The sequence below is a fragment of the Furipterus horrens genome, unplaced genomic scaffold (assembly GCF_987537825.1).
Source record: "Furipterus horrens unplaced genomic scaffold, mFurHor1.1.pri manual_scaffold_1, whole genome shotgun sequence".
Lineage (NCBI taxonomy): Eukaryota > Metazoa > Chordata > Mammalia > Chiroptera > Furipteridae > Furipterus > Furipterus horrens.
Window position 1 is genome coordinate 124,065,472 of NW_028327171.1, and position 60,948 is coordinate 124,126,419.

The 60,948-nt window shown below is 38.6% G+C and overlaps 1 protein-coding gene across 3 annotated transcripts; it reads right to left on the bottom strand.

Moving 5' to 3' along the window:
• Window positions 1-40,734: 40,734 nt before the first annotated feature.
• On the bottom strand, window positions 40,735-60,636 carry INSIG2 (insulin induced gene 2). 3 transcript variants are annotated; one of them, XM_090266751.1, is made up of 6 exons: window positions 60,601-60,636; window positions 52,035-52,411; window positions 45,138-45,262; window positions 42,050-42,189; window positions 41,784-41,883; window positions 40,735-40,843 (listed from the first exon to the last, which is right to left on the bottom strand). In XM_090266751.1, the coding sequence occupies exons 2-6, from the start codon at window positions 52,276-52,278 to the stop codon at window positions 40,802-40,804; spliced, it is 651 nt and encodes a 216-aa protein (XP_090122877.1). In that variant the 5' UTR covers window positions 52,279-52,411; window positions 60,601-60,636; the 3' UTR covers window positions 40,735-40,801. The 3 variants fall into 3 exon arrangements, with proteins under 3 accessions (XP_090122877.1, XP_090122869.1, XP_090122887.1); XM_090266743.1 differs by having other exon boundaries at window positions 42,050-42,216; XM_090266761.1 differs by lacking the exons at window positions 52,035-52,411; window positions 60,601-60,636 and adding an exon at window positions 60,509-60,591 and having other exon boundaries at window positions 42,050-42,216.
• Window positions 60,637-60,948: the final 312 nt, after the last annotated feature.

A 60,948-nucleotide genomic window follows, 5' to 3' on the forward strand; every position in this document is an offset into this window, starting at 1 on the left:
AAGACAGGACCCAAGGCTGGGCGGGGACTAGGGACATGTGCAATGGCTTGCCAGCAGAACAACATTGCTAGAGAAGCCTGAGGATTGTGGGAGGGTGCCGCAGGACAAGTGGGGAGAGACCTAACTCAGTGTGGCTCACAGCAGAAAGCTGCAGCAGGCCCACGAGTGAGAGAAAAGCAGCCACAGAAACCAGCCAGATATACTCACAGCCAGCTAGCCAGAAAAGATTTGAAACCTATGGAATTTTGACCAGGTGTGGATCCAGAAAAAGAAGACTGCACACAAAGGCTGAACTGAGTAGAAACTCTTCCTTTTTTTTTTTCTTTCTTTTTCTTCCTTTCCTTCCCCTTTTGTTTTCTTCTTCCCTTTTTTCTCTTCCCTTTTTTTCTCTTCCTTGTTTTCTTTTCTCCATTTTAAAAAAAAATCTTTAATCTGTTTCCTACCTTCTCTCTCTCCTTTCCTTCTCCTTTAAATTTTGTTTGTTTGTTTTTCTGTTATGTTTAGCCTCCTTTTCACACTAAACATATAGCATATACTGCTATATAAACCTAATACTATACACTTCCACTTTCTCATTTTATTCTGCATTCCTCCCTTTCTTTTAAAAAATACAATGCAAATATTACTTACTGTCTCTCATAGCCTTGACACTACTTGCTACTATTATTATTCTATCATCTTCCCTCTTAAAAATCATCTTTCTTTCATTTAAAACAACTTTTTTCTGTTTCCTATAATATAATAGTCTTAACCTCTCTACATTTATATTAATACTGGATCATTTGCTGCCAATATTGGGATTGTGGGTTGAAGATATTTTTGAGGGTGTGGGTTTCTTGCCTGGGTTGTGTGTTTATGTTTTAAAGCATGTCCACAAAAGAACTAAAGACAACGTGGGCAGAGGGACTCTCAGTACACTAGCCAGATGAAAGGATCCACCAAAGAGTAACTAAAATATAACCAGACAGCATAAAAAAAGATATACAGAGCATCCCAAGAGTATCAGGCTCAGGAGATCAAAGAGACTGCAAAACTGAATCCCCCAGGTCTCCTCTAAAGATTCTCATACCACAGAGGAAGGAAATCAAAGCAGACAAGTCTAATAAACAAAAACAGACAAGAAGAATCCAAAATGGGAAGACACAGAAACAACCTCCCAATGAAAGGAAAAGAGGAATTCACCAGAAAGACAGATACATAGAATAGACATAAGCCAACTATCAAACATGGAATTCAAAATAATGGTGATAAAGAAGCTCAATATACTTGATAATCTCAAGAATACTATAACAAACTCCAGGGAAATGACAAGGAACCCAAGAAAACTACGAAGAATTGCAGGGAAGCTACAAGGAACTTATAGAGAACTACACCAGCATAAAAAAGGACATAGAGACTATTAATAAGAACCAAAAATAAATAAAGAATACAATTTCAAACTGAGAACACAGTAGAATCAATCAAAAGCAGGCTAAATGAAGCAGAGAATCGGATCAGTGAGTTTTAGGACAATATAGAAAAAAATTCCCAGACAATACAACAAAATGAAAAAGTGTTTGAAAAGAATAAAGAGGGTTTAAGAGAACTGCAGGAAAACATGAGACTAAACAACATTAGAACCATAGAGATACAAGAAGGAGAAGAGGAGGAGCAAGGGATAGAAAACCTCTTTGAAAAAGTAATGACAGAAAATTTCCTAACCTGATGAGAAAAAAAGTCATACAAATCCAGGAAGCACAGAGGGTCCCAATAAAGATGAACCCAAAAGGCCTACTCCAAGGCACATCATAATTAAAATGGCAATATTCAAAGACAAAACAAAAATTCTAAAAGCAGCAAGAGAAAAACAGCAAATAACATCCAAGGGAGCTAACATAAGTCTATCAACTGATTTCTCAACAGAAACACCCCAAGCCAGAAGGGAATGGCAAAGAACAGTTCAAGCAATGAAAAACAAAGGCCTACAAACAAGACTACTCTACCCAGCAAGGCTCTCCTTCGAAATGAAAGGTGAAATAAGAAGTTTCTCAGACAAAGGAAGACTAAAAGAATACATCTCCACCAAACCAGCATTGCAAGAGATGCTAAAGGGAATGCTTTAAGAAAAAGAAGAAGAAAAAAGAGGGAGAGGAACACAGGTACAAAGGGAAATGGATAAATACCTGTCATTAATAACCTTAAATGTAAATGGATTAAATGCTCCAATTAAAATACATAGGGTAGTGGAATGGATATGAAAACATGACCCACATATATGCTATCTACAAGAAACACACCTCAAAACAAAAGATTTACAGACTGAAAGTGAAGAGATGGAAAAAAGTATTCCAAGCAAATAGACATGAAAAAAATTTGGGCTAACAATATTTATATCAGACAAAACGGATTTCACAACAAGGGCCATAAAAAGAGACAAAGAAGGACATTTCATAATACTTAAGGGAACAATCCATCAAGAAGATGTAACCCTGGTAAATATTTATGCACCCAACATAGGAGCACCCAAATATATAAGGAAAATACTAGAAGACTAAATAAGAATATCAACAGCAACACACTCATAGTAGGGAAATTTAACACTCCATTACTAACAATAGACAAGATCTTAAAGGCAAGAAACACCAAGGATATTGAGGCTTTGAACAACACACTAAACCAAATGGACTTAACTGATATATATAGAACTTTTCACCCCAAAGAAGCAAAATATACATTCTTTTCAAATGCACATGGGACATTTTCAAAGATAGACCACATGATAGGACACAAAACAAGCCTCAGCAAATTCAAGAAAATTGAAATTATATCAAGCACCTTTTCAGACCACAATGCCTTGAAACTAGAAATCAACATCAAGGGAAAAAAATCAAAGACATCCAAACTAATGGAGAATGAATAACATGATATTAAATAAAGAATGGGTTAACAATGACAAGGAAGAAATCAAGATGTTTATGGAAACTAATGCTAATGAACACGAACAGCCCAAAACTTATGGGACATAGCAAAAGCAGTCCTAAGAGAAAAGTTCATAGCAATACAGGCCTATCTGAAAAGGATAGAAGAATCTCAAATAAAAATCTAACCCTACAGCTACAAGAACTAGAACAACAAGAACAAACAAAGCCAATGGCGAGGAAAAGGAAGGAAATAATCATGATCAGAGCAGAATTAAATGACATAGAGACTAAACAAACAATTCAAAAGATCAATGAAACTAGGAGCTGGTTCTTTGAAAAAAATAAACAAAATTGACAAGCCTTAAGCCAGGCTCATCAAGAAAAAAAAGGGAGAGGACCCAAATAAACAAAATCAGAAATGAAAGAGGAGAAATCATGACTGATATTACAGTAATACAAAGGACTATAAGAAATTACTACAAACAACTGCATGGCAAGAAATTTGACAACCTAGAAGAAATGGACAAATTTCTAGAAATATAACCTTCCAAAACTGAATCAAGAAGAAGTAGAAAGTCTCAACAGACCAATAACAAAGAAGGACATTGAAACAGTAATCAAAAATCTCCCTGCACACAAAAGCCCTGGACCGGATGGCTTCACAGGCAAATTTTACAAAACATTTAGAGAAAAACTAACTCCTACGCTCCTCAAACTATTCCAAAAAATCCAAGAAGAAGGAAGACTCCCAAACTATTTCTATGAGGCCAGTATTACCCTAATTCCAAAATCAGGTCAAGACACAACAAAGAAAGAAAACTGCAGGTTAATATCACTGATGAACATAGATGCTAAAATCCTCAACAAAATATTGGCAAACAAGATCCAGCAACACATTATAAAGATCATACACCAGGACTTCCAGCCAAGATGGAGGTGTAGACAGACACGCTGCGTCCCTCTCCACAATTAAGAAGGAATACAACTACCTCAAAACTAGAAACAACCAGAAGTTCCAGAAAATCAAAGTGCATGGAAATCCAGCAAAGAAGGATATAATAAATACTCAACCAGACAGGTAGAAGAGGCAGAACCCGGGTAGAGAGGACAAGGGGTGGTGGTGGCAGCATCAACAACAGCAGCAGGCCAGAGGAAAGGGCAGTTACACATTTTAAAAAGTCAGGAGGGACACCTGGGGAGCATTCCAAGCTCCTCGCCAAAGCAGCTCACTGTCCCAGTACCAGGGAAAATCAAGCCTCATTGCTTTTGACTGTGAAAACCAGTAGGGGTTGAGATGGAGGCAGAAATTGCCAGTCTCTCAGCAGAATCCACTTGTTTAAAGGGCCCCCATAGTCCTAGAATGTCCGCAGACCCACCCACTCTGGGGACAGCCAGGGCAGCAGCTAGAGGGAAGCCAGTCTGGTGCAGAAGTGGGAGAGGTACCTGGAAAAGGGGCAAGTGCTGGGAAGCCGGCATTGTTCCCTCTCAGACCCCTCCCCCTCATATAGTGCCACAACGTGGTGAAACAGGTCGCCCTGTACTGACAGATCCCTAAGGCTCCGTCCCTTACAACATAGTAGGAATGACAGCTCTGCCTGGGACACGGAAGAAAACAAATACAGAAGACTTCTGGCCAAGATGGAGGCCTAGACTGACATGCTCCATCTCCCTCCACAACTAAGAAGGAATACAACTACCGCAAAACCAGCAATAACCAGAAGTTCCAGAAAATCAGTGGAAGTCCAACGTATGAAGTTATAAAGAAGTGGTGCTCATCTGGACAGGTAGGAGGAGCAAAGCTGGGGAGGAGAGGTCAAGCTGTGCTCTCCACAGCAGAGCAGTGACAGCGGCAGGACAGCGGTAAGCACAGGACCCATATATAAAGGGAGGCAAGAAACGCCTGGGGAGCACCCTGGCTGCAGACCAGACCCTTCAGCTTGCGATTCTGAAGCTGGGGAAGGCAGACCCCCATTGCCTTGGATTGTGAGGCCCAGTGGGGGTGGGGACAGAGGATGAGGCTCCCAGTCTCTCAGTGGGGATTGAATGGCAGAAACCCATCTTGGACCCCCACCCCCACAGAAAATGCCACAGCGTGGTGAGAAGGGTCGCAAGGTTCTGAGGAGTGCACAGGGCTCTGCCCCCTATAGTGTAGGAGGTGTGACAGCCCTGCTCAGGAAGCAAAGGTAAACACAAAACTGTTCAGGATGGCACAGATCACAATACAGATCCCAGTGATACCGCTGACCAGACAGCAAATTTCTAATCTAATGGCTCAGCAGATAGGAAATATTGCTGAGGCTCAGTTCAGAGCTTTGCTTATAAAAGTGCTGACAGACCTAACAGCAGATCTTAAACAAGACAGGGAAGAAATGAAGGCTAGTCCTGCCGAAATGAATGAAAACACATACAAAACTAGTGGTGAAGGTGAGAAAATCAGGGATCAAATCAACAAATCAGAACATAGGAAAGGAACAAACAGTCAAACAGTGAAGAAAAAGGAAACAAGAAGTGAGGAAAATGAGGAGAGGCTCAGAAACCTATGGGACAGCTATACGCGGGCTGATATCCAAATCACAGCGCTGCCAGAAAGTGAAGAAGAAGAACTAGAAATGGAAAAATCATGTGAAAAAATTATGAAGCAGAACTTCCCTAATGTGGGGAAGGAAACAGACTTACGGGTCCAGGAAGCACAGAGAGTTCCAAAAAACATTGGACCCAGGGAGAACCACACCAAGACACACTATAATCAAAATGTCAAAAATTAAGGATAAAGAGAGACTCTTAAAAGCAGCAGAAGAGAAGAAGAGAATTACATATAAAGGGGTCCAAATAAGACTGTCAGCTGATTTCTCAAAAGATACTCTGCAGACAAGAAGGGACTGGCAAGACATATTCAAAGTAATGAAAAGCAAAAACCTACAGACACGAATATTCTATCCAGCAAAGCTGTCATTCAGAATAGAAGGGCAGAGAAAGTGCTTCCAGGACAAAGTAAAACTGAAGGAGTTCATCAGATCCAAAACACTGTTATATGAAATGTTAAAGGGACTTGTTTAGGAGAAAGAGGATCAAAAGTATGAACATTAAAATGAAAACTGTATCACAACAACCAACAACAGAAGCTAGGGAATCAAAACAAAGGCAAACTAAGTAGGCAATAAGAGTGGGAAAAAAATTATAGGTATGAGGAACATTTTGGGGGGAGGTCAGTGGGAAGGAGGAAGGGGGAAAGGGGAAAGGGAGAGAGATGGTACAGGAATTAAGAAGCATAGTAGGAGGGAGTGGAGTAGATAGGAAGATGTTGAGAAGAACTATATGCACAACCAAGGGGCATGGACTAAGGGGGGGGACAACTGGAAGGAGGGATGTCACTGGGTGGAAGGGAGCAGAGGGAAGGAAATTGGGACAACTGTAACAGCATAATCAATAAAGCATATTTAAAACAACAACAACAAAAAGATCATACACCACTATTAAATGGGATTCATCCCAGGGATGCAGCAATGGTTTAATATTCGCAAAACAATAAATATAATACACCACCTAAACAAAATGAATGACAAAAATCACATGATTATATCAATAGATGCTTAAAAAGCATTTGATAAAATACAACACCCATTTATAATGAAAACATTCAGCAAAATGAGAATAGAGGGAGCATACCTCAACATAATTAAGGCAGTATACAAGAAAACTGAAGACAACATTATACTCAATGAACAAAAACTGAAAGCATTCCCCCTGAAGTCAGGAAGAAGACAAGGATGTCCACTATCTCCACTCCTATTCAACATACTGTTGGAATTTCTAGCCACAGCAATCAGACAAGAAAAAGAAAAAGGCATCCAAATTGTAAAAGAGGAAGTAAAACTGTCATTATTTGCAGATGACATGATAGTGTACATAGGAAAACTTATAGACTCCACTAAAAAACTACTCGACATAATAAGTGAATTTAGCAAAATAGCAGGGTGCAAAGCAAATATACAGAAATCTAAGGCATTTTTGTATACCACCAATAAAATATCAGAGATAGAAACTTTTAAAAAATCCCATTTACTATAGCAACAAGAAAAATAAAGTACTTACAAATAAACTTAACCAAAGAGACAAAAGACCTGTACTCAGAAAACTACATAACATTGAAGAAAGAAATTAAGAAAGATGCAAATATCATGTTCATTGATGGGAATAATCACCATCATTAAAATCTCCATACTACCCAAAGCAATTTTTAGATTTAATGCAATCCCGATTAAAATACCAATGACATATTTCACAGACCTAGAATAAATACTTCAAAAATTTATATGGAACCAAAAAGACACTGAAAAGCTAAAACAATCTTGAGACAGAAGAACACAGCAAGAGGAATCACATTACCAGACATCAAACTATACAACAAAGCCACTGTGATCAAAACAGTCTGGTACTGGCATAAGAACAGACATATAGATCAATGGAACAGAGTAGAGAGCCCAGGAGTAAACACAGGACTATATGGTCAACTAATATTTGATAAAGGATTAAGTAACATAAAATGAAGTGAGAAAAGCCTCTTCAACAAATGGTGCTGGGAGAACTGGACAGGGACATGCAAAAAAGTGAAACTAGACCACCAACTTACACCACACACCGGAATAAACTCAAGATGGATCAAAGACTAAATGTAAGCCGTGACACCATAAAAGTCCTAGAGGAAAACACAGACAAGAAAATTTCAGATATCCCACGTAGCAATATTTTCACCAATACATCTCCTAAGGCAAGAGAAATAAAGAAAAAAATAAACCAATGGGACTACATCAAACTAAAGAGTTTCTGCTCAGCAAAATAAAGCATTAGCAAGATGAAAAGGAAACCAATCATATGGGAAAACATATTTGCCAATGATACCTCAGACAAGGGATTGATTTCCAAAATAGATAAAGAACTTACATATCTCAACACCAAGAAGACAGACAGTCCAATTAAAAAATGGGCAAAAGTCCTGAACAAACAGTTCTCCAAGGGTGATACAGAGATGGTCCATAGACACATGAAAGAATGCTCAACATCACTAACCATCAGAGAGATGGAAATAAATACCACAATAAAATATCACTTTACACATGTCGAATGGCCATCGTCAAGAAATCAACGAACAACAAGTGCTGGCGACGATGCGGAGAAATGGGAACCCTACTGCACTGTTGGTGGGAATGCAGACTGGTGTAGCCACTATGGAAAACAGTATGGAATTACCTCAAAAAAGTAGAAATGGAACCGCCTTTTGAACCAGCAATTCCACTGCTAGGATTATACCCGAAGAATCCTAAAACCGCAATTCAAAAGAACTTATGCACCCCTATGTTCATAGCAGCGTTGTTTACATTAGCCAAGTCCTGGGAACAGCCTAAGTGCCCGTCTGTAGATGAGTGGATCAAAAAACTGGTACATTCACACAATGGAGTACTATGCAGCAGAAAGAAAGAAGGAACTTCTGCCATTTGTGACAACATGGATGGAACTAGAGAGAATTATGCTTAGTGAAGTAAGCCAAGCAATGAAAGAAAAATACCATATGATATGACCTAATACAGGAGACTAAGGAACAACTCAAACAAGTGAACTAAATTGAACAAGGAACAGAATAACAGTTATCAGGGGGAAGGAGGGGGGAGAAGGGGAATAAGTAAGTGAAGGGTTTAGTCAAAGAACATGTATAAATGACTCATGGACAACAAAGTGGGATATGACTGTGGTAGAACGGGTGGGCTGGGTGAGGGGAGCAATGTGGGGGGAATGGGGCCACCGTAATTGAAAAACAATAATAAAAAATAATAATAAAAATTATTTTAAAAGAGAAAAAAAGAATTAGTCAACAGAGGTTCAGAGACCTTAACTTGAATAAGGTCACTCAGCAACAGGCTAGAGCTAGGCTAATATCTAAGTTGATTAATGGCCAAATTCATGTTATTAAGCATCTAGAATTGAAATCAGTGGTAAAATAGGATGATAACATCAATGTGAATGTGGTTTATAAATTTTTAGGTTCTATAAAGAGCATTTAAGTGGCAGGTGTGAACATAGGGAAAATTATGTAAAAATATTAGTATATGGCACAATTTGACTCATAACAATATGTTCATGAAACTTCAAAGAGAGTCAGTAATTATTAATTAAATCTGAAGTTTCATTTGCTAGAAACTTATAAACAAATAATTTACAATAATATTTCCCAAATGAAAAGTGAGATACATAATGTGTGCATGTTGGATAAAAGAAGTATTTGATCCCTTATCTTAGTTAACATTGATCATTAACACTGATTATATGACAGTCCTCCAAATATAAGGTTGGTGCAAAAATAATGTCCGGTTTCAAGGTCTATTTTTAAAATAAAAAAGCCTATGATTACGAAAATATTTATTTGTTAACATAACCTCCTTTGCTTTATAAAGCCTCATTCCATCTGTCAACTAGCTTATAAATGCCATGCTTGTAAAATTATTTAGGTTTTGAAGCAAAACATGAATCCAACTCACTTTTAACCACTTCTCTTGATGTCAACCTAAGACCATCAAAATGGTTCTGTAGTCCCTGAAACAAGTGATAATCAGAAGGAGCAAGGTCAGGTGAATATGGAGGACGAAGCAGTATTTCCCAAGCAAGCTCTTTCAAGAAATTTTTGGTGAGTCAATCTGTGTGAGGACAAGCATTATTGTGATGGAAGATGACACCCTTTCTGTTGACTAAGGAGGGTTGCTTTTGGTTCAAAGCTGCTTTCAAATGATGAAGTTGTACACAGTAAATGTTAGCAGTAATTGTTTGATTGTTGTCTAACAGTTCGTAATGGATAATTCCTTCCATATCCCACCATACACTCAACATGATCTTCTTTGGAAGAAGTCCTCCTCTTGGTTTTTGAACTCTTCTTTCTCCTCTACTGATCCACAATCATCGACATTTAATGTCATGGTATAGGATCCACTTCTTAGCACCTGTAACAAGCCTACCTAAAAATGGTGCCTGAAGGTGTCGCAAAAGCAATGATTCACAACAAGCAACATGCTGTTGCAGACTCTCTGGAGACAGTTCACGTGCGACCCACTTTCCAACTACTGAAACCTTTCCAGTCCTTTTCAGTTGGTGTAACACAGTTCTATGGGCTACATTAAATTGTTCTGCAAGTTCCTTAGAGGTAACGGTGGGGTTTTCTGTGACAACAGCTTCCAACACTTCGGAATCAAGTTTTTTTGGATGACCCTCTTTTGGCTCATTTTTCAAACTGACATCCTCACTTCAGAAATGGGAAAACCACCTCCTGCAACTTCTCTCAGTCACAGCATCATCCCCATAAGTGCTCTGAATAGACTTTGCTGCTGTACTTGCATTGGCACCTTTATGAAACTCATAGAGTAAAACATTTCTAATGTAGTCTTTAGATGGGATGAACATGGATGCAAATATTGTGGATCGTTATGAACAATACTTTGATAATCTGAAAAAATAAGGTATAAATTAATCACTATTATATCAAAAAATTATGAGGCACAAATTTAATAAATACTATCTAAAACTTCCTTTTAACTAAGTCGGACATTACTTTTGCACCAACAAATAGCAAGTGAAGAATAGGAGAGGACAGAGACAAGAAAAATCCTGATTAGTTGTACAGAGACAGGTAATTTGTTGATCTAAAAAGAGGAACTCTTTTACATGCACTTCCTTTATACCACTATTTGTCCCCCAGGAACACTTCTACAATAACTAAGTTTATTTGAAAATCTGACTTTATACAGGCAAGCTCTCATACCAAAAGGACCAAACCTATAAACAGACTTATGGTGAACTGTTTATAAGGCCCTATGGGTGTTCTGGACCGCTCATGCCCCAACCAACCTGTGGGGTCTCACTCCCATAATTATTCCAAGTGATATGACACATGATATCAGGTGTCATATAGCTAGTGTTGTATAACAAACAAAGAAACAAAGCAAAACAAACAAACAAAAAAAACCACACACAAAATTTCAGAAGCTAAAACAACAAACTCTAATTTTTCACATTTCTGCAGGGCTCAGCAATGATCCAAACTGGGCTTGGCAGGACAGCTTTGAAGATCTCAGCTGGGATAAATGTTCGTGGGTCACAGCTGGCCTTTGCTGAAGTGACTCAGCTCTGCTCCATGTGTCTCACATCCTCCTCTGGAATCAGTGGGACTGGCCCAGGCATGCCCTCACAAGGATGGAAGCAGTACAAGACGAAAAGTGAAACTTGCAAAGGCTCTTGAGGTGCAGTCTCAGAACTAGCACACTACCTCTTCTGCCTCCTTCTATTGGCCAGAGTAAGTCCCAAAGTTGAGTTCAAAGTCAGAGTAGAAAAGCATTGCAGAGTTGTATGGCAATGGGCATAGATACAATAAGAAGATGGGAACAGTCCACCGCAGGCTCCAATCACACTGATCTGCCAAAGCCTTGGCTCTCCAGTTTGGCTGAAAAGAGGTTCTTTGATGACAATAACCATATCCATTTCATCATTTTATCTTCACAGTACTCTGCAAAGCATTAATAGGGTCTTCATTTTTTAGAGGATATCAAGGTTCAAAAAGATTAGTTAATAAAATTTCCAAAACTGCTTAAAATTGTCTGTCCTTTCACATTGTATAACCCTGGAAAACAGAACTCTTAACACCAGTATCAATTTCTAATGTGCTGTAACCATGACAGGACAGAACCAGTGCTTCATCAGTGGTCCAAATCCTCGCCACACATTGTCCTCATGATTGCACTGAGTGACAAGCTCCTGGGTTAGGTCACTGAGACTTGTATTCCATAGAAAGACAGACTTTGAGGAGAAGAACATATTTTGACTACAAAGCATTTTCTTTGCCTCCTGTCGATAGATTATATCACCAAATTTGAGGTTATACACTTAACATGAAGGCTCAAAAATGGGTTGGCAGCCTTTAGAAAGGGCAAAGCAAATTTTTCTTTCCTTTTGTTTTTCTTTTGGAAAGATGGGGTGGAGGAGTTGCAGTGACAGCTGCTTTTGGTGACCTCCAGCAAAACTGTGTCAGACTTGCAGGTCTTCCTGTGGAGGTAAAAGCCAGGATGGGTGCTAGAAGGTGGGAAGTGGGGGCTGTGACCATCTCTTCGGCAGAGATGCCATTGTGGCCTCCCCAAGGAAGGGTTGAGAAACTTTGGGAGGAGTTGAGGAGCAATGTCCAGGAACTTTAATTGTGGGACCAGACAGGAGGGAAGAGTCCTGGCCAGCTCCCCACATCCACAGCGCACCTCTACCTATGATCCACATCACATGCCACCTTGTTAGCACATCACATGCCACCTTGTTAGCACATCACATGCTGAATTCAGGAACTAAGTTTTAGTTAATATTAGTACTGGCACCTCCATTTGACAGTGCCATGCTAGGCATGGGAGATACTAAGATGAATTATACATGGTCCTTGACTTTCAAGAGCTCACAGAGCACTGGATACATCAGAAAAAGAAAGAAACACAGGCAGAAATGGTGGCACAGATCACACAGTTGGGGCAGCATGTAAGGGTCAGGGAGGCTCCCCAGGAGCAGTGACTTTGAAGCTAAAAGTTGAAGTAAAAGCAAGAGGTTGCTAGACCAAATCTGGGTAAGAGCCTACTCAGCAAAGAGAAAGTGCTGACAAATCTCAGCTATTGAAACCCCCAAATTCCAAAAGCATGAGTATTAAAGTCAGGACAACTTGTTTGAATATTATCTCTACTATTTACTCCTCCAACAAATTGGACGAATCTAGGATGCTTTTAGACTAGTATCCTCATCTGTGAAATAGTAATCAGAGGTATCTGACAGCAACATACTGAGGACTGAGACTCAGTTTGTAAACATATTTTATAGGCTAAATAAAGTGTTTCCTCTACAGCCACTCACTGCTGCTATCATCATTGTTAGTGCTATTAATATTCATCACCAATTCAGCAGCAGGGGCTCGGGTGGAGGCGGAGTATTCAGAGGTGACTAATAGAGCCCTGCTCTCAAAGTGATCACAGTCTAATAATAATAATTAACACTTGTGCAGGGGTGATTGTGTGCCACAGTCTGTTCCCAGAACTCTCCATGTATTAGCTCATTTCATCTGCACAACAACCTGAGAAGCAGGAGCCATGATTACTCTCATTTTGCATATGGGGAAACTATGACACAGAAGGGTTAAGAAATTTGTGCCAGGCCTCACAGCTTATGGGTGGTAGCATCAAGATGGGAGATGGCTCCAGAGTCCTCACTTTTCAGCGCTAGCCTATGCAAGTAGATGGACAGTTAAGAGGTAACCTTAACATGATATCATAATTGCAATGAGTGTTATGATACAGTAAGTGCACTTGATGTCCAGGACAATAAAAGGTTGTAAGCTGAGTGAGATGTGGGGTGTTGTCAGCAAAGGCTTCTTAGAGATGGTCCCTGAGCTGAGCTCTGGCAAGGAGGTGGGAAAAGGTGTGCCAGCAAGAGGAGCATGTGAAGAAAGATGCTGAAGGGTGAGAACAGAGCTTCTGTCCTGCACTGTGGGTCGGGGTGGGCAGGGAGAAAAAAATGGTGAGGAGCAGAATATGGTTGGAGAGATGAGCAGGAACCAGGTCCGGAAGGGCCTTGGCCACACACTAAGGAACACTGACTGTCATCTGAGAGCAGCAGAGATTATCAAAATGGTGGGTCTGATTGCAGGGTAAATGAAGAATATACTGGGAGAGGGGAGTGGGTGATAGCTAAGGGCAGAGAGACAGTTTGGGGGCTACCCCAGAAGTCTAGCTGCTATTCCTATTACTAGTGTGTGAAAGTGGACTCTTCCAGGGAGACAGAAAGTTTGAAAATTAAGATACAGATTAAAGAATGAAAAAGAAAAAGAAAATGAATCAAGAGCGACTACTGGGTCCTGTTCTGGATGATGGGTGTGTAAAGGTGGCATGCAGCAAGCCCTAAGGAGGAAGACATGGGAAGCACTAACCTTTAAGAAAGGGCATAGGAGCAGAGCCCAGAGACAACTGACAAAGAGTGAGAAGAGAGGAAGGAGGAAAATGAGCAAATGTCTGCCCCAAAACCAAAGCAAGGTGAAGGTTGGGGATTTATATCAAACACCAAGAACTTTCTGCCAATAGAGTTCTGAGTACTTACACCCAGTCTTAGATATGTAAAGGATGATGCTGTTCCTTGTGGCTTAAAACATCCTTGGTTTTATTTTTATTTTTTCCAATCTTCATTTTCCAAGATTTCCGTTTCACTACCCAACTCATTTAGTATGTTCAATTAATTTTTCAATATCTTTGTTTACTCATTACTGCTCCCTGCACACATAGATGTAATAGGATGAAGGAAGAGTTTCTGCTAATTGGTATTTGTAATGTGCTGAGACTGATGAATGAACCAATAAATACACCATCACCATCACCAATAATAATAGCGACCCCTATCATTAGATGAGAGTCTCATCTCTCGTTTACTGAGTAGCTATTATGTACCAAGTGTTTCATTATGGGTTTTACAAGCATGGCCAATAAACAGAGTAGAAATCACATTTCTCTTTTACAAAGGGAGAAACTAAGGCTTGAGAAGTTACGTGAGCAGCTGGAGAGCACACAGTAAATAAATTAGCAATGGACATTGTGTACTATGCACCAAGGGTACAGTCTTCAGTCAGCCATTTGAAATATATTTTCACCTAAACAACTGAATTCCTTGATATCCTTACTATGATTTATGGGGAGAGGAGGAGTTATGTGTGGGAAGTAAAGAGTGAGGAGGAAACAAAGCAAAAAAAAAAACAAAAGAATTAAGTGGATTCTGGCCAAGATGGAGGCATAGACACACACGCTGCATCTCCCTCCACAACTAAGAAGGAATACAACTACCTCAAAACTAGAAACAACCAGAAAATGCAGAAAATCAAACTGCATGGAAGTCCAGCAAACAAAGATATAAAGAAGAAATACTCATCTGGACAGGTAAAAGGGGCGGAGCCAAGGCAGAGAGGACGCGGTGTGGTGGTGGCGGCAGCAGTGGCAGGCCGGTGGAAAGGGCAGTCACACATTTTAATAAGTCAGGAGGGACACCTGGGGAGTGTTCCCAACTCCACACCGGACCTCGCAGTTCACGGTCACAACACCAGAAAAAATCAAGCCTCATTGGGTCTGACTATGCAAAACAGTGGGGGTTAGGATGGAGGCAGAAACTGCTGGTCTCTCAGCAGAGTCTGCTTGTTTAAAGGGTCCCTACAGTCCTAAAACATCTGCAGACCCACCCACTCTGGGAACGACGACCAGGGCAGCAGCTAGAGGGGCGCCAGTCCGGTGCAGAAGTGGGAGAGGTGCCTGGAAAAGGGGCGAGTGCTAGGCAGGCGGCATTGTTCCCTCTCAGACTCCTTCCCCACATACAGCACCACAACATGGAGAAACAGGTCTCGCTGTACTGACAAATCCCTAAGGCTCTGCCCCTTACAACGTAACAGGAGTGACAGCTCTACCTGGGACGTGGAGGAAACAAACAGAAGAGCCTGTCAGAATGAGGAGACAGAGAAGTATGACCCAAAAGAGAGAACAGATTAAGGTTCCAGTGGGAGAACTAAGCCATGAGGAGATAGCTAAACTAACAGATGCAGAATTCAAAACACTGGTGATAAAGATGCTCACAGGCTTGACAGATTTGCTTGAGTATGGCAAACACATAAGAGAAGAAGTGAAGGCTAGGTGAAACGAAGGAAAATCCACACAAAACCAATGGTGAAGGGAAGGAAACTGGGGTTCAAATCAATGATTTGGAACATAAGGAAGAAAAAAACAGTCAACCAGTGCAGAATGAGAAAGCAAGAATTGAAAAAAATGAGGAAAACTTCCCAAATTGTGTGAAGGAGACGAACATACAGGTCTGGGAAGCACGGAGGGTCCTGGGCAAGCTGGACCCAGAGGGGACCACACCAGGATGCATCATGTCTGAGATGCCAAAGATGAAAGATAAAGACAGAGTCCTGGGGGCAGCAAGAGAGAGGCAGAGAGTTGCCTACAGGGGGTGCCTATAGGACTATCAGCTGATTTCTCAGAGGTCGCTTTGCAGGCAGGAAGGGACTGGCAAGCAGTATTCAATGTGATGAAAGGCAACCTGCAACCAGGATTACTCTATCCAGCAAAGCTATCATTTGGAATGGAAGGGCAGATGAAGTGCTTCCCAGACAAGGTAAAGCTAAAGGAGCTCATCATCACCAAGCTATTATTATATGAAATGTCAAAGGGACTTCCTTAAGAAAAAGAAGTTCAAAACTATGAACACTAAAATGACAATAAACTCACAACTATCAACAACTGAATCAAAAAAATAAAAACAGAATTCAATTAAGCAAACCAGACTAGGAACAAAGCTATAGGTATGGGGATCATTTGGAGGGTTATCAGCTGGGAGAGGGGAGCGGGGAGAAATGGGGAAATGGTGCAGGGATTAAGACGCATAATTGGTTGGTACAAAATAGACAAGGCAAAGTTAAAAATAATATAGGAAAGGGTGAAGTCAAAGGACTTATATGCATGACCCATAGACATGAACTAAGGGGTGTGGGATTGCTGGAGGAAAGTTGTGTACTGGGCTGAGGGGAGCAAAGGGAAATAAATTGGGACAACTATAACAGCATAATCAATAAAATATACTTTAAAAAAAGAGAAAAAAAGAATTAAGTGGACTTAGGTCAGGGCATTACTGTTCTCAAGCCCAGTATTTTAAGTTTAGTCCTGCCCTCAAACACTCCATCCCACAGTCTCTTTCAGAAACAGAAAGGCACCTGAATGGTTTTTACTGCCAGCCACAGAGATATATCTGAAGAAACAGGATACTCTGAGGCACAAATTTCTCAACAACTTTACTTCAAGAACACAACTCACTTGCCATTTAATAAATCACCGAGCACCAATTGAATGCCTAGAAATGAGTTCGGTCCTAGGGTTACATGGCAGACATAATCAACCACACCCGCATGGAGAGAGAGAAGGACAGAGAATGCCCTTCTTGAATTGTCTTTGTGGAAAGGACTTGATGGATACAGTGGTCAGAGAGGAGGTGGAGGACCTTTCCAGCAGAGGGAAGGTTTGAGCAAAGGCCTTTGCTCTTATTCGGTGTTTTCAACTGTCTTCCCTGCCTTTTTGTCTTGCTAGCTCCAACTTCCTCATTAAAACTTGTGAAGGTTTGGCTGACCTGAGCTCCCTGGCCTGGTACTTATTCTGTCCCTTTGTATATGTCTGCAGGAGCAGGTATTAGCAGGTAACCCAGACTATGTCCCCTACTAGCCTGAGCTCTCTGCAGCAAGGGCAGGAGTCCTTGGTAAACATAGTAGAATACCTGTAGCATGCTGGAGTGGATTTCTAAGGACCCTTTAGATAGTCCTGAGCAACACTACCTGTTAAACACTTCACTGTTCCTTTTTGAGTAAGGTAGTTGTGAGTAATAGAAAGATTGGAGCCCCCCTGCCCTGGGCTCTGCCAGAATAACTTAGGTTTTTGTTTTCCTCTCTTATCAAATGAGAGGTAGGTTAGACCAGCATTGTGGGCTTGGGATGATAGAGGACTTATCAAAGCCTAAAAGTAGGGTTGTTTGTGCTACAGTAAGTCCAAGGTCAGCCTGTATCCTGTACTTCAATGTGGCGCAGAGAGACTGTCTAGAAGGGGAGTAACAAGGATGTTTAGTTTTAATTTTAGTTAACTCTTACCTACCAGTGATTCACTGGAAGCTTCATTTTTCAACAAAAACAGTTCAAAATGCTTAGCATAGAATACAATGGTAGTTAAAACAATAATGTTTAACAGTTATGATGAACTTTAATTTTCGAACAGGTAAAATGATCACATGGCTCAAAAAGAAAAATAATGTAAAACATACACTGAGAACTTTGTCTCACCCATGCTTGTATCTGCTCTATTTATTACCTCTGCTCTCTGGCTCCATGATCACCCACTTCATCAGTTTCTTACCTGTCCTCCCAGTGTTTCTTTATGCAAATGAAAATATGTGTGGAATTTTTTAAAATACATCTTCAGTATCTATAGAGATGATCATATAATTTTTCTCCTTAGATCTATTTTGATGAACTGTCTTCTTAGAATAAGCTGCACTTGGTCATGAAATATTGTTCTGTTAGTGTGCTGCTGCATTTTGATTTTAATATTTTATTTAGGATTTATGCATCAATATTCATGTGTGAGATTTATTCATTTTTTCCTTTTCATACAGTCTTGGTTATCAGTGTTATCCTTGTTGGATAAAAGGGATTTGGAAGTTGTTTTTCCTTGTCTATTTTCTGGAACAATTTAAATAATGTTGAGATTATCCATCCTATAAGGATTTAAATTTGCCTTGGAAGTTTCTCACCCTAGTGCTTCTATTTTTTAAAAAGATTATTTACTTATTAAAAATTTTATTAGAATTTATTGGGATATAATCTATAATACATCATCTGTATATTTTATTGTGTCTTCACCACCCTAAGCCAAGTCTTTCATCACCACTTATCTTCCCTTTATCCTCTTCTACATCCCCTCACCCCGCTTTCCTTCTAGTAATCATCATTCTGTTGTCTATGAGGATTTTTTGTTGTTGTTTTTTGTTTTTTTAATTCCTTCACCCAGCTAGCGCTGGTGTTTCTTAAAAATTAACTCTTTTACAATTTTCTCTCACTTTCTATGAAAATTGGTTTATTTAGATATTCTGGAGTTGGTTTCAGTAAATAATATTCTCCTAAGAAACTTTCGCTTGTTTCAGATTTGCAAATTTAGATAAAGTTGTGCAAAATTGTTTTTTAAATTTCTTTGCTTCCTTCATTATTTCTTTCTTGTCATTTATTATTTTTACACTTCTTTCTTCCTTGGTTTCTGAGACAGCTTATCTATTTTACTGATATTTCCCCAATGATTCAGGAATTCATTTACGTTGTCTCCACAACACCATTATCTTAACTCATTACTCCATGTATTTTTATTTTATTCCTTTTGCTTTCCTTGAACATATTTTGTTTTTCCTTTTTCTAACTTTAGTCGGTTCCCAACTTATTCCTTTTATACTTTGCATAACTATATATGTTTTATTCTATGACATTTCCTATGAGTGCTGCATTAGATTTGTTCTCTAGATTCAGAATGTCATATATAATATTTTCATTATCAATGGTTTTTAAAACTTCTGTAATTTGGATTTTAATTTCCCTTTAACCTAAAAGTTGTTAAATGACAACTACCTTAACATTCTGATTTTGTATAAATTTTTAAGTTTACTGCACTGTGAACAGAAAATGATGTCTACATTATCTCTAGTTTTGAAATTTATTGTGGTTTCCTTTGTGGTGGTCAATTATTGTAGCTGTTTCATGAACACTCAAAGAAAGAAATATATTCCCTAGCTTCAGGACACATAGTTTGATTTAAGTCCATTACATATAACTTTATGATTCTGAAACTTTTTGTTTTGTTATTTAATTTTGGTTTAATTGATCTGAGAGGATGTGTTGCTATCTCCTGAGAAGTGGAAAGGTTGAGGAGAAGCCAGTCTGAGGGGAAGTGGAGTGTGGAGAAATGATAAAGTCTGTTAATGTCTTTAGATCATCATCACCTACCAAAAACCACTCTTACTATTAAAAGGGCTCCCTAAATTGGACAAAGATCTATATTTTTTTACTACAATTGCAATTACCTAAAAGGAGAAGAATGCATTTCTTCATTTAATCAGGAAATTTTGTATTGTTTTCTTACATAGATGTGGTTTCTCAAACCGTGTTGGAAAGTCCAGTCATTTTTTTTGTATTTCCATGGTGGGTAGGATAAGATCCTCTCATGGGTTGGAAGGGTTTTAGATGATGATGCTACTAATAACACTTTAACATTTACTATGAACCAAGTACTCTTCTAATACTTAGTATGTCTTAGATTATTTAATCCTCACATTAACTCGTAATATCCCATTTTATGGATTAAACAACAAGGCAAGTGGAGGTAAAATAACTTGCCCAAGTTCAAACTGCTATTAAGTGGCAGAGCCAGAACCAAATTAGTCACTATCATCTGTTGTCTCTTTTAGAGACCAGCTCATCCAGTTGCTTCACTTTATAGATGAAATTAAGTTGTTGAGTCAGCCAGCTACCAACTTAGCTCTGCAAGCACCAGCAGACCTAAAACTATATTCCTGATATTTGGGTCTTTATTCAGACCCCTCTCACCATACAGCACTACCCCTGACTATACATAGAATCAATATTTTGTAGTGCAAAGAGGTTGTAGTTTTCTGGATGATAAGGGTTTATCATTGAGTAGCAACCCTGGTCTGCCTCACTTCACGGGGCTGCAGGGCCAACACAATAATCAATGCATAGATGTTTTAATCTAATGCTACCTAAATAATGTATACTTTTTTAAAATCATTTTTTATTTTTAAATTACAGTTTACATACAATATTATATTAGTTTCAGTTATACAATCCAGTGACTAGACATTATATAACTTACTAAGGGATTGCCCTCCAAAAGCTCATATATGTCTGACACCATACAGTGTTAAAATATTATTGACTATATTCCCTATCCTGTACTTTACATCCCTGTGACCATTCTGTAACCACCAATTTGTACTTCTTAATCTCTTCACCTTTGTTATCCATCCATTCAAGCCTCCTCCCAACTGGCAACTATCAAAATGTTCTCTATGAGTCTGTTTCTGTTCTGCTTTTCATTTATTTTGTTTTCTAGAGTCAGTTATTAATAGATATGTATTTATTGGCATTTTATTGTTCATATTTTTTACCTTTTTTTTTCTTTCTTCTTCTTCTTAAAGAAGACCCTTTAACATTTCATATAATACTAATTTGGTGGTGATAAACTCATTTAGCTTTTTCTTGCCTGGGAAATTTTTTATATGTTTTTTAATTCTAAATAATAGTTTTGTAGGGTAATCTTGGCTGTAGGTGCTTGCTTTTCATCACTTTGAATACTTCTTGACAATTCCTTCTGGCCTGCAATGTTTCTGTTAAGAAACCAGGTGACAGTCTAGTGGAAACTTCCTTGTAGATAACTCTTTCTCTGCTGCTTTTAAGATTCTCTCTTTAACCATTGGCATTTTAATTATGATGTGTCTTGGAGTGGGCCTCTGGGTTCATCTTGTTTAGGACTCTCTGTACTTCTTGGACTTGTTATTTATTTCCTTCATCAGGTTAGGGAAGTTTTCCAATCTTTTTTCAAAATAGGTTTTCAACTTTTTCTCTCTTCTCCTCCTGGCAACCCCATGATGCAAATGTTTGTATGCTTAAAGTTTTCCTGAGGCTCCTTATACATTACCCTTGTTTTTTGGATTCCTTTTTCTTTTTGCTGTTCTGAGTGGGCGTTTTTTGCTTCTTTATTTTCCAAATCACTGTTTTGACTCTAAGCTTCAACTACTCTACTGTTGAGTCTCTGTAAATTATTCATTTCAGTTAGTTATCCTTTATATCTGACTCATTCTTTTTTATGGTTTTCATGTCCTTTTTTATGCTGTTAAAGTTCCCTCTGTCTACCCTTCCCCTAAATTCATTAAGAATTCTTATAACTAGTGTTTTAAACTCTGCATCTAGTAGATTGCTTGTCTCCATTTTGTTTGGTTCTTTTTCAGGAGTTTAATTCTGTTCTTTCATTTGGGACATCTTTGTCTACTCATCTTGGCAGCCTCCCTGTGTTTCTTTCTATGTATTAGGTAGAGATGCTACATCTCCCAGGTTTGGTAGAGTGGCCTAATGTAGTAGATGTCCTGTAGAGTCCAGTGGCACAGCCACCCCCATTCACCAGAGCTGGGAATTCCAGGTGTGTCCCCCACCCTGTTTGGGCTGTGTACACCTCCTTTTGTAGTTGAGCTTTCATTGCTATTTGCATGTCAATGGGAGTGATATAGCCCCAGGTCACTGGCTGTGACTACCAAGGAGGATAAGCTCTGCAGGGGCCCACCTCATGGGACAGGCCTTACTTTAGTGAGTCTCTAGTACCCACTGAGCCCACCCCTTGAGTGTATCACTTGTGGAGGTGATTGGGTGGTGCTTTGACATGATCTAAAGTTGTCCACTGAAGTTGTCCACTCTATATGTCAGCTCTGGACCTTTCAGAAAGTGCAGGCCAAGGTCAGCAACTACTTGTATTCTGCCTGGAGCCACCCTGCATGAGCTACAAAGTGATCTAAAGATGGCTGCTACTTGTGCTGGGCTTGGAGGTGCCCAGGAGAGGCTAAGCTGTGAGCCAAGGCTGGCTGCTGCTAGTGGTGAGCCTGAGGCCACTTAGCAAGAGGTACAGGGCACACTGAGGCCAGATTCTGCTTGTTTTGAGAGATTTTAGGAAAGTTTGAAGCATGAGCCAAACAGGCCATTTGTGTGAAAAAGCCACTAGAAACAGCTTGAGAGGGCCTGCAAGTTGGTGGGGTGAGGTTGTTACAGAACCCCTGGGCTCCTCCAACTGAAAACAAACCACGGGCTCTTTAGTTAGGGGCCCGATTGACCGCCGCCAAAATTATAACTCTCAATACCAGAGTTTAGTGAAAAGAAAAAGAATTATTTAACAGTTATATAGATTTAGTTATTTGCGGATTTCTGTTGTAAAGTCTTATGTTCTTTAAAACACCCATAAACACATATTCTTGCCTCCCCCCTATCAAACCAGGCTAGCTTTAAAAAAGTTAGAGTAACAGTTTCCCTACTTTCCAAACACAGTTCAGCTTTACCAGCAGCTGCCAATCACTCAGTTCTGATTGGGGAGGTCCTTTCTGTGCTGTGGTGCCCTCCAGCTCTCAATGCAGAACCGCCTGGATTCTCAGCCTCCTTGGAAACTGCCTTCTTCCTGCAAACCGCATGGATCTCCTCTCCTCAAAACCGCATGGCAAGAGCCTCTTAAAGCAGCCTGGAGACCCCTTCACCAAGCCACATGGAGGGGGCGAGAGAGCGAGAGAGCAAGAGAGAGAGCCCAAGCGAGCAAGCGAGAGAGAGAGAGAGAGAGAGAGAGAGAGAGAGAGAGAGAGAGAGAGAGAGCTAAAATGTCTGCAGCTGCTTATATATCCCTGACTGTGTCCTCTGATGCAGTGGGTGTTGCAAACAGTTCTGACCATTCACAGAACCTCACGCAGGCTCTGTGTGCTTTTTCCATACCATCCCCTGGTTCAAGACTCCTCCCACCTACCTGAGGCTTTGGATGCATTATAGCCATTTTGCATAAAAAAGACACTAGCCACCAGCCTCAGGCATGTGGAGGCATTCTAAAAGCTGCTTCCTTTTCCCCATCCCTCAGCCGCAAACTCTGGGGATTTTCGGACTCCCGTGTTTCTGTAACAAGGTCTCAGGAAATCACCAGGGTGGGGCAAACAGTGTTAGCCTGGTTTATGCCTGCCTGCTAGGTCTGTTGGGGAAGGCCCTAGGAAAGAAATAATGGCCTCTGCTAGCACTTCTCTTTAGGTAAAATCTGCCCCTTCAGTTCTCATACTGATGCCAGATATTTCAGTTCCTTCCCCAAGGTCCCTGGGGCCTTTTGAGCTGCTGCCTCAGTGCTGGGGCTCAGAGGGCCTGAATCTGAGTAAGTCTGTGCACAGGCCCTTTGAGAGGAATACCTGGGACTCCAGAAGTCCTCCACCTCAGCCACAATCCCCCATGGTTTTTACAGCCAGAAGTTATGGGGACTACTCTGTCTGGCACTGGAACCCTGTGCTGGGGGCCTGGCATGGTGCTAGACCCCTTTCCTCTTCAGGGGGAACCTCTGCAGATTAGATCCCTCCCAGTTTTTACCCACCACATGTGTGTATGTGGGACCAGCCCATTCAGCATTTCCACCCCTCCTGCCTACACCCTCAATGTGTTTCTTCTATGTCCCTACTTGTAGGATTTCTGTTTAGCTAGATTTCAAGTGGTTCTGAAATGTTAGTTGTTCTGTAATTTAGCTGTATTTTTTATGTGGTTGAGAGATGATGCAAGTACTACATTTACCTACACCATCATCTTGGCCAGAGACAATAATGTATTCTTTTTGACTCCTGAACAAATCACTCAGCTATAGAATAAGTTCACTTTTAATATGATTAAGATATACAAACTAACAAAAACTAAAATTCTACAAGGAATTAATCCTTCTAGGTGGCTGTATTTTTAATAGGCATCTCCTGTGCTCCCCTATTCCCATGCACATAACCTTCATTTTTTGTTTATGGATTGTGGGTGCGAGGCATGAAAAAAGGCACTTTCCCAGGACAATTAGGACTAAAGATAGCCAATGGAAAAAAATACTAACGAACCCTCATGGGTATGATCATTAAAAAACAGCACATGAAGGGGTGAGTTTCTTATGTTTCTTGTATTTAAGTCCAGCTCTCAGAGCCTTTCTCTCATGCCAAAAGTGATCTAACATCTTCCTACATAGCTTGGCATCAGATGGCAAGGTTTTTTTCTTTATTCCATACTTATTCCAGTAATTATGAAAAGAGAACAAAGTTTATGACATTTAGAGTAGACTGACCCAGTATATCAACTTTACTAAGAAAGGACATAACAGTTTTGGCAAGATAAGAGAATTTCACTCTAAAATTGTAGACATGCTAACCCAATGGAACTGTTTGGCTTGCCAAAAATCAAAGTTGTGTAACTTGCTAGGGCAGGGACCTAAGCCGAATGAAGAGAGGTAGTTCTCCTGTACAACTCCACGCAGAAGCTTTCAAAAACTCAGGTTAGGAAACCTGATTCTAATCCTTGTTCTGATATTCCACTTGGATTCATTCATGATGAGCCAGCAAGATAGGGTTAATAAGTAACCCTGGAAATCTTTCCCCTAGTTGCATAGAATCTCTGTGAAGTATAAGAACAGAAACACTGATATTTCTCTCAAATGAGGACATCGTGAAAAAATTTGTCCCACGAGCTTTCTACTTTGGGATCTCCAGCTGAAACTGAATGAAATACATTCCTATCATCTTAAAAAGCAAACTGATCTTTGGTAAATGCCAAATGAGGATGACTGCAGCTGAAAAATTGGAATGGACTTCTTGGAGAGGTTTTAGGCTCTCCTTTTCCAGTTTTCCTAGTTTTCAAGAGACTGAAATGGTTTAGTAGAGGCCTACATCAGATTTAAGGGAATTGTTTCAATGGTGTCTCCAGGCCCATTGACCTAATTAAATGTTATTATTTGCAAAATAAGATCCTATTTAAAAGAAAGTATGAGCAATTCATGCTTTACAACATAGGTTATCAGGTACCTCCTATTAAACCAACTGAGAAAGTTGAGCTGGGAATTTTCTCACTTGGTTGAAATTCAAGTAATAAATAACCGTGTATCTGGTAAAACTGATAAAAGATTTGAAAAAGGTAATTTTTGCATGAAATTGAGTATAGATATTTTCTGAGAACCAAACACCCTTAGAACCTCAGGTTTCATGGGGCATCCAAGCTCATTTGTTGGGGAAGACTGGCAAATCTCTGAGAGACAAATGCCTCGATTGCCTTCCTCCAAGGTCTTTTATTGAGTGCAGCAAGCTTAAAGGCTTATAGCATGCATGTAAAGCTCATCAATCAATGTTAAACAGACTGATTACAGAAAACAGATATTGTTCAGGGATAACAATTGAAGGAACATTGAGATCTCCCTCAGGTCAGGGTGTGTTGGACACAAAGACTTCAGATGGCCATAAAATAGGGAGGATAAGTTTATTTTGAGTTAAAGTTAAAACCTCTGCTGCTGGTAAGATAAAGTAGATCAAGGTAAAAGACCAGGGCAAGCTTCAAAGGACATAAAGCATTTTCTCATGGCCTGATGGATTCCCACTGGCTATAGCATCGAGGCACATATGCACCCAGCTTTCCCGGTTTTCCGGTCATGTCTTACAGGCTTCATCTCCTTCACCTGGCCTGCACAGAGCTCCAAGTCTCGATACTTTCCCAAGGGGACCCCAACACTCATTTAGTTCAAACTGTACATCCAATTGCTCCAAGTAATCTTTGGGTAATCTGTTTAGTGGGCAGGCTTCTCTTCCCATTGGGGAACACAATCTGTAGGACATCTAGAGTTTACATATCACCCAGAATTCAGCCTTATTCAATAAAGAGAATGCTACCACACTATCTTAATCTTGGTCACTTAGTTAAAAGAACAGAAAACCACTCACTTTAAATCCTTTTTAAAAAGAGTTTATTGGAGGGAAAGTGTAGGTTTAATGGGAATAAGAAGACATCAGATGATTTTCCTCTTTCTTCCCTTTCCTCACTGTCTACAGTGTCTGATTCTCTCTATAATTAGCAACTTTCTATTGCTTTTTCAGCTTTCACTTCATTATGACTTTTTGGCTCTGATAGAAGACATTTGTTTTCTAGTTTTTTGTTTTTGTTTGTTTCTTACATTTACCCTTATTTTTATCATCATACCCTATCTTCTCTGTAAAGAACCAGCCATGGTGATTGATTTGGCAATGGACCTGATCTGGCCAGAGCCAACAAGATATGATGAGACTTTTGCAGGGACTTCTGAGATAAGGACATGAGGGAGAGCATCTGAGGCTAGAGCTGTCAATGCCACCCTGCCTCTGTGAAGCCCATACAAATGCCAACACAGCAGATAGAACAAAGGGATGGAAAGAAGCTAAATGCTGATGGCCATTTTTGCAACCTGAATCCCAGTTATATGTGAAGACAGTCCTATTCTTCAGTTTCATGAGCCAGTAACTTATTTTCTTGCTTAAGTCATTTATGAATCAGGTGTTCTGTCATGCATAATCCCTGAAGTCCCAACTGATAGAGCTGGGATAGACCAGAAAAGTTCCCACTGAGCCAACCCCATCCCTCCACATGAGCTTGTGGCTCTAGTCTCCTGACTGGACTAGTTAGGAAGGGCATGGTTGGGGAGGAATGGAGTTTAATGTGGTATGTAGATCCTTTTCAGATCTAAAGGTGGGGCAGAGGGAGAAAAAATATCCTCTTGTATTTATAATTATTATAATTAGAGTCCCCAATCTGATAATTAGCCTAATCATATTTTTTCTGTCTTGTCATTAAGGTCCTGAACTTTAAAATATAAGGAATAATATGCAGCAATTACTTCCAATTTCAAAAGTTCCACATCCCACATTTCATAGGAATGAACTAGGTTCCATCAACCTATTCCTGTGTTGACATCACAAGCAGTGCAGGTGTAGCCCAGGGAGGATGAGGGCTGGACTCCATCCCCAGCTGTAGAGTTTGCCTGTGTGACATTGGCAGGTTATGCTTGATCTCTGTAATCCTCTGTTTCTTCACATATAAAGGACTGACTTTATGCCTTTATAATTATACTTACCCCATAGCTTAAATGGGGTAATTAAATGAGGTGGTATATGTAAAGCATAAAATACTCAGTGTTATTTACCAGCTGTTACTTAAGGTAACAAATAATTGTCCTTCATAATATAAGCATTCATAATTCATGAATGTTCATTGCCTACCAGTTGTCAACAGTGCCATAAATCTTCCATAGTTATAAAATTAAATTACATTTTTTCATGAATTGAAATGTTAATGCCCTGTTAAAGTTACTATAATGTCTCTTTCTGCCATTAATTGGCATTGTGACCAGGGATGAGCACTTAACCAATATGAGTTTTGCTTCTGCACTTGTAAAATGACAATTGATCTGGAGAGCTCTAGATCAATTTAGGGTCCTTCCAGCTCTGCCATTCTTCTCTGTGAATCTTATAATTCAGTTAAGTGTTATGTAATATATGTGAGTTGGGATGTGATAATTATATCCTGATTCAAAATGAATCCATATTCTTCTCAGAAGAAAAACTGCTGCAATTTAAAACAAGTGTCCCAAACAAATATTAGCCTTAGGAAAAAGAAGAGAGAGGGTTGGGGAGAGAATAGCACAAGAATTCATATGCTCTGATTTTGTAACTTTGGAAATTTCTAAAAATTTTATCTCAAAATTTAAAGACGAATTTGGTGTCGTAAGTATAGTTAAAGAAGAGTGTGTTGCAGGGCATGATGGGCACTTATCCCTTAGGCTTACAATCCACTGCTCCACATATAAAGTTCCAAGTCCAAGTTGTCTTACTTATTGGAAATCATGACTGGTATACTTCTATTTTTCTGAAACTGCAAAACAGATTTGTCTAATTAACCATTCCTTTGGTATTTATTTTGAAACCAACCACACATTTCTTGGCCTCTTCATATACAAATGATGCCAATTCCTACGCGGTTTTCACAAAATTCTTATACAGTTCTCACTCTGCCCATTAAAAAAAAAAAAAAATTCTCCCCTTCATTACCTTATAAATGGTGAATATTTCAGAAATGATAATCCCATCAGAAAGAGGTGTCTACATATTTGCAGAAAAAATTCAAGATGCCTTCACATAAAATTAGAAAAAAAGAGTGCATAATTAAATTTCTAATGGACATACAACAGAAGCAAGTGCTACGTGTGAAGAGCCTAGATTCCCTCTGACAGATGGCACACAGTGCACACTGCTGGCTGGGCAGTGCTTAGGGGCTTGCTCCATTGCAAATGCAGGAGGAATAAAAGTGCTTGAGTTTTTTAAATATCCCTAATTAAGTATGGCATTTTAACAGTTAAAGGTGGACCAAGGCACAACAGCCAGGCTTTAAGGGGTCTTCAACTGGTATACTATTAAATTGATACATGTCATTCCTAGAATGGCAAAACTTCAAGAGCTCCAACGTGTGTGTGTCTGTTTACGTCTGTGAGTACAAAATGTGCACAAATAGGTTTCAAAGTTTTAAGTTGTGTGCACCCATTTGAAATTTTGTTGAGCTTAGAAAAGCAAAGTCACAACCCTTACATTCATTTGCCATGGGTAAGCAAGAAAAATATCTGTCAAGAATCAGGTCTCACTGTTAAGGCTGGAGTTGAGAAATGCCCTCCAAATGCCTTCAAGTCAACATTAGCTATGACAGAAGCAAGACTATTATTTAACAGTAGCAGCAAATGTCAAAAACAAAGTGTGTCTGTCATTTTGACAAGGCACTATTGAAAGAGAACCACATTTTTAGCATTTGTGTAACCGAGGAGAACTTGACAATTAAGATCCTGAGATCTTGTAACAGGATTTACAGGCTGCTTAGTGGTTTCCTTCTGATACACATGAAAGGAGTAGGCAAGTGGTGGGAATCTGAAAGGCTGTGGCCTGAAGAAAAGAACTGATACATTAGAAATCAGGTACCTATGGCTAATTAAAATGTAACTCTTCTTTAGGAAATTGCACTCTCACACCCGTGACACTGTAAAGCAGGAGGACAGAGCCATCGTCCCTAGGCAAAAATAAGATGCTGACAAAACCTAGTTCCTATTTCTCACCTCCTTATTTCCCTCTGGTGTCCTCATGCCACCCTGTAGCACTTTGCCTTTCCCTTCCTGGAAAACACCATAGCCTCACCTGGCCAAACCTCCAACCCAACAATCAATTATGCAACAACTAGCCAGATTTCTGCCCTTCCTTAGGAATCTGCTCCATGTTAACTAACCCTGAAGATAGAAGCTGTGCAAGGTGGTCAGAGGGCATAATGGACTCATGCATCACGCTTCCTTTCATTTTGACAGAAACATTATAAAAGTATCCTAATGCAAAGGAAATTCTTATGTACTGGCTCATATCCACACTCTGAAAAAACAGAGGAAAAGGAAAGGAACTCATATTTAATTGATATCTGTTTACATATTATTTCATTTAATGTTAACAGCCCTCAAAGAAAGGTGGAAGTGTATCTCCAATTTATAGATGAAAAACTGAAGGTTAGAAAGCTTGGAAGACTTGCCCAGGGTCCCAGTGTTCGTGTCTAGAGTTGTCTGATTCCAGCGCTGTTTCCTGACTTTGCTAAATTTCAGGATCACATCGTGATCAGCTGCAGAACAGTCTTTTTCAGTGAAAGTCTGGTAACAATGTTAATAATGGGAATTGTATGAACTGTGGTAATGTGGCAGCCTCAACTTGCAGGCTTCCTAAAAGGAGCCCCATGGGCCTCCGTACACCCTACCTAAGTGAAAGCACACCTGCTTCTAGGTTTGATGAGAGCCATTTAAATCCCCAAAGAGAAGTAAATCCCTGCTGTAAGTCCTACCTCCCATCCCTTTCTCCCCCTCAATCTTCACTACTTCCAGACCAGACCACAGATTCTTCAGAGTACATTTACCTCTCTGTCCATGTGGTTTTCCTGTCCATCCCACGCCAAAGAAAGATGGCCTTATGTCCTCAAGCCGAGTCTGACTCTTCCTTCAAATCCAGTCAGTGCCTGTGCCCAACAGTTCCAAGGCCTTTCCTGACCACCGTGTTAGCATCTGTTCTTACTCCTGCAGAGCATACCATCTATACAACCTATTTGCATGGATCCCACAAGGCCTGTACTTATGTATTACAGGGCACATCAAAAACTATACCAGCTAGCACAATAATTCACACAGATTTCTCTCACACTGAACTTTTTAAAAGGTCAGAAGTCAAAAACTGTTTAAAAAATTTATCTCCTTCTGTTCTGTCAGATTTTCATATGGGACTGTGCCTGTGGAGGCTGCAGCAGAACATCTGTTACTGACGGGCTCAAGGTCCAGGCATCACTGAGAGCTCAAGTCATTAGGCTTTCTATGAAGGCTTACATTAACTTTCGAAAGAACTCAGATTCCACAGTGAGGTAACATATTAAACATATATCTATGAAATCAAGGGTGCATTCATGTCAGCAATGCCTACAGTGCCAAGTCAAATTTGTGGAAGTGATGGCTTTGGAAATCTGTTGGAAATGCATATAAAGAACCACTTGCAGGAACTTGCAGACAGTACAGTGTGGTAATGAGGAGAGACCTAGGTGTTTGGAGTGAAGTCAGAACAGTGTTTGAAACCTTGTCCTGCTATTCAGAGAAATATGGACACTGGCAGCTGTAAACTGGCCAACATCTGCAGGGGTGTGGTGAGGATGTTCATGGGAGACACAAAGGCAATGCTTGAATCATTCCTACCCCCTCACTTCTCCTTTCAGATGATTAAAAAAAAAAAAAGAGTAAAGCAAAGCCCCTTCTTCTTTTCCGTACCTCAAGGATTTGAATATTTTATATTTTATGCATTTTAATTTACCACCAAAAACTATTTTATTTTCTTATAGTTATGTTCACTATTAATCACTTAGGAAGAAAAATATTCTAGTGAGAAAGAGTGCTACAAAACACTTCACTCCAACTATGTCAGACATTGTCAGTGATCACCCATACTCGGTGCTCCTGCCCCTCAGGGGAGGCCTTGTACATGCCAGTCTCCTAGTAGTTAGTTGGGGCCATAGGACCAGAACTAATCCTAATAAACTTTTAAGGATCACTAGTTTATTTTTTTCTGGGAAAAAATGTTGAACCTCCCTTAACTTCATTATACATTGTATATATACCTTAGAAAGGGTTGCTTCAACATATATACTGCCCTGCTTTCTTTTGCACAGGCATATTGACACACTCTAGGTCTCAGGAACAGAAAATCCCACTAAGATCTGTCTTTACACACATCTTTAAACTTCATCTGCTGTGTGTCAGTCTGCAGGCCAAGTGTGCACAGACCACACAGCAGCTACATCCAGCTGATCTCAGGATGATGGGGCAGCACGTTGTCTTCTATCAGTTCTGCTGGAAAATCTCAAGCTTTCGTGAAAGCAGAAAGACTGGTTTCAAAACAGAACTGCTGCTTTCATACTTTGGTTGAGTAGACATTCTCCGAAGATCTAGTAGTGACATGTGATGACTATAAAGGGAATAGGAATGAGTTTTGTTCAATGACAGAAATTCCCTTGAGTTCTTTCTTTCTTTTGTCTACTCAAATGCTCATCACAGTGAATCCGTCCATGATCATATTTTGTATAACTTTCCTCAAAAAGTGTTTCTGGAAGAGATAAATCTTGCAAATGGAACAATCTCATGGAAACACAGTAGTACTGGGTGGATTTGTTTTCAGAACAGTAATAAAACAGGGTTATTTTAAAAAGGCAATATTTTTCCTAACAGGATGGTCATTGCTTTTGAAGCCCACCTTTGGGGAAGCCACCACACATTAGCAGTCATAAATCCTGGCATGGGAAAGCAGAATAGGACACAGTTGCACTAGCACACAATTTCGATGTGGAATCAAAATTACCCCTTGTTCATGAAAATCATCAGACTGTAACCAGAGAAATGGTGAATGGGAAAAAGTGCCCATATATGGCAATCAGTTTTGACACAGGGCTCATCAATAGCCCAGTCTTTCCCAGGCACACCATTATCTATCTGATCTGCCAAATCTGATACTTAACAATATTGTCTTCAGGACAGTTGACATGTCCTGGAAAGTCTGTCTTGTAAATGACAAAGAAAAATGACAGGTTTCACAGATTTCATCAGTGATAAAAAAAAGAAAAGAGGCACAAAGAAATAGATACTAGTATACTTACACTTCCTGGCACAATGAACTCAAAGTATTGCAAGGGGGGAAAATCTCTATGCCTCAATTTTTTTTTTTTTTTTTTTGAGGGCAGACATTTTTTTTTTAGTATATTTTATTATGTTGTTACAGTAGTTCCAATTTTTTCCCCTTTGCTCCCCTCTGCCCAGTAGCCCCCTTCCCTCCAACAATTCCATCCCCCTTAGTTCATGTCCATGGGTCGTGCATATAAGTTCTTTGGCTTCACCCTTTCCTATATTATTCCTAACTTCTCCCTGTCTATTTTGTACCAACCGATTATGCTTCTTAGTCCCTGCACCATATCCCCATTTCTCCCCCTTCACCTCCCAGATAACCCTCCAAATGATCCCTAAACATATGATTCTGTTCCTATTCTGGTTTGCTTAGTTGGATTTTGTTTTTATTTATTAGATTCAGTTGTTGATAGTTGTGAGTTTGTTGTCATTTAGTGTTCATAGTTTTGATCTTCTTTTTCTTAAGTAAGTCCCTTTTACATTTTATATAATGGCTTGGTGATGATGAACTCCTTTAGCTTTACATTGTCTGGGAAGCACTTTATTTGCCCTTCCATTCCAAATGATAGCTTTGCTGGATAGAGTAATCCTGGTTGCAGGTTGCCTTTCAACACATTGAATACTGCTTGCCAGTCCCTTCCTGCCTGCAAAGCGTCCTCTGAGAAATCAGCTGATAGTCCTATAGGTAGCCCCCTGTAGGCAACTCTCTGCCTCTCTCTTGCTGCCCCCAGGACTCTGTCTTTATCTTTCACCTTTGGCATCTCAATCATGATGCATACTGGTGTGGTCCCCTCTGGGTCCAGCTCACCCGGGACCCTCCGTGCTTCCCAGACCTGTATGTCCATCTCCTTCGCACAATTTGGGAAGTTTTCCTCATTTTTTTCAATTGTTGCTTCCTCATTTTGCACTGGTTGACTGTTTTTTTTCCTTATGTTCCAAATCATTGATTTGAACCCCAGTTTCCTTCCCTTCACCATTGGTTTTGTGTGGATTTTCCTTCGTTTCACCTAGCCTTCACTTCTTCTCTTATGTGTTTGCCATACTCAAGCAAATCTGTCAAGCCTGTGAGCATCTTTATCACCAGTGTTTTGAATTCTGCATCTGTTAGTTTAGCTATCTCCTCATGGCTTAGTTCTCCCACTGGAACCTTGATCCATTCCCCCTTTTGGGTCATGCTTCTCTGTCTCATTCTGACAGGCTCTTCTGTTTGTTTCCTGCGCATCCCAGGTAGAGCTGCCATTCCTGTTACGTTGTAAGGGGCGGAGCCTTAGGGATTCATCAGTACAGTGAGACCTATTTCTCCATGTTGTGGTGCTGTATGTGGGGAAGGAGTCTGAGAGGGAACAATGCCGCCTGCCTAGCACTCGCCCCTTTTCCAGGCACCTCTCCCACTGCTGCATCAAACTGGCGCCCCTCTAGCTGCTTCCCTGGTTGTCGTTCCCAGAGTGGGTGGGTCTGCGGACGTTTTAGGACTATAGGGGCCCTTTAAACAAGTGGACTCTGCTGAGAGACCGGCAGTTTCTGCCTCCGTCCCAACCCCCACTGTTCTGCACAGTCAGACCCAATGAGGCTTGATTTTCCCCGGTGTTGGGATCATGAGCTGAGAGGTCCGGTGTGGAGCTGGGAACGCTCCCCAGGTGTCCCTCCTTTTTAAAAGGTGACTGCTCTTTCCACCGGCCTGCTGCTGCCACCACATCGCATCCTTTCTGCCCCTCGTAATTGTCCAAATGAGTATTTCTTCTTTATATCTTTGTTTGCTGGACTTCCACGCAGTTTGATTTTCTGGAACTTCTGCTTTTCTCTAGTTTTGAGGTATATTCCTTTTTAGTTGTGGAGGGAAACGCAGCATGTCTGTCTAATCGTCTGTCTTGGTCGGAAGTCCTCTATGCCCCAATTTTTACTGAAACCAGGTAAGAAACCACTGACTTCACCTATTTACATCAGCTCTAAGAAACCACTGACTTCACCTATTTACATCAGCTCTCAACTAAATTATGTTTGTGAAATGTAAAGACAAATGACCAGGCAGATGACATAATTCTGTGGTATAAAAAAGTGGTATGAAAGGTTGAATCAGGGCAACAGACTAGTCAAGCTGTAGTTCCTCTCTCCTATCACAAATCCATGGAAATAACAAGAAAATAGATTTTTAAAAAGAAAAGAAATCCACAACTATTCTTCCAAATAAAGACAAGTATCCTCCATTGATTAGACACTACAAGAAATCCTTGAAAGCAAGAAAACATTGAGAGTAGATAGGTGGAGAGAAACTGTAGTCCAAAACACTTAGGAGAAAACTTGCTAAAAATGAAACCAGGGATATTCAAAGCTCAGAGGTGGCTGATGCCCAGGGCTGGAAATGCCAAAGGCAAAGGATCTGACAAGTTTGAGCAGGCTCCTGCAGAAGCAGCTATCTGGCCAAACCTTCACACTTCCACTGACCCACCTTGGACTAAGCACAGTATCTGCCTACAGATACAAGTGTGAGTGTGAGGATTAAAGTCAGAGAGGCATGGCAGTATGCCCAAGGCAAACCAGGGAGCCCTCACATCCAGAGACAAAGCTTGTCAGGTTCATCCTGTCCTTCCCTACATCATTCTTTAAAAGAGTTTAGAACTTTAGAAGAACTTATATCCTCAGAAAATATTGGAATAACACACTTCCACACTCACAAAAAAAGAGATCTTGGAAATTAAAATTGTGATCAATGAAATTAAAAATTCAACTGATGGTATGAACACTGAATGGATAGTTAAGAGCAACTCATGGAGCCAGAAGATCCACTTAAGTAATTCTCCCAAGATGTAGCACAACAGAGGAAAGCTACGGGACACATAAAAACAGAAAGAGAATGTCAAAGATCTCATGAATAAAGAAATTTTAGAAGAAGAAAAAAAAGACGAGATGATGAACAAAGGAATAATAAAAGCAGATAGAAATTTAATTGCCCAGAATTAAAGAGATGGTGTCTGACTGAACAGGATTAAGAGGAAAAGACCCACTCCTAAACATTCCGTGGTAAAACTTCAGAACACCTAGCACAATGAAAAAAAAGACTAAAAATAAATAAAAGGAGGTGAATAGAGACTCTAATTAAAACCCCAATACAGGTATGCCTTGTTTTATTGTACTTCACTTTATTGTGCTTCACCGATTCCATTTTCATCAATACTTAGGCAGGACCCTCCACCAGCAAAAAAGATAATGACTTGCTGAAGGCTCGTGATGGTTAGCATTTTTTTTTTTTTTTTTTAGCAATAAAGCATTTTTTAAGTAAGACATGTACATTGTGTTTTTTTTATATATAATGCTATTGCACACTCAATAGACTACAGTATAATATAAACATAACTTTTATAAGCATTGAGAAACCAAAAATATTCATGTGACTCCCTCTGTGATACTGGCTTTATTGTGGTGGTTGGGAACCAAACCCGTAATATTTCGAAGGTATGCCTGTACAATCAAGGCACCTGGATAAGTATTTCACTTAAAGGGTTATGAGACTACAGATGAGACCCTTCCTTTCCATCTGACCTCTGGATCATTCCAAAAAACACTGATCCTGGTATTAACAGTTAGTCACCCAGGCCTTGGATCTTTACTCCACTGTTGTTCATCTCCACCCAATTCAGTGAATTATGTAAACAGTTATGATCACACGCTGAACCTCAGGATCTGGAAATGTTGTACTGAATTCCTCCCTATGAACTCCAAACCTATTACCCTTCCCATTAAAGAGGGTTTTAACCTCCTTAAGACTTGCTGTCCTTTTACCTCACCCCTGGCTGGTTTGGCTCAGTGGATTGAGCGTCGGCCTGCGAGCTAAGTGTCGCTGGTTCGATCTTCCAGTCAGGGCACATCAGAGAAGGAAAACTCTGACTCCAAAAAACCTCCGCTGCCTTGCGGCATACCTCTTCAGGGGAAAGGCTAAGGGAGTAAACCCCGACAGAAAATCCGGAGCCGGAGTCCCTAAGGCGGTTCGACGTTGTAGTCAACACCGGCAACTCCTGCGGCGCACCTGAAGCCAAGCTGTATTGACTCCGTCTTTCCCTTGGACCCTTCAGCTGCGAAGAGAGGGGGGGTCTGCTGCATGGGCAACAGCAGACCCTCCATATCACCCTGCCCAGGCCCTGTAGCTTCACTGGAGAGGACACTCCAGCGTCATCGCAAGATGTCGATTCAACACGGGAGGAGACAGATACCATGTCACTCCCGAGTCGGACTGCACAGCCATTCTCGGCGGTGCAGATAGACTCTTAAGAAGCTACACCATCGTCTCTCGAGACGGACGGCTGCCGACGACGACAACGACAACGATTCTTTCATGCTGTCAGGTCAGCTCCGCTGATTCAACTTCCTTCTCTAATTTGCCTGAATCTCATAAATCTCTTGATCTTTTGTGGACCCTCCATTAAATTTTCACATAGCCTTGTGCCACATCTACCAATGAATGAATCTCTAACTAGAATCAATCTACATCAATGCAATTGGCCTAAATTCCTGGGTTACTGAGCCTACTTAGATGGGCACAGTCATGTCAACTGGCTCCAAATTGATCTGATCTCTATCTTCACCTAGGTCCTTAATAGCCTCAAAACTGTCTTGACAATTCTTTCTTCATCTCTAGTCATTTCCAGTGTCCATTCTTCACACGTTATCCAAATCACCATTATTCTTTCAAAATCTCTAGCTGCCCCAGTTCCTCTCAGTTGCAATAAATAACTTAATATATGATCAGGCTTTTCTTAAATATATTTTGTAAGCTACTAGTATATAATAAAATATTTTAAGTGTTAAGGTAAAACAGGTTATAAAAAGCATTTTAACATAAAATATCAGATATCACCTCCTTTATCTCTAAGATTAATTACTTCTTCCAACTGCACTTCATACTACCAATTAGCCTTTGCTTGGAAGGCTCTCCTGCCATGGCTTCATCCATAGCACCCTTCTGTTTTCCTTCCTACTTCTGACCACACACCCTTCATTTCCTTCACTAGTTCCTCTGCTAACAAGCCAGTATGCCTCAGATCTCATCTCTTTCACTGTAACATGCTCCATAGGTGATTTCATCCACTCCCACTTCACTTATTACTGCCAAAAGTGCCAAATGCTGATAACTCAAATATTCAACTCATTATGACCCACCTTTACCAGATGTCTACTACGTATCTCAACTTCAACACAAACCAAACTTATTAACTTTACTCATTCACCTACTTCTCTGCATACTTCTTTTGGCTTATGGAAATACCACCCACCTACTTTTCCAAGAAAGAAAAATTAAGTTACCGTTGATACTTCTTCCTTAACCTTCACACTCAATTCACCAAATTCAGATGATTTTATCCAAGATTTAGCTCAATATGTCCCTCACTCTTCATGTCCAAAGTCACTATCTATCTCATCTCTTTTACCCTCCTCCACATTATCTTACATGTATCTACACCAGTGATCGGAAACCTGCACTACACATTAGAATCACCTGGGGGACTTTTGAAATTTCTAATGCTTAGGGCACACTCCAGACCAAGTATATCAGAGTCTCTGGGGATTTGAGCCAGGTATCAGCACACTTATATAGGTTCCCATATGATTCCAATATATAGCCAGATTTAAGAATCTTCCAAAATTGAAGACATGAGTCCAGAAATTGAAAGTGCATACCAAATACCAAGCAAGAAAAATAAAAGCAAATCTACAACTTAACAAGCCAAAGTGAAACTGAATAACCTTGAGGATAAAAAGGAAATCATGTAAAAGTTCCTGGAAAGAAAAGAAAAATTGTCTACAAAGGGAAGAAAAACACACAAATAGTAGACTTGTCATCTGCAACATTAGATGACAAGACAATGAGTTAAAAATCTTCAAAGTGATGGCCGTAGATAGGAAACTGTGAGCCTGCTAAATTGTTCCTCAAGAATGAAATAGACTTTTTCAGACACACAAAGGTAAGACTCTACTATTCACCGACCGCCACTGAAAGAACTGCCTTACAAAGAATATACTTCATTATACAGGTAACTGAGCCATAGAAACCAGAGAAGTATTTAGTGATGTTGCCCAAATCTGGGTTCTATCTAGAAAATGCAAGATGTGTAAAGTGTATGTACTCATATTTCATTGACCTTAAAAATGGTAACATAGTTCAGTACAAAATTTTATAATGAAAGTATCAGCAGGGTTCTGGCTAGTTAATTTTCATTGTTTTCTTGTGTTTTTGTAGAATTTAGTCTCAGTTTCAACCCCTTAATTTCTATAACTTTAAATAATAACAGTAAGAAAGCACTGCCAATATAGAAATGTTAAAAAATTTGTACTACTTACTTTCATTGCAAAAAAGATGTAATATATTTATATACTTATCAAATATCAAGTTTGTTTTTGCCATATATTTTCATGTTTTCTAGATAATCTGAAAATAATTTAAGAACCCCAAAATGACATCATTCAATTCCTGTAATACTAAACTTCATTTCCATTCACATAACTTAGTAAATTCAACCATACATGTTAACTTTATTAAATTAATCCTTAGTACTATACTCTATGACTTAACATGAAATAGAAAAAGACTCTTAACCAAGAATATAATTATATATTTAATACATCTTGCTTTTAACAGCAATTTTCAAAGTAAACACATCATAGAGCTTATAACTTATTAAAGGTTTATAGCACTTACAAAGTTGATTCTAAAAATATACCTTATTTGTTCTAAATGAATAACATTATCTGGAAGACAGAGTAATAAATTATAATAGTATGTTTATCACCACTATAGTTAAGATTGTAGACATGTATTCAATATAAAATCCTTTTAGGACTTTTAAGACTTTCAGCCTTATAATGTAAAAAGCACATTAAAGTTTGGCATACAAGATCTCAGTCTTACAGCAATGGTTTTAAAACCAAAAATTTAAAAAAAAAAAATCTAGTTAACATTTTAAGAGAGCATGGGCACATACACATCCATATACACATATACATTCTCTCTCACTCAATTCAGCATATACACACACACAAAAACACTCACAGAGTAAGCAGAAGACTTCATGCACCCTTGTGTATCAGATAATTGCCATCAATTTCAAAAGAAAAAGTGGGGAAAAAGTTAACGAAAATTTGTTTAAGTCATATTTAAATGACTCTAGTTGTTGAAAAGATATGCACAAAATTGTTATCAAGATCTCTAACATGCATAATATGCCATCTCAATACATTTTTAAACAGGTTTGAACTACTCACTAATGGGCATATGAATACATAAAAATGATATGCCCATCCATTCCCGAGATGGCATTCCTCTGATAACCAGTCATATGACACAGCCCAACCAAAGTGATTTAATTTATGCAAACCAAAAGATTATGAAATTCAAGAACAGAACCCAACAGAATCAGAAAATTCACTTAGATCTGTTTGGGGTTTTTTAGGTGTTCTGTGTGCAAAAGCAGCAGGATTCTATATTGCAAATGAGCTAATATTACTTAACACTTTGTGGCACTGCAGGTCATTTTGTATGTCTAAAACATATATTTATTCTAGGTAAGTTCCCCAATGGTCCTTACTTTTAATTATATATACTTTTCTAGGTTTAAACTAAAAACAATTTAATACTGATAAGCCTTTCCCACTCATCACTTTTACCTCCAGTAAAATATGTCAAAAGAATTACTTTTTGGACCCTCTCTAGTAATAAAGATTTGAAAAATTTTCTATGGAAGTTCATTTTTATCATATATTAAAACATTCAAAGTTCTCCAAAATAACATTGAAATACAGACTGGGGCAAAAGTAGACTTACACTTGTGAGTACGTGAAACACAGTTATTCTTGTATTATTTATTATTGTATTCTTTTCCATGTGAGCAACTGTAAACCTACTTTTGCCTGACCCTGTGGAAATTAACTACACATTAGGGCACTCATACTCATACTGCTGTGATTAGAATAATAAACAGGCACAACAGTAAGCAGAAGATAATATACCAGCTTCCCATTTCTTTTTCTTTTCCTTTTTTTTTTTTTTTTTTTTTTGGCTTTAGTCTTATTTTATTACACTAAGTTTACAAATTGTTCAAAGCATTCTTATACTCTGATTGACAGTAACAGAATATTTTGGCACATCAACATTGTGATACAACATATGGTATGTTTAGAAAACTAATTTAAAAATTTAATCTATTAATCTACATTTTCAATGTAGTACATATATATTTTACAGTTATTTAAGTCGATTACATAAAGGTTTGTAACTGATTTACAGATGAAGCAATCACAGATTGCAGTAATATGTGTGTGTGTGTGTGTATGTGTGTGTAAAACAATCAAGTAAAAACTGCATCCTGGCAATTTTAGAGTCCATAGTTTCGTTGGTATATCATTTACACGTCCTTTTTGTTTTGTTTTTCTGTACAAAAAAGTATATTTTTGCCTTCTTCATTCCTGATGAGATTTTTCTGCGATAACTTTGCATTCATACTGCAAAATTTAAAAGGTTAAAAGAAAAGATTAACAGATAAAGGTTTATTTCGAATAGCAATTTCAATTTAAAAGTTTAAAAAATTTTTACTTTCTTAATCTATGTTCACTTTATTCCTCAAAGACTCTCAAGAGTTATACAACTATTAGGATGAAATGACAAATGTGACAGGAAAAATAAATCACATTCTGGAAGTGAAAGAGTCATAGCCAAACGCATAAGAAAGATGAAGTGTCTGCATTACAAGCAAATAATGACAATATATGACTCAGATCAGTCCTAGAATATGAAAGAGGTTTCTTTGAGTGCTGAGTAAGGTTAATGAACAAAGGAAAGATCATGAACTTAAGGATAGAACTGTTACAGTGAATTCAGATAATAAGTTTTTCAAATCACTTTACAATTTAAAGGAAAAAATCTATTACATTAGCAAAAGCTTCTAGTCAAAACAATATTTTAGAAGTACAACTATAAAAATGTGGCCCTTGAATGTCACTCCCCATTCTTTGCCACTTATGATTAGGGCTGTAAACAATGTCCTTTCCTTCTCAACTAATGATCAAACATTTTGATTTGCAGGAGATAAATCTAATTTGTATCTATTGTTGCAATGTCATTATTAATAGAGCCTCTTCTCACCTTTAAAACTGTTCCTTTTTGAGGAGTAGAAACCTATAAAATTAGTTTTAAAGGAGGGGGGAATAACTCATATCACCCTATCCATAACACATTTGAGCTTTCCTATCCAGTGGTTCCTTCGACTTTTAATACACTTGTGATTAAATTCTTCCAAATGATTTATTTCAATGAAATTCCAGAGAGAAATCAAAGAATGCTGTCTTCACAAATTGCTTTCCTTTAAATAAGGACTATCATTTGGAGAGAAAACTTGCCTTATATCTCAATAACAGAAAAGTGATTAAATAAGCACCAACTTACCATTGCCAGTTGTCGACCAATGTTTCCCATTGTTATGCCTCCAGCAAAAAATATACATGGTAACCAAGAACGAACATAGAGAAAATCTGGAGATGTGTATCTAGAATAACAGAAATGTTTTTAATTGTACAATGACACTTATTAAAATAATTACAATAGAAATAAGTTACTCTTCAGATTAATCTGGCTAAGCCAATTTTAAAATCTAAATTCTGAATTCAGTTATCATTTATTTTTAGCAAACAAGCACCAAAAAGAATACTTACTGATAAACACCATTGTAGACTAGCAGTTGAGAGACCAATGTTGCCAAGAAAGCAATTCCTACTCCAAGGCCAAAACCAGTTCTAGATCTATCAAAAGTCCACCACAGTCCAATGGATAGTGCAGCCAGTGTGAGAGACAACTGTATGTTATTATCAAAGTCCACTTTCTGAGATCAACGTTAAAGAGTTATCTTAAAATTTATAACCAAATAATATTACCTGTTCATTTTTCTAAAATCAGTTGTTACTGTTAAAAAGAAAATTAATTACTTCTTCCACAATGCATTCGGTCTTTTAATACAATATGAGATTAGATGGGATTAAAATTGTCTCTGATATTTACTAAAGACACATAGAGGGCATGATATTTCATTAATAGATCTTATCAACCTGTAATTCTTAAAAACAAAACAAAATCACTCTATCCATGCTCCCAATTATAAGATCAAACCCATTATTTGAGAACTGCTTTCTTTGCTAAAATGTTAACTAGAAGTCTCAGAACACAAGTTTTGCTAAAGAAACACACTTTTGCTAAAAAGAAAACCAATATTACTTCTCAAGCAGGTTGAGAATTAGTTGAGCATCATACAGGAACTTGAAAATAGAAGAGTCGACAGCTATTTAACAGGGTCTACATTCTCTATATGATTTACTGACAAACACATTTTATAATAATGCAGTTCAGGAACAAGAGTACCAAGGACACAGTATCCCTTTCTATTATGTCAACTGTTCTAGTTTTAATTTGTTGAGGATAAAGCCTTGAAGTGAACATTATCTTGCAACCTGCCAAGCTATTTTGGTGCCTGAGACATTCTGGTATAGGACAGTTTGCTCAAGTGATGTTTTATTTCCATCACCTACTTAAGCATCTATTCACAAATGTACAGCCCTTTTCTATTCCAAAATCTCTGTGTAAAACAAAGCTTTACACATTCAGTTTTCTCATTTCCTTGCTGGAGGATTACACTAAAGGAATTAATTTCAAGTATCATTAAAATAACATTATCTATGTCCCAAAGGCCACATCTTGGCTTTATAGCCAGCTCCCCCATGGAGACTACATATCTCACCAAACTAACAGGCTATGCTGCCACTACAGAGAAAAGAGTAGAAGTTCAAAAACAAATTTTTTAAAACATACAGGAAACCACTTCCTACTTCCTTTAACACTCTGTTGTTTACCACCACTCTCCCTCCCTGACCCAGCCAGCTAGTGCCCTGAACACCCAATGTGCTTATTTCTCAGCTGTTATGGGACACTCATCCATAGTCATTCCCTATTGAGGCTTGATTTATCAAAAAAACCTATAGTGTATGAGTATGCTTTCTGAAAAAGCTTTTCTTATTCTTTAGCAGGCTTAATACCTAAAACTGTGTTATAAATTTGTAAACACTCTGGGTTTTGCTTAAAGGATGTCTCCCTAAGACTGCCCATATTTAAGTACTTCATTGAGAGAGAAAACAAAAAGAATAACTAAAGCAAAGAATTTAAATAAGATATATAAACATTCTTCAACTCCAGAAAAAAGCTATTTAAAATCTCAACTTAAAATTAGCTAAAATGTTTGCGGAAGAAAGGTCTAACCTACCAGGCAGAGAGAATTTACGCACTTCCGGGACTCCTGGGTCGAGTGAGCATTTCTAGACTGGAGTCAGGGTCTCCGAGGCCTGGCCTCAGCCCCGGCACAGCCTCACAGGATGAGCGACACAGCAAACTACCTAACTTCTCTAGCTTTCATGTGTCCTATTCTCTTTATTTTTAAAATGTGGAACTAGGTGATTTCTAAGTTTTCTTCTAGATATAATATTGAATGAGTCTATCTTAATAAGTCCTCCTAACCACAAGATTTGTTATAAAATCCTAAATGTCAAAGATTTCTCCAAATTAAACATGTTGGGAAATTCTTTCATACAAAACGAAACGGAAAACCAACAAAATAACTACCCCTGAGGGCCTTCCAGATCCACAGATCTCCAAGGGCCATGCACAATGGGAACAGAAAGACAGATGTGCTTTCAGCATATAGGACCAGGCTTCTTTCCCAAGCTTCTCCAAAACATATAACTACTTTCTGTAAAAGGCACAGCAATCTACTTGCCACATGACTCACCCTCTCTCCAATTAACTGCCAGCCCTGAGCCCAGTGCAGAGTTACAAGAGAAAACACTGGGCAGCCTGAGTCACACTTTTTGCTCTTCCCAATACCAAAGGCTCCCGCCACATCCGTCCATTCTCTAAGCCACATCTTGTAGAAAAGGGAAGACTGAATTAGCATTTCCCAGATCCTCTTCTACAAAGGAATGTTGGGGGAAAAGGTAGGGAGAATGAGAGAATGAAAGTCTTATGAGGGCAAAAACTTTTGTTCTGGGGGTAGATATTTTTTTCTGAGAGGTAGAAGGTAGAAGGGGAGAAGGGAAATACAGGTTACCTTGCCTGTCTAGCTAGAACACTATAAAAAGTATCATTAATCACTAAGTAAAATGTCAGAATCCTTAAATGATCAAACTATAAAAATAATGTACCTTAGGGGAAAAAGTTCCTTTTGACCAAGGTCAAAGCTGGATATTTCTATCATGCCACCTTTAAGAACATTTATGTGGTTTGCTGGTATTGCTTAAAACCAATAAGTGACCGTCTGTCTTCTTTTTTAATTATAGGTTCTTGAAAGTAAAAACAAAACAAAAAACCAGCACCTGAAGTCACCACATGTCCTTAGTGTCAAACCCTAAATGAAGAAAGAGGAAAAGAATCCTTTGAAAATTTACCTGTTTCAATGCTAATTACGAAAACTCTATGTAAGTAATTTAGTGACCTAATTTAAGAAAAACATGTAGATGTTTTAAACATGCAAATTTTCTAAGTTATGTTGAAGAAATGAGATTTAAATGAAAGGCTAAACCCCACACTGTAGCAACATCATACAGATGCTACCAAGATGTCTCAACAACAGGATGCACATTCGTTTTATGAGTAAGTGGGCATATCACAATTTGACAACAGTGAAGTTGCAAGGGACCAGCTAACCTTTGGTTTGTTAGGAGCTGCTTTGTTATTATGCATTTCATTATGGCAAAAGGATACAGCACTGGCATGATTTATACCAACAAAGACAGCTACACACCGCATTACACTGGACCACTCTCTTTTAAATTTATGTGGTTCTCCTAGATGCCTGTCAATACAGGGATATAATAACCCAATCACAGCTGTGGACAAAAAGAGAAAAAGAATTTAGTCATTTCCAATGCCATACTCTCAAAACTTAAGCTAAGAGCTACTACAAGCACCATAAACATTTTAAAGATTCTTTTAAAAAGCTCAAGTTACTTAATGTCAATTGCTTATATTTTAAACTTACCTTCCAAAATGAATAAAAATGAGAACACCACTTTAGAAAACACTGTAAGTGATTATAACAGTATTCTAAATTATAAAAGGCACAACACTATTTCAGTCTACGCTCCACAATTTAGCAGATTAGACTAAATAATTCATGCTACCTTTCTACTACTAGTATCTTTGAGACTTGAAAAGCATCAAACCAGTCAGCAGTTAAGCAATGTTCTCTCTAAGCTATATAATCATGAAACATTTTATTAAATGCCACACATCTAAGGAGCTAAACACATACAAGTTCATCATACACACAATATTCAGATGGCTATGGCTGTCCTGTGACACAGATGATCTTTCCTCCAGCTTCTTGTCTCAGTCTCCTGCTTCTAGTGCCTTGATCTGACACTCCTTCCACCCTGATCCTCTAATGAGACTCTAGGTCATACTGTCAAAGCAGAAAAACTTGCAACACAAATATAACATTCATTCCACACATAGAAAAATATGGAGAAAACATAGTCTATAAGAATTATAAAGTTTTCAAAACAAACAAATGAACAAAATAGAACCAGAGGCATGGAAACAAAGGTCAGACTGGCAGTGACCAGAGGGGAGCGGGGAGGGAGAGAAGGAGGAAAAGAAGGGGAAGGTTCATCAGAAGACTAGTACAAATGACCCATGGACATGGACAACAGGGTGGGGACTGATTGTGGGAGCAGGGGGTTGGGTGGGACAGAGAAAAACAACAGAGGGAAAATGGGAAAACTGTAATAGAGCAACAATTAAAGAAATAGAAGAACTATAAATTTTTGGTAAACATTTAAATTCACTGGTAAAATACAAGAAATCTTTTTAGTATATTTCTTAACTTTTGGAAAGAATATCTTGACTGCTAATTGTGTAATTAATGATGCAAAATGTCCGCAATTGAGACTCAAAATATTCTCACTCAATTTTAACATAAACACTTATCAAACCTCAACTTTTTATTCATTTAGTTGGAGATTTAAAATTCTTAATCATAAAAAAAAAGACCTTAATGAACCACAACTTTCTTCAACAACTTATAAGGAAAATGTATTTCCACAGATTAAATTTAGCAAGTCAAAGCTGCCTAGTTATTTCCTGTTAATCTTTCTAAAAACAGAATGGTTATGCTCCCATTAGGAAACAAAAACACAACTGTCACATCAGTTGAAAAGCATGTTTAAAATGTCCAGTACTACCTATAACATGTCATGAAACTATTGTACCAAAATCTATGTGCCTGAGGATCAGAAGCTTCTGCCTGGCCTGCTACTGCCTAGCTATACCTCACAAACAATGCATTCAATCTTCAAAGAAAATGGAAATCAATTAGTATAAAAAAATCACAGGCTAGTGAATCAATGCAGCAGCATGAAAAAGCAGCTGCAGGACCACCCTTCTACCTGGAGGTAAGATCCTGCAATGATGTATTCATTTTCTAATCTACAAAACCCTTGAACATGCTCTTTTGAGTTAGGCTTTGGCTGAATATAGATGGTTCAGACTACCAAAAGATTAACAACAAACTTCAGTAATGCAGAGCTCCAAAGACTAACAGTAAATTTAAAAGTTTGACATTATGGGTCCTTGAATGAGGTCACTTCATTCATTGTCATTTCATTATAGCCTGTAGGAACTTAAGCTCTTATTTATATCAATTAGCCGATGGTAAAACTGGCTGTTATCTGCCATTTCAATTAAACGTGCAGAATCTACTGACAACTTTAAGTGAGAACTTACTATATTTTCGTATTTAAAAGGCTATGCTTTAAAATCCTATAAAATTAACTGACAGCATTTCCAAAGTTCTACAAAATTAAAGTAGCAGCAAGCATGCCTAAGAATTGCAGTATATCTAAATGAATATTGCCTCTTTTTTTTCCTTAACGGGTCATAAAACTAACAGTTCATATGTCATTTCTCTCATTCTTGCTCTCTCTCTCTCCTCCCTTTCTCTGTTGCTAAGTAAAATCAACTAAGATCAGACATTCCAAGCCAATGTTTCTCAGCAGCTGATGCCATAGGTAAAGAATTATGACATATTGGACTGAATGTGTGCAAAGATATCAATAAGTAAAATTGACTATATTTTATGCATTTGATATCAGACTCACAAGTGAGAAAACCAAGGAGAGAAAGCAAAAACACAATAGGAATTTAAACTGCCATGCTGCCAACCTTGGGATTTGCCAATAGAAATAAAATCCATTGAGTACATGGTTCTGCAATGCTCACTGAGAGGGAGAGTTCCAGGAAGCTTGCCACTTCCCATTAAATGTCTTCTCTTTTCCCTTTAAATAAAGGCAAGGAGTCTGATAGTAATATCTACAGCACAGGGAAGCTCCACTGTTTTCAAGTTCAGCATAGGTATGTCTATTCTTCTTTTCCTCTTTCTCTGCTTTCTTATTTTAACCAGAAAGACTGTTACAAGCATGCCTGTGTAAAATCATATGCAAACAAATCCTGGCTAATCAGATGGTTCTCTGATGCAAAATCGCATTTCTTGGGATACTGGCATACCTCATTTTTATTGCACTTTGCTTTATTGAGCTTTGCAGATACTGTTATTTTTTACCAATTGAAGATAAGACCCTCCACCAGCAAAAAAGATTACAACTCACTACAAACTCAGATGATAGTTAGCATTTTTTAGCTAGTATTGTCTTTTTTTAATTAAGGTATCTACATTTTTTTTTTTTAGACATAATGCTATTACACACTTAACAGACTAAAGTATAATGTAAACATAATTTCTATTGCACTAGGAAAACAAAATATTCATGTGATTCACTTCATTGCAATATTTGCTTTATTGCGGTGGTCTGGAATCAAACCCACAATATCTCTGAAGTATGCCTGTATATTTATTTCCCAGTGACTAGTGACAGCCTACTAAGGCTATAAACAAAAATTTGTAAAACATCAATATTGTCATGTTTTTCACAGTACTGTGTTTAATGCAGCAATACACTAAAAGGACCAGGTAAATCAAGCATTTTGCCAGCAAAAGGGGCTGAAAAAAACAAAACCACTTAATGAGATATACTTTCATAGAAAACTATAGAATATTATAGGATAGGCAATGTTTTCATTCAACAAATACTTAAGCTCTCAAAGTGACTACAGAAATATAGTAATGTGTTGAGGGTAGCACTGACAGGGCCCAGTAAGGTCCCAGTCTCCTCCTGGCAGGTGCTGAGGGGTGCTCAGGTGTCAGGAAAGCTTCACAGAAGAGGTTATCCTTGAGGCAGGAGCATTCAGCAGATAAGTGGTATGGGAAGGGCTTTCTAACCAAAGTGAAACATTTGGGGACAGAAAACACCCAGTATCACGCAGAAATTTTAAGTATTAAGCAGAAAGGGAGCTCAGGATCCAGAAAGACTCTGAGGAAGGTAGAAGAAAGCAAGGGCCATATCACAGAGACTTTACCCTGCAGGTACTGGGGAACCAGGAAGACAATGCCACCACACTTGCACCAAACAGAAAGGCACTCGCTCTCACAGCAGTGACTGTACAATATGTGACAGGGGAGGAGAGGGGAGGCTGGAGGATGGTACAAAATTGGAGGCCAAGAAAGAAAAACTGAAAATTCCAAGCAGAATGTTTGAGGGCCTGGCCCAAGAAAGAGAGGAAAGATATAAAACTTGGAAGCTGGATGTGGGAGTTGGGAGAGAGAGGCAGGAGTCTTGCAGGGCTCTCCAGAAATTAGTTAACTGACTGCATGGCTAAACAGGAGAGATTTTGTTTTTTTGTTTGTTTTTTTTTTTTAAATTAAACATTAGTTTCATATCTGGTAACCTGAGATTTTTGAATCAACTTCTCTACTATTTTACACAATTATAGTTGTCTTTTTCCTCCTATTTATTCTTCAGAAAGATTTCTTTGTGGCCCTCAATAATACTGAAGAGGTTTCTAACTCCAATTCTAATGCAATACACATAAAGAAGTTAATCAACTTGAAATACTAGTCATTATTAAACTAAAAATAGAGAACTAAGAAAAGGAAAATCAGATCAAAAGCTATTTACCAGAGTTCTCTACTAGTTGTGTCTCTAGTAACATCAACAGAAAATTTCCCAGCCCTACATGTTATACAGAAAGAGCAGATAACCAGGAGCCCTTCTGTGTACATATAGAAAGTGATTATTGTAGAGACCCTGCAGGAGGTAGCTGCTCAGTCTATGAAAACTAGTTGGACAGGAAAGTCAAAGGACAATTATCAGTTTTTTGGATTTAAGACAGTGAGAGCCTAGAAGGTTTTGAAAATGTATACAAACACGTATATAGAAAAATATATGCATGCTACATACACATGCAAACTTGTACACACTATATTCCTTACATCATTTATTTTATTTTTCCTTGATATTTTCCCTAAAACTGAGGACGGGGCGGGGGCAACAATGATACAAGAATCCATTTTCCATCCTTGGCAACTTTCACAAATCTGGTATCTTCATCCTCATCTACTAAACAACATGACTTATCCAAAAAAATCAGTAGCAGAGGTAACTGAAATCTAAATTTCCTAATACCTTTAATTTCTTTTGCCCAGGTGCCTCATGGAATGCACTGCTTTCAGAAAAAAACAGTTAAGCCAAGAAATGCAAATCCCCAAATGAAAAGGTACGATGTTAAGTTTGCACTTTGCACGTGTGAGAAGCCTAGTGGCTGGGAAAAGAAAGGAAAACAGGGACAAAGTGATTGACATGTAGTATTAACATTCAGAATTTTCCTTCCTAATTCTGAGTTTGTGGCAGAAGTGCCCACATCACTTTGTTCACATCCATAATGGAGGTACAATAAAACTTCATTTAAGTTCTCCTGCCCTAGCCCAGAATGTACAACACATGTCAGGACATTCCATTCAAGCCTCACACTTATTAGGCTGGAGGCTTTGAAAGAGGCACCCAGAGTAGAGTACCTCCCTCTTTCCCCTTCACCAGCATGGGACATTTGACCTAGCCACACCATTCACTGCCTCTGCATCCCTGGATTCATTGATATCCTCTCATCATTTCAGCTTCCTTACCACCCCCCCCAACTCCCAAATAGGCACAATGCCATACTTCTCACTCCCAAGGTTGCCCTGCAGATCCTTGGGGTTAAAGGATGTGCCTAGCACATTAGTAGACATTCAGTAAGTAATTGTTTCCCTCCTCTGACCTTCCATTTGTCTGTTCTTAAGACATGTTCTTCCAAGTCACCAAAAGTTTCTTTTGGTAGCCAGACAGCAGATATACTACAGTAGAAACATAAAGAAAGAACTAGAAAAAGTTGTTCAGGAAACTTTTTCTCTTTTCTAAATTCAAATAAATGAAAGGAAAATATATGCTATAACAGAGAATGATAAATTAACATTTATGAAGTCTTCTCTTTGGACTATTTTACCTATTTTCCCAGAGAATAACTTCTCTTTTGATGTGAATTTTATAATAGTGAGACATCAATATATAAACTACATTAAAACCTTACCATGGCAACGCCCTTCCATCCATTCAGTGAAATTATGTACCACCCAGTAGGTTTTCCGAGGTCATTCAAATGTCTCACAACTAACTCCCTACCCTTTGACCTCCAGCTCTAGGATGATAAGTCAAGAAGAATCCACATTATATTGTAATGTATTTGTATATATTTAAGTATGAGACACCAAGCAGAAATTCAAAACAGCAATTTTCTCCCTCATCAGAATTCCCTGCTACCACACAATTATGGCTTCCATTACCTGATTATATAAAATATTATTAATCTATTGGTCTCAGTCATTAGAAAAAGCTAAAGAGCTACTCATTATGAAAGATCAGCATCATCAGTAAGGCTTCTGGAATGTACCATTTAACTTTATTCATTACATACTGTCCACCAAAAAAAGATCTAAAGTATCTAATAAGATAATAATGATTTTAAGCAAAGAGAATCTACCTTATTGATCTCTTTAAGTGTTCATTATTTGTAAGGTATATTTAAAAACATGACACCAAAGAAAGAAACATATACAAAAATCTAAAATCTAAAAAATAACACAAAGCTGTAAACTTGAACACAACTATTCTGTCTTTCAAGTTTTTACCTACTTCAAAAAGAAGACCATAACACACCTTGAAAGCAAAACCCTTAAAACCAAACAGTGGTGATCATCAAAATAACCTAAAATAAGGCTTACATGAGATAGGTTGAAGATAGGACGAAATTAAGAGGCTGAAAGCGTCATCCGTAAGGGAATCAGGTTTTTAGGATTATATTTCTGAAAGTCATAGGTCAGATGGAAATCAGACATAAAAAAGCATATACTCTATGATTCCTTTATATCACATTTTATAAAAGGCAAAAATAAACTAGTAATAGAACAGTGGAAGTCTGAAGCTGGGGGTGGGAAGCAGACTACAAGAGAGCACAAGAGAATTTGTGGACAATAAAAATGTCCCATTACTAGATCGTGGTGGTAGCTACATGCCTTTGTTTTAACTCATCAAATTGTTCATTTAAAACAGGTACATTTATTATATTTAAATTATTCCTCAATAAAGTTAATTTTTAACAAAGTATTGCTCAGACAACATCCACACTCATGCCATTTTCTTTCTAAGCATTACAAAAATAACCTACACATACCTGAAGCTGTGCCACAGCACGGTGGTACCCACCATGCTGAAGAAAAGATGCTTGCAATCACATCAGGTGGAAAAAGTGTCACATTTCTCTGAATCTGAAGTAAATTTAACACTAATGCCAGAAATACCCCAATAAAAAATAGCACTACTCCTCGAATCATCAAATTTACACTCCGGCTAGTCACAGATGAGATATAGGGGCCCCTTTTTAGGGGCCCAAGCGACTCTGTCTCTCCTTCCGCCATGGTTTCATAAGTTCAGCAAGCTGGGGGCGAAAAAAAGTCTTTTCAACTGAAAAGACAAGTGTCTGTGAATCAAAGCAGATTGCTGTTTCAATAGTACTGCATCTTGTCCTAAAACTAGGACCTACCAGAAATCCTGTAAGAGATAAGAAAAAAAAAATCAATGTGGGTCTAACATTTAATAAATGATTATATAATTTTCCTGATTTCAATACTAATTAATTTAAAATTACAAATAATGAAATAACAATCTTATATATTTATTTAAATTAGTTACTGAATAAAAAAGAGGTTTAAAAAATTTCTATATGAATGATGTAATTTTTTAAAAGTGCAACACTTAACATTTACTAGGACAGAATAAATAATTTAAGAGACAAAAATTAGAATAATAGTAAAAACAGCTTGCGCCACCTCAGAGAAAAGTAGAACAGGTTATATGAGACACTTCCATTAGAATCTGAAAGATCAAAATTCAGATTTCTGTTTCTTATACCTAAATCTTTATACTTCACGAAAAATAAATTTATACTCTACAGAAAATTAACACATTCTGACAGCAAATGTTGAATTATTCACAATAAACTGTGACTTGCTCATGAGGACAACCTTTAGTGGAGAATAAAATGATGTGTTTTAATGTTTAATGCATATACATATAAGTATTTGAATTTCTGCAGAAATGTCTTACCAAAAGTAGAGCACCATTCAGTCACCTATACATATACCAAACACAGAAACCAAACCTGACCTTTCTCTCCAGAGCCACAGGCATGTCCCACCCCAGCCTTGACCCAAAACACCCTTGTTGCAATCATGGGAGCTTTTGTGAGAAAGCTGGAGAAGAAAGCAGAAGAAAGGAAGCTAAGAAAATGAAGAATAACCTAGATTTTATCCACATAGATCCTGACTCCTAACACCTAGAACTTTGCTAGAACAATCAGTGTAGGTATTTGTTCACTCCTCTAACCAAAGTAATATTTCTTTTTTGTTTAAGATTATATTTGAGGCTTTCTATGAACTGTTCTAAGCACCTAACATATGGTCATTAATATAACTCTCACACTAACTCTAAAAGGTAAGTGCAATTATTATGTCCACTTTATAGGTGAGGCAAGAAAGCAAAAAAAGGTTAAGTCACTTAACTAAGTTTATACCCCTAATAAGAGGCTGAGCTGGAATCCAAACCCATGCCATCTTGCTTCAAAGCCCTTATTCTAATCATAAGATTCAGCTTCTCAAAGTGTCGCATATTCTTCTATGCATTTTCTGTAAATTTATCATTTTTAATGGGAAAATACTATACAGACTATTTTTGTAATTTAATTTCATCCCACCCAACAATAACATTATATTGGGCATCATCGCAAGTCAGCACATAAATGATGTTTCCTTTGAATCTCAAAGCAGTTTATTTAAAAAGTTAGGATGGCACTTCTAATAGCTACCTTATAATAGTATGTATAGTGCTTTACATATTTTAAAGATCTTATTCACTATTAAATCTCCACTGGATCTATGTATCCAGAAAGGTGCCTGCCTAGCCCACAGTGGGACCTCTACATATTCATATTCGTTTAATGAAATTGGGTTAACTCTTTTAGAATCAAACTCACTGGGCTAAACAGGCTTTTTGGAAGGCAAACCAAGCACTTGATCATTATTTAAAATACATTTCCTCTTGAGTCTCCAAGTTTCAAATTACCTTACAAATGAACTTTGAAACAAAATTCATGTGTGAACTGGTGGGAGGGGGTACAGCCTTTAGAAATACAGTAGTCCCTCTCTATATCGCAGTTCACTTATCGCGACCTCACTGTATCACAGGATTTTTTAAAATATTATATTTAATTATTTATCATGGATTTTTCGCTATATCGCGGGATTTTGTGGTACTGTATACGTATGTTGTTAAAGTTATATAGGTTTAAGAGTGTAGAATATGTTTAAGAACATAAGTAGTGTTTATAAAAGAGTGGAAAAGGTTAATAAGGGAGTGGGAAAGGTTAATAAGGGACTGGGAACAGTTTATAAGTGTGTGGGAAGGGTTTATAAAGCCTTAAAATATATATAAATAATAAAATAAATGTAAGGTTCCTACTTCATGGATTTTCACCTATTGCGGGGGGATCTAGAACGTAATGCCCCCGAGAAGTGAGGGAATACTTTAATTACTATGAAAATATCTGTAAGTACTAGCAATTTTCACAACCTATCAGTTTCATGTGATAAAAACAGACAAGACATTTTTAGTAAGCTTCTGCCACACCCAAAGCTCTGTGTCCAGCAGCCAAGGAGGGAATTTTATCCTCAAGCTAGTCCTCACAAACCTACTTAGTCTATAGCGTAACTAAGCTCCACAGCTTAGAGGACCAGAGAAAATAGTGCACATTACAGTTGATTCATGGGAAAATAAACTCGAAACACCATTTGAAAATGCCCAGAAAATATCTCCTTCTGACCTGGTCTCTCAGACCATTCCTTGCTGTAGTATACAGCATGTCCACAAGTCATGTGTTCTAGTCACTTAAGCAAGGTGTCCAGTAGCTACAGAATTCTTCTTCATCTTCATTATCATCATCATCACTATTGATATAGCACCCATTTATAAAGGGCCTCATCCATGCCAGACACACAGTAACTTTAATCTTCAAAATAACCCTAAAGGTAGGTATCATCATCCTCATTTTACAAATGAAGATATTAAGTCAAAGAGATTTGGCAACTTGTTTATGGTCACATGACATGCAACATCAGAACTAGAATTTTTCCTTACATCTGACTGATTCCAAAACCTCTTTTCTTCCCTCTAAACCTTGAGTCCTGTTCCAGCCTAACTCCTCAGGCACCTGGGTCTATAGAAGAGAATTTGGTTACTGAAAAGTTGGTTATGAGGCAGGATAGTAAGAAGCTAGGAAAATTCCCTGGCAAGTGAAATGAGGAAACAGAGACAGAAGCTGATTCAAACTGGCCCCAGCCAGCACCCTGACCCACCTGCCTCCTCCCTTGCACAACCACTCCCTTAAGCATTAAGCCCTCAGGACAATAAGGTTCGGATCAGCGGCCAAATAATCTCAGGAACAAAGCCTTGGGTCTGTTGACCAAAACTGTCCCTGTGGCCACAGTTGTGTTTCAGCTCCAGGCCCAGAATAGCAGCAAAACCAAATGAAGCAACACCCTGGCTGACATCAGGACCAGACACAATGACCCTCTCCCCTAAGTGCTGACCAATCATTAGAGACTATGAAAAGACACACCTGGAAAGCTGATGAATATTCTATTAAGGTCTTCCCATGAGACCTCCCCTAAAATTCCCACCTTTAGAAAACAGATAAAAACTCCTAGGACAAAGAACCCAGTGCACACTCTCTCTCTGGAGCAAGACCATGCCTCCCCTCCACCACCTTCTTCCCTCAGGCATGTACCTTTGCTTTCTTTCTCTTAAGCTCCAAGGACCCTTCTGCCTCTGTAACTTGTTTCATGAGTTCATGTGGCCCTCTGTGACTTTCTAAAAACTTCTTGGACTAGAATTTTTGGCTCTGAATTCTTTCTTTGCCGAACTCAAGAACCAAGGTCTAACACTGCTGCTAACAGGCAGACATTAGAAAACAATCTGAACCCATAATATAGTCTCAAGGTACTAATGCCAATATAAGTAGGCAACTGTATAACACAAAGGCCATGAGAATAAATGTACAAACACCTGAAATTTTATTTGTACTAGATCAAAGAGTAACAAAAATGTTTTTTAAAAAATCATATTGCCAACTTCACATAATGCATTAGACCAACAGTAGACTCTTCCCAAAATTCCAGTAGACACAGCAAACCCCTACTTTTACTGTTAAGACAGCTTCTAGTTGAGCCTTGAACACACAGGGGTTAGGGGCACCATCCTTACAGTTGAAAAGCTGAGTATAATTCCTTGCTCTCCAAAAAACTTAACTATATTGGCTCTCAGTATCCGCAAGGGATTGGTTCCAGGACTTCCCACAAATACCAAAATCTGCAGATGTTCCTTATATACTATGGCATACAGCGATGCATAGTCAGTTCTTAAATTTGTGGATTCCCAACCATGGATTGGAAATACTGTTTTCAATCCATGGTTGGTTGAATCTGTGGATGTAAAACCTGCAGTACTGAAGGCCAAATGTACTTACTGAAAAAAAAAATCTGTGTATAAACGGGGTCATGCAGTTCAAACCCATGTTGTCCAAGGGTGACCTGTATATACATTTTAAGTAACCCAAACTACTCTGGTAAGAATTTGTTCATGTTTGTGATTTTTTTCAAAAGGATGTTAATTGCAAAGGATATTTTATGTACAATAACATTTTTAAGAGAGCAAAATAACTTCAGTTTTAAGTTATTTCACTTGTGGTAGGCCCTAACAATCACTTACCAGTGGTTGTCAAGGCTTTGGCACTTTGGGCTGGACAATTCCTTGTTGTGTGAAACCTCCCTAAACATTGCAAAACACTCAGCATCTCTAGCTCGTGCCCACTAGATGCCACTACATGCCCCTTCCCCAATTTGAGACAATTAAAAATGTCCCTACATATTTCCAAATGCCCCCAGAGAAGCAATGCCCTCCCTCCACTGAGAGCTACTGATTGCTAGAGACTTTTCCTCATTCTACTTCAAGGCTGCTAGAGACTTTCTAAACTGTTTACATTATTCTACCACAGCTGCTTATTCAACCTTTCCTGGTAGTACTTGTTTATAGTTCCCTTCTTCACCCCAAAAGTTTTTTTCAAAAAATAACATGACATTTCTTTGATGTTTATTTGAATGAGTTTTTAAAATTTTTTTTAAAGTCTAAAAACCTAATTTTGTGACTACATAATAATACAATAGCATATAATTCCTGTAGACAAAAGTAAAAGTTAAATGCTTTAGAATCACAGTATTCTAAAATTTAAGAAATGACAGAGGAATAGGAGATCATCTATTCCAAGGGGTATGTGAACCTAATGCAAAGAAAAAAACAAACAAAAAAAACGTTGTCCATTTTTCCTGGACGAGAGTGCTGCAATTTATATCAAGTATCCAAAAAGTCCACAATCCAAAAGAAGTTAAGAACCAGTGATCTGGCTGTTTTCTCATTTTACTGTGCAAAGCAAATGAGATCCAATGTGGTCATGTGATATGAAAAGATCAAGACTGTGTTCTATTGTACCTTGCTACCACAAACATGTAAAGTGAACTCCTGGAAATGGCCAGATTCATCAAAGGAATAGGAATTCCACTAGACCATTCATTCTCTACTACGGAACAATTAAGTTACTAAAAAGAATATTGCTTATAATATTAGTCACACTATGGAAGTGGGTTATTTTGGTTTTTTTGTCTCCTCTTTATTTACTATTATTGTTTTGTGAGTATATATATACTTAAAATTTAGCTAAACAGTAGATGTTATTAAATAATGATACAGTCTTGGCTCTCTGGAACTTAACATCAAATCTTCATATAAGAGATTCTTATAGGGCTTCTTTGGACCAGTTGACTACCACTGGTACTAACCATTATGATGGTAAAGGGACTAGAGTTGGCTTAGTTAGGAGCAGGTGAACATCCTTAACACAAAATTCTCTAGAAAAATACCGAGTCACATTACAATTATAAGATGTGGATTTTTTGGTAAATAATTTTAATGGAATTATCATAGAGAATCTTTTTTGTGTGGTGAAAGATGGGGGGTGGAAAGCAAAGTGGGGAAAAATTTGGGACATCTGCAATAGCGTCAACGATAAAAAAAAGAGAGTGGATATTTTAAAGTGAAAGCTCTTAGAATAAGTATGCCCTAATTTGTTTTAAAGTTCGGTTTTCCAATTACGTATTGAAATTATTTTCTTAAAACAAAGTGTACCTATAGCTTTAAATATTACTCTTACATCAATGATAAATTTGATTCTCCAAAATTAAAAAGTAGGCTATAATTGAATAATTTAGATTACTCAAGAAAGAATTTGCTGATCAGGCAAGAAGTCTCCGGTATAAAGATAACCTTTAGAGGACAGTATCTCAATAGATCCTCAACAAAAATCTTGGTAAGTAAGCAAGTGCTTTTAACCCCCATTTTATAAAATAAAATAGGTTAAGTAACTTTCTGAGATCACAAAACTGTTACCAGCCAGTACTAGTAATAGCCATAAGCACTCTGACTCCATGTCCAAAACACTTCCCATTTCACTTCATTTTCTCCATCTACAAACACCATACAAAAATAATTTATGTGCCACACAGGAAATGGTTTTTAAAGTCATGTCGATAAATTAATATTAATACTAAAATAAGCTTTTTTTCTCAACTGACAAATAAAAACTTCCAGAGGACATGAAAAATCCTACCTTGAGCCCTGACCTACAATTTCTATAAAGTACATTAGTGAACAAAAAGAAAAAGTTCAAATAGTTTGGATAGATAAATAACAAATCATCAAAACTGGAGAGACATTATTCCAGGTATATGACTACCTGTTAGTGTTATTAATATTAATTACTTCTAGATGAGTAAATGAGGGGTATCAGTGATTCTGGGCTTTGTAAATGAAAATAAAATTGGCATCTGCCACTGAAACAATTTCAGGCAATAGGCTATTGAAAAGAAACACAAACAAAATCTACTAGTGACCTTAAGAACCAGTTACATTCTAACAATTTCAACAATCCTTAATATCACACAAGATCATTCATTGTCCAATGATTAGTAGCCACAGAAATATGTTTGCTTGCTCAGATAACCCTGTCTCTTCAAGTGCTTAGGTCACAGAGGCTACTTAACTAGTAAATTAAATTACTACCTCACATCTTTTTCACCATGTGCTCTCTTAATTAGCATGGCATTCTCAAAGTAGAATAAGTATTAACATTAGGAAAAACACACTTAAATCAATGAAAAAGTTTAACTCTCCTTAAATATAAGCCCACACATGTGAATAAGCTACACACACTAAGAACTTCCAGGAAGAAAAACGTTTGTCTTAAAGACACTGAAACTCACCTTTCCTTCCAACATTAAAACCCTAACACAGAAACCATTAACCAAGCAGCATTCACATTCCATTCAGTCAAATTTCAGTCTGTAAAAAAGGTTACTCCACCATTTGGGAATAATTTTCTAGAACAATGAAAACAAGTTGTCTTTAAATTACTGAGTTACATTTTATCTTTCCTTTTCAGCCCACCGTATGTGAAAGCAACAGTTGTCAGTTTAAACAGAATCAACCTCTTTCCCAAATGTACCCGATTCACAGCTTGTTCACTTTATATCAAATATCTACTGAGAATTCTAACAAAACACATTACTGAACATAATGTCCAGTACATGATTCATTTTTCTGTCTGTGGGAACCCTATTAGTGTGGGCAACCTCTTCATTTTCACAAAGTGGTTTCTATCAAGGCCAAACTCAGAAGGTGGAAAACACAATGTAACCATGGCTTGGTCGCCTTCACTCTTCCTGCGTCCAGTACTGGTTGTGTCTTTCCTGCAAGCCTCAGCTCCACTGCAATACCGATCCGGGCCAATTCCACGGACCCAGCTGTCAGACTATCAGTTCCTTCTTAAAGCATTTCTTCATAAATCCTACAAAACAGGAAGCTCTTAGTGGTATAGTTTCCTATCTAGCTAGCACCATACTTCGATAAAATTTTTCCATCACTAACTGGGCACGGGTATTTGTCACTTCTTTTAGCACCCCCCCCCCATCCACAATTTCCTTTTCCAGACTACTCATCTCCACTGACCAACCCTAAAATCACATTGTGGTAGTATCACCAACCGACTTCTAGGTCTTGACGACTTCTCTCTGGCATACCCACACACCTTCTCCAAAGGTTTCCAATTCCAATTCTAAATGTCAACGTCCCACTCCTTAACCCAATGTCAACATGCCGTTTTGTGGATTCCAAACCTGCAACATCGACCTTTTGGATCCCCCACCCACCCAAACCTGACAGCTCTATGCTAGCCAGCTCGCCGACCTCCTCAGACCCTCTCAGATCTCCAGGGTCGCCCTTCCCGCCGTCCTACAGCCTTCGGTCCTCTCCGACACATTTCCACTGTCCGGGGAGCCTCGGCCACTCCTATTACCTCTCCCCAACCCCATGGTCCCCTTGGACCTCGCCGACCAGCCTCCAGCTGAGTGGAACCCCTCGGCCTTCAGGCCCCATCTGTAGTCCTGGCTCCCCACCCTTGGCAGCAGGATTCCTAGGATGCAAAATCACCAGCAGTTCCTTTTCCCGAAGGCCACACACTTCCTCAGGCCACTTCCCTCAGGATCAAGCCACCGGAGCTTCGCAAGGGTACCCCGACTCACCCCCGCCTCCGCCATCTTCTGGGACGGCCCCTGGCCCCGCCCCCCTCCGCCTCTTCCTTCTCTCCTCCCACAAGTGCTCCTGAGCTCCACTGCGCCTGTGCAGCCGATTCAAATGCCCAGAGAAGCAGGGCAGTAAAGGTTCCGGTTCAGGCCCGCCTGCTTGGTAGACTCACAAGCCGGGGCGAGAAAGCTTCCCCTCCGACCAAAAGTGGCGGTTGGTTGTAGGCGTGGGCAGTCTGGGTAGTGGGAGGCTGTCAGATCCACTCTTAATTGCTGACTAGGCGGCCGTGGGCTGTGACGAGTTCCCAGATCCTGTGGGCGTTCGTTGGAAGGTAATAGTGCACTGAC

What these genes read in the sequence shown, in the direction of transcription:
- INSIG2 (XM_090266743.1), bottom strand. Translation starts at nt 52,278, where the DNA reads ATGGCGGAAGGAGAGACAGAGTCGCTTGGGCCCCTAAAAAGGGGCCCC. An exon ending in GTATAAATCATGCCAGTGCT is followed by an intron (nt 42,217 to 45,137) that starts GTATCCTTTTGC and finishes CGTTGATCTCAG; the next exon opens with AAAGTGGACTTTGATAATAA. An exon ending in TTGGTCGACAACTGGCAATG is followed by an intron (nt 40,844 to 41,783) that starts GTAAGTTGGTGC and finishes TAAATTTTGCAG; the next exon opens with TATGAATGCAAAGTTATCGC.